The 70,035-nt window shown below is 37.1% G+C and overlaps 10 protein-coding genes and 1 pseudogene across 12 annotated transcripts; 4 read left to right on the plus strand and 7 right to left on the minus strand.

The window, feature by feature from the left end:
* The first annotated feature begins 392 nt into the window (after positions 1-392).
* LOC125220744 (GDP-mannose transporter GONST3) lies at positions 393-1,499 on the plus strand. The gene is given in 4 exon segments (XM_048122890.2): positions 393-580; positions 582-1,062; positions 1,064-1,132; positions 1,134-1,499. Coding segments are annotated over 4 exon segments (1,104 nt in total).
* Positions 1,500-2,027: 528 nt separating this feature from the next.
* On the plus strand, positions 2,028-5,077 carry LOC125222882 (mitogen-activated protein kinase homolog NTF3). Its single transcript, XM_048125736.2, has 3 exons — positions 2,028-2,375; positions 3,177-3,600; positions 4,090-5,077. Exons 2-3 carry the CDS (start codon positions 3,178-3,180, stop codon positions 4,789-4,791), a joined length of 1,125 nt encoding a protein of 374 aa, XP_047981693.1. The 5' UTR covers positions 2,028-2,375; position 3,177; the 3' UTR covers positions 4,792-5,077.
* Positions 5,078-5,510: 433 nt separating this feature from the next.
* Positions 5,511-7,644, plus strand: WTF9 (Ubiquitin carboxyl-terminal hydrolase family protein). Its single transcript, XM_048120777.2, has 2 exons — positions 5,511-5,673; positions 6,179-7,644. The coding sequence occupies exon 2, from the start codon at positions 6,228-6,230 to the stop codon at positions 7,521-7,523; it is 1,296 nt and encodes a 431-aa protein (XP_047976734.1). The 5' UTR covers positions 5,511-5,673; positions 6,179-6,227; the 3' UTR covers positions 7,524-7,644.
* A 3,864-nt stretch (positions 7,645-11,508) lies between these two features.
* On the minus strand, positions 11,509-14,026 carry LOC125218550 (putative ubiquitin-conjugating enzyme E2 18). The gene is made up of 6 exons (XM_048120236.1): positions 13,946-14,026; positions 13,726-13,829; positions 13,540-13,642; positions 13,356-13,419; positions 11,929-12,017; positions 11,509-11,841 (listed from the first exon to the last, which is right to left on the minus strand). Exons 1-6 carry the CDS (start codon positions 13,967-13,969, stop codon positions 11,746-11,748), a joined length of 480 nt encoding a protein of 159 aa, XP_047976193.1. The 5' UTR covers positions 13,970-14,026; the 3' UTR covers positions 11,509-11,745.
* Positions 14,027-14,904: 878 nt separating this feature from the next.
* LOC125218000 (BEL1-like homeodomain protein 11) lies at positions 14,905-16,760 on the minus strand. 2 transcript variants are annotated; one of them, XM_048119590.2, is made up of 4 exons: positions 16,717-16,760; positions 16,074-16,546; positions 15,272-15,646; positions 14,905-15,197 (listed from the first exon to the last, which is right to left on the minus strand). In XM_048119590.2, exons 2-4 carry the CDS (start codon positions 16,485-16,487, stop codon positions 15,060-15,062), a joined length of 927 nt encoding a protein of 308 aa, XP_047975547.1. In that variant the 5' UTR covers positions 16,488-16,546; positions 16,717-16,760; the 3' UTR covers positions 14,905-15,059. The 2 variants fall into 2 exon arrangements, with proteins under 2 accessions (XP_047975547.1, XP_047975548.1); XM_048119591.2 differs by lacking the exon at positions 16,717-16,760 and having other exon boundaries at positions 16,074-16,710.
* A 1,353-nt stretch (positions 16,761-18,113) lies between these two features.
* LOC125198674 (putative ubiquitin-conjugating enzyme E2 18) lies at positions 18,114-20,811 on the plus strand. The gene is made up of 6 exons (XM_089063081.1): positions 18,114-18,272; positions 18,427-18,530; positions 18,624-18,726; positions 18,902-18,965; positions 20,338-20,426; positions 20,520-20,811. The coding sequence occupies exons 1-6, from the start codon at positions 18,243-18,245 to the stop codon at positions 20,613-20,615; spliced, it is 486 nt and encodes a 161-aa protein (XP_088919207.1). The 5' UTR covers positions 18,114-18,242; the 3' UTR covers positions 20,616-20,811.
* On the minus strand, positions 20,786-23,070 carry LOC125222865 (Mannose-binding lectin superfamily protein). The gene is made up of 5 exons (XM_048125711.2): positions 23,018-23,070; positions 22,750-22,953; positions 21,976-22,683; positions 21,244-21,885; positions 20,786-21,164 (listed from the first exon to the last, which is right to left on the minus strand). The coding sequence occupies exons 1-5, from the start codon at positions 23,018-23,020 to the stop codon at positions 20,862-20,864; spliced, it is 1,860 nt and encodes a 619-aa protein (XP_047981668.1). The 5' UTR covers positions 23,021-23,070; the 3' UTR covers positions 20,786-20,861.
* Positions 23,071-26,134: 3,064 nt separating this feature from the next.
* Positions 26,135-28,624, minus strand: LOC125223165 (protein WALLS ARE THIN 1-like; annotated as a pseudogene). Its single transcript, XR_016134629.1, has 4 exons — positions 28,415-28,624; positions 27,854-28,341; positions 27,272-27,423; positions 26,135-26,615 (listed from the first exon to the last, which is right to left on the minus strand). The product of XR_016134629.1 is annotated as a protein WALLS ARE THIN 1-like (transcript).
* Positions 28,625-37,596: 8,972 nt separating this feature from the next.
* Positions 37,597-40,546, minus strand: LOC125220743 (uncharacterized). Its single transcript, XM_089068423.1, has 6 exons — positions 40,208-40,546; positions 39,987-40,095; positions 39,079-39,209; positions 38,911-38,985; positions 38,107-38,256; positions 37,597-38,028 (listed from the first exon to the last, which is right to left on the minus strand). The coding sequence occupies exons 1-6, from the start codon at positions 40,406-40,408 to the stop codon at positions 37,906-37,908; spliced, it is 789 nt and encodes a 262-aa protein (XP_088924549.1). The 5' UTR covers positions 40,409-40,546; the 3' UTR covers positions 37,597-37,905.
* Positions 40,547-46,352: 5,806 nt separating this feature from the next.
* Positions 46,353-47,915, minus strand: LOC125224225 (protein SHI RELATED SEQUENCE 5-like). Its single transcript, XM_048127589.2, has 2 exons — positions 47,213-47,915; positions 46,353-46,933 (listed from the first exon to the last, which is right to left on the minus strand). Exons 1-2 carry the CDS (start codon positions 47,427-47,429, stop codon positions 46,584-46,586), a joined length of 567 nt encoding a protein of 188 aa, XP_047983546.1. The 5' UTR covers positions 47,430-47,915; the 3' UTR covers positions 46,353-46,583.
* Positions 47,916-53,824: 5,909 nt separating this feature from the next.
* LOC125220742 (coatomer subunit alpha-1-like) lies at positions 53,825-59,574 on the minus strand. The gene is made up of 3 exons (XM_089063082.1): positions 59,220-59,574; positions 57,696-58,190; positions 53,825-57,135 (listed from the first exon to the last, which is right to left on the minus strand). The coding sequence occupies exons 1-3, from the start codon at positions 59,425-59,427 to the stop codon at positions 54,182-54,184; spliced, it is 3,657 nt and encodes a 1,218-aa protein (XP_088919208.1). The 5' UTR covers positions 59,428-59,574; the 3' UTR covers positions 53,825-54,181.
* Positions 59,575-70,035: the final 10,461 nt, after the last annotated feature.

A 70,035-nucleotide genomic window follows, 5' to 3' on the forward strand; every position in this document is an offset into this window, starting at 1 on the left:
TTTTCGGATGAATTTCTTATACAGCAATTTCGGCGGAAATAAAAAATTTCCAAGCTGAGGGCTCTGCCCCTTGGACCCCCGTTCATCTGTTCAGGGGACATCATAACGAATTCAATTAAGTGTGCACTCCGCACCCTCCATACTTATATGATGTATCGTTATGACAATATCGATCGATCAAGTTAATCCAATTACACTAAAATATCCAACAAAAGTGGTGCGCAGAAATCCCCAAATCCTAGGGTTTAGGGTTGGCATTGTCAGAAAACTACATTCAGTAGAAAAATGACAAGTGCTGTCAATTTGAGTTTAATATATCATCTAGATACAGATTGGCTTAACAATTATACTTCTTTTCTTGTCTATAGCTTCTAGTAGTAGATTGAGATGAGATGACTGGTGATGTTGAAAATTCTAAGGAAGCAGATGCATCATCTGATGCTCAATCGAGCTCGGCTTGGTATAGCAGCTTACTCCAGCAAGCATCAGTGTATGGTATCGCAGGGGGCTATTGTCTCTCTGCTTCGTTACTATTGATCATCAATAAATGGGCCGTGATGAAGTTTCCATACCCGGAAGCTCTACTTGACAAGTGCTGCTGGAGTTGTAATCTTTGGGCAGCTTAAGTTGCTAGAGCACGACAAGCTCGATCTTGTCACCATGTGGCGGTTTCTGCCTGCTGTGTTTATATTCTACCTGTCTCTGTTCACCAACAGCGAGCTCCTGCTTCACACCAATGTTGACACCTTCATTGCTTTCCGCTCGGTTGTCCCCATATTCATTGCCATTGGTGAGACCCTCTTCTTGTACCAGCCGTGGCCAGTGCTCAAGACATGGTTTTCCCTCGCCACGATCTTTGCTGGGAGTATGCTGTATGTAACAACTGATTCTCAGTTCTCTGTGAAAGCTTATAGGTGGGCTCTAGCGTACTTGGTGAGCATGTCGATTGATTTTGTCTACATCAAGCATGTGGTCATGACGATTGGCCTCAACACATGGGGGCTCGTGCTGTACAACAATCTTGAGGCTTTGATGTTATTTCCTGTGGAGTTGCTTATAATGGGGGGAGCTGAAGAAGATAGAGCACGAGATCACTGATGAGTCGGATTGGTACTCGTTGGGGGTGGTCTTGGCCATATCCTTCTTGGCTTTCGTTCCTGTTTGGCTTGGCCATATCCTTCTTTGGCTTCTCCTGTCGCAAAGCAATATCAGCTACGGGATTCACTGTTCTTGGCATTGTCAACAAACTGCTGACAGTGGTGATAAATCTCGTTATCTGGGATAAGCACTCGACTGTTGTGGGAACCATCGGTCTCTTGATTTGCATGGGTGGCGGCATAATGTACCAGCGCTCGACTAGCGGGAAACCTAAACCCGCGTCTCGAGAAGGGGCTCAGCAGGCTGATGAGGAACAACAGAAGCTGCTTGAAATGCAATGTATTGAAGAGAATGGTGAGGGTGGAAGAGCAGTTACACAAGTAGGAGATAGGAAATCATAGCTTTTGCTTCTTTCAATCATTAGCAGATCAAAGGAATGATTTTTTTTTATATTCTTTTTTGTATTGTGCTCTATTCTGATTTATTGTAGTTCTTGCAAAACTTTCACCTAATGGAGTTTCTGTTACACCTTAATCTAGAAACGTGCTTTGGGCACAAATATTTATGGTCCTTCTACAAGAAAATTACTAGTTTTATAAATATTTTCTTTAAATAATTTGTTTTCTAATTATGATCGCACCCACAAAATCAACTTTTCTCTCTAACACCAAAAAATAAAAATAAAAAAGAGTGAGGCTAAACAATCTGTGACTTTTTGACAAGGCTTTGTTTGGTTATCACTTTAAATTTTTAATTTTATAGCATAATTTCAAATGTAAAGTATGCTAAATTTATTTTATACTAAGAGTAACTTAATTAAAAAAAATTAATTTATTTTAACAATTAAAGTATAGTAAAAAAGTAGTCTTGGAAACAAATAATAAAATATTATATGAAAAATACTGGGTGGGCGCACGTTAATTCATCACTGATCTCATTGCCGAATTTCGATTCTAAACATTTACTTTCCATTATTTATTTCCTTGAAAATATCAAATTATCCACAAATTAACTGTTGTAGTGAATAACATAAACAGGAATGTGAGGTAAATTATTGGCAGATCCTTCTGCTACAATTCTGTGAATTTGAAGCAAGTTCCAGGTGAATTCACCTCAAATAGATCGCAAATTGAGTGATTAGCGCCGAATCAGAGCTTAAGATGGGGATCTACGGCACCGTTTATGGCTAATTTGAGCAACAAGTCGGAATTCGACGGGAGAATGAATGATTCTGAGGTCTGAGGCGCGAATTGAAGATATTTCAGGACAATATCGAGGTAAAAGAGTGTTTTTTTTTGTGAATTCCTTGTTTTTCTGTTTTCCGTTGTCGAAGTACTCATTTATGTTTACCTGTCGTTTGTTTTAGGTATTAAACGATTATTTGTTTAGATTGTATACAGTACTTGGTTGTCTCCAAAATTTTGAGCAAATAAAACCTTTGTTTAGTGGCTTCTGTTTATTCCTTATACTAATTCACAAGTCTTTTCGTGTTGAAAATTTTCCCCTAATATTGTTTCCCTTTTCATATTTTTGCTTACTGTTTATTCTTACCAGTTGTGTTGTGTTTGTGATGGGTATGGGTTATAGTAGTAGTAGTAGTAGTAGTAGTAGTAGTAGTAGTAGTAGTAGTAGTAGTAGTAGTTAAATGATATACAGCTGAGTTTGGAGTTGTCAGCCTCCAATGCCTGTATAGATGCACTTTAGCTAGATCGGGAAATGGTGAATTGTTTTCGTTTGTGAGAATACCATCTACCATTTGCCCAACTAGTCAGACATTGCTGCAGTTATATGGAGTATTGTTTATATTGATACTTTATTGCTTGTATCGTTCGGATAGACTGCAGAATATCTTGCTGAAAGGTAGAGAGACTCTGTTCTCTGATAATGATGCATTATTCTGCTTATTTACGTAGTGGTATAATGGTATTGTGTTCTGCCTATTTACGTCTACATCTAAGTAACAATTTAGGCAGATGAGAACTGTTTGTCAAATTACTTGTCATGACACTATTTTAGGAAAGTATTCTTTGTAGACATTCCTATTTCCTTCTCTAAAATTTTGGTAATGGCTATTTTAGTATGGCAACACCAGTGGAACCTCCAAATGGGATTGGGTCTGAAGGGAAACATTACTACTCCATGTGGCAGACGCTTTTTGAGATTGATACAAAATATGTCCCGATCAAGCCCATAGGTCGAGGTGCCTATGGCATAGTGTGTTCTTCAGTGAACAGAGAAACTAATGAAAAGGTTGCTATCAAGAAAATTCACAATGCCTTTGAAAATCGTGTTGATGCACTAAGAACTTTACGCGAACTGAAGCTTCTCCGGCATCTCAAACATGAAAATGTGATAGCTCTAAAAGATGTCATGCTCCCTGTACAAAAGGGAAACTTCAAAGATGTGTACTTGGTTTACGAGCTTATGGATACGGATTTGCATCAGATCGTCAAGTCTTCTCAAGCACTTACAAACGACCATTGCCAGTACTTCCTTTTCCAGGTATTTTCCAGGGGTAGAGTTCCCAAATACTTCTAAAAAAAGGTTATTCATTAGTTTTCTTTATTTGGGTGCTATAGTTTACTTGAGATCCTACGACTTTTGTCATTAAATTTTGGAAAGGCCTTAATCAACACCCGTTTCTTGCTTGCACTCTACTGTGGCTGTTGAACATAATTACAGATTGTGGCGGTTGATTGTTCTAGTTTATTTGTAGGAATGATAGTGATTTTTCTTTTGCTTGTGCCAAAGGGATTGTGCATATACCATTCTTTGGCATATTTGTGATGCTAAGAATCAGCACACAAGCTAACATTGTTCTTCAGATGAGTATTTTCAGCATTCCATGAAGATCTGACTTAATTTATTTTTCTAGCTTCTGTTCTTTCATTTCATAATTATATTCATAGGAGTATATACAATTATGATACACGGGTCTTGCTCAATCGGCTGCTTCACCTTTTATGCTACTATTTCTATAAACTGTTGCAGCTACTGAGAGGTCTGAAGTATCTTCACTCAGCAAATATTCTTCATCGTGATTTAAAGCCCGGGAACTTGCTCATCAATGCCAACTGTGATCTTAAAATATGTGATTTCGGGCTTGCTCGTACCAGCAGCAGTAAAGGTCAGTTCATGACCGAGTATGTGGTTACTCGCTGGTATCGGGCCCCAGAGCTCCTTCTCTGCTGTGACAACTATGGCACGTCTATAGATGTATGGTCTGTTGGTTGCATCTTTGCAGAACTCCTTGGTCGAAAGCCTATATTTCCCGGGACAGAGTGTCTCAACCAGCTAAAGTTAATCATCAACATCCTTGGCAGCCAGAAAGAAGACGATCTTGATTTCATCGACAATCCAAAGGCGAAGAAATACATCAGAACTCTCCCTTACTCCCTTGGGACCCCCTTCACCCGTCTCTACCCCCACGCTCACCCTTTGGCAATTGATCTATTACAGAAGATGCTCGTCTTCGACCCTTCAAAGAGAATAAGTGTCACTGACGCCCTCCAACACCCATACATGTCTCCCCTGTACGACCCGAGATGTGATCCTCCAGCGCAGGTCCCGATCAACCTCGACATAGATGAGGATCTAGAGGAAGGGATGATTAGAGAAATGATGTGGGAGGAGATACTGCACTACCACCCGGAACCTGCTCCTGCAACCTCCGAATCGCCATTTGAAGCTTAGAGCGTCGTCGTCGTTGTAGAATTTAAGCATAAGAAACAGTGATGGTGTGATCATTTGGGCTCCCTTGTTTTAGCCTCTTGTTTGAATAATGATGAGAAGCAATGGCATTAACAGTTTGAGCTGCTAATGTTCTAATATTATAGGCATTTGGAATCTGCTGCAATTGCCTTGTAATCTGTACAGATAGGTCTGGTGTTGTATGTCATCAACATTTCTTGTAAAATGTTTTCTTTTTTCTTTTAATCTGTACTCATCAGTTATCCCTCTATGGAAAAATGTTTTCTTTTTTCTTTTTTTAAAATAACTTTCTATGACTGTGGATAAGCAGGAGGCTCATTGATTTACAGAGATAGTTTTAATGTATACTCTTATAATAAGCATTGAGTAGAAATAAATAGCAATCCTTTGCAACTACTACAATCCCAGAAAGGATCACCTATGCCACTACTATTAGGTTAATGAATTTGTTCCCTGATTTGCAAAAGAACTTTACAAATCAGGCTCATAGTAAATATTAGCAGTAAAAAATGAACGGAATCGATGCAAAATAGTACTTTATTTCAGTTATCCAAATCAGTGTGTATTTGCGTTTATTTTCAATACCAAACTAGACCAAAATTTAAATGCTCCATATACTATAATATTAACTTTATTAAAATAATGTCGATCTAGCTTTATACGCAAAATAATTTATTCTAATCATAATTTCCTGAAATTGCAAACCTTACACACCTTTATTGAAAAATGAGATTTTAAATATAATGACAAATTACCATAATTATTGTTAAAATAAAATCATTACAGCCTCGCCAACGCCCTCCGCCGTCAAGCCCAGCACCCACCGCCCTCAGGCCGCCTGCCCTTGCGCAATCATCTATTGAGGTGATTTCTTTGCTCTTTGTTTAGTTTAATTGCTCGCTGTTAAGTCTCTGAATTGGGGGATTGATGAATTGTAGTGAAAATGTGAAAACTGAAGAAGAAGAAGAAGATAAATCAGAAAAACTTCTTTCCTGTTTTCAGTAATCCTATAATTTCGGGTATACCTATTCGATATTCGGTTAATAAAATTCATATCGTTAGTTTCAAAACGATTCTTTCGAGCTTAGAAATTTAGTTCACACTGATTTGGGAACTTCCAACTTCTTAGGTCTTGGATTCTTTGCAATGAATCATTGCTATTGCTTATTTTGCTCACACATTTTTTAATAAACTGAAAAACTTTTTCTTTAAGTTTATTTACTGTCTTCTCTGTGAGAAACCTAATGATGTGTTCAATAACATTATATGAACTGTGTACCTGTATGCAAGCACTTAGTTTTGATGCATTGAATACAATAATTTCAGCTTTCTAGTATGTATTTGTAATCAGATTGCATGATTTAAACAGGATATCAACTTTCTGAGGAGTCCCTTGTTGCTGTCACCATCACTTTATAATGATCTCCCAACTGATGAGGCCAACCCTTGTCGAGAAAGTCCTCTTTTCGTATAACAGGAACCACGCTCCTTCGCCTCCTTACTCCTACACTCGGGTACAAACTTATGTGCAGGCGTATATGAAATGGAAAAAAGACCTCTACTTTGACTCGATCGATTCAATTCACAAGTCCCTTGAACTGAAGCCCATAATCGCTGTAAAAAATTTCTTTATCTCAACATCCTCTTCGCCACATGACAAATATTCTATTCCCATCTCAGCTGTCTCCAAAAAAGGCTCAGAATTTGATATAAGTATCAAAGTTATAAGGTTCTTGAGGAACTACCCGTCTTTCTTTGAGGAGTTTAAAGGTCCTTGCTATAACTTACCTTTGTTTAGACTTACTGATAAAGCCATTGAGCTCGATAAAGAGGAAAGATTAGTTTATGAAGGATATAGAGATGATATCGTGGGGAGATTGAAAAAGTTTATATTGATGAGTGGCAGTCGACAGATGCTTCCTTTAAAGGTTATTAAGGGCTTGCGGTGGTATCTAGGTTTGCCTGATGACTTTTTCAGGGATCCTATGGAGTATATCGGAAGCGATGGCGATTTTAGAATTGTGGACATAGAAGACGGATTAAAGGGGTTGGCTGTTCTTGACGAGTATGGTGACCGAAGAAGGGATAAAATCTTGTCGATGATGCAGCAGAGTGCAATGAGGAAAGGAATATACAGTGGTGGTGCTGATGAGACAATTGCATTTCCATTGTTCCCCTCCAAAGGGTTGCGGTTAAAGCAGAAGATAAAAGATTGGTCTGATGAATTTCAAAGACTCCCGTACGTCTCTCCATATGCTGACTACTCGCATTTGAACCCCAACAGCGACACATCAGAGAAACGGGTTGTGGGAGTGCTACATGAGCTGTTGTGTCTGTTTGTCGAACATGCTGCTGAAAGAAAGTCATTCTTTTGTCTAAGGAAATATTTAGGGCTGCCTCAAATGGTTCACAGGGCCTTTGAGAGGCATCCTCATATCTTTTATCTGTCACTGAAAAATAAAACCTGTACAGCTATCTTGAAAGAAGCTTATCGCGATGAGAAGGCTATTGATCCGCACCCACTTGCTAAAGTGAGGAGAAGCTACATTGCTCTGATGATGGAATCAGCAGCCATTATGAGGAACAAAAGGGCGAACAATTCCAAGGCTTCTGATCGAGAAAGCCTTTCCTCTAACGATTCTAGTTGTGTCGATGGTGGAAGATGTAGTCCTACAGAAGCTCGACCTTTTGAGATCCAAGGAGTGAAAACTTGATTATAAAGTGTGAATGTTCTTCCTTAAATAAAGAGATTGTTTCAATCCAAGAATCGTGTTCCAGATTTATGTAAGAGGTGTGTATAATTTTTTTGGCAGTAAATATAATTAAGTTTGAGGATTCTAGGAGTTAACATGTCACTCTATGAACCACTTTTCTTTTTCATATATTTTTTTTGTACGAATTCAATTTCATACACCTTAGTTAAATTTTGTCACCACTACAACTTCTTTTTGTAGTAATATTGAAAAAGTTGTAATTTTATTATAGAATACCAAAGATGATAATTGTAAGTGAAAAAGTAATGTATTATGTATACGTTGTGTTGTTTATTACATGAAGAAAGGTTGCCCTATTACATTTGTATACATGTACTAGTGGAAAAAAGTACTTTGGTTTTAGGCTTTTGGATAATACTAGTATTCAAATGGGAATAAAAAAAATGTGTAATGATAGTAATTTGGCTTCCCTACAATCAATAATCGCAAACCATAAAAATCAATAATATCCTTAGCTAACACAAACCAAACTTTATTAGCTAGATGTTCAATTTTGATTGCACAATTAAAAGAGACAAACAAGTACCTACTCCATCACATAATTCTGTCTACTTTAGAATTGATTAAACCCTTAATAGGTGTGATATATGCCCACAGATTACATTTTACCTTCTATGAAAGCATTATGTAACCAAATATTAAACTTTTAATCTATGTGTATAATTAGGTACCATGTGATCTTCATACATCTCATATTTTTGGGAAATTTAGGGGCATAGATCCATGTTCTTCTATAATTTGTTACTAGATGTGCATGTGCCGAACCCGGTCCGATCCGATCCGGGTGAATTGTTGGTACTACTTTTAAAATAATTATAAATACAATAATAAATATAATAGTATAATTTCGTTTCAAATGTAGTTTTTTCCCCATATATCTCATTTGATAATAAAAGAATAAGAGCATCTCCAATGCCGGCTAGCCGATTCGCGTCGCTAGCCGAACCATTGCAGCAGGCCAGCGCTAAATCGGCGAAAAAAGCGGCGTGGGCTGGCCGATCGCGTGACGCTGGCCGCCATTGTGGCGTGCCGATCGGCCAGCGATCGGCCAGCGCCGTATTTCGATTTTTTTTTTTGAAAACCTATATAAACGCTATTTTAGTTTCATTTTCATTTGCACCACTTGTTTTAACGAGTTTTCTCTCTCTCTAAATTTATGTACAAGAGCATCATCGAGCGATGGATCACAACAACGAGTCCAGTCCAGCGACGAGTGGATCTCAGACTCCCACGGTACCCGTGGGATCTGGATGGGGCCAGATGGGCGGGCAGATGGGCCTAGGGTTTAACGTCCCTTGGAATCAGCTGATGGGGATGATGGCCGAAGCGCAGGGGGGTGGGAACCAGGGGGGGATGCCGTGGGGTATGCCCAGCGGACAGGGGTGGGGGGGGGGGGGGGGTGGACACGGTCTATCGTCCCTCTCTGGATTTTTTGATGGCTTCGTCTCACACGTCGACCCAGGTGGAGACGCAGTTCACTGGCGATGACCTTTTGTCATTGCATGACATGAGGATCGATCTCGGGGATCCGGACACTCCCATTTCAGCGGGGCGGGCCGCGGCGAAGAAGAAGAAGACGAAGGGGAAGGCCAAGGCGGTCGGCGAGTCGTCGCAGCCCGCTGTTGACGACACCCTCGCCGGAGGAAGTGGACAGAGGATGAGTACGCCGGGGTGGCCAGGGGGTGGTTGGAGGTGTGCGACGATCCGTTGGTTGCGAACAACCAGCAGGTCGTCAACATGTGGGCGAAGATTAGAGCTGCCTACAGGAGGAACTGCCCGGGTGGGAAGGACTTCAGCGGGGAGGAGGTCCGGAAGGGGTGGGAGCGCATCAGGGCTGCGGTCGGCCGTTTTTCGGCGTTGTACGCCAACGCCCACCGTCAGCTCACTAGTGGGCAGAATGAGGAAGACGCCCGGAGGATAGCCGAGAGTCAATTCCCCTTGGCGGGGAAGTACAAGGATTTCCACTTCTGGGAATGCTATGAGTTGCTGAAGGACTCCGAGAAGTTCCGGGCGGGGTGCGACGCTGGGTGGCCGAAGAAGCAGAGGCTGAACTATTCCGGCGACTACAGCGGCAGCAGCGGCGGATCCCACGACCTCCCCCCGAATGCTGAGGAGTTTCCGTCCCCTCCATCCTTTGTTCGTCGCCCTCGCCCGGTTGGACAAAAGCGGGCGCAACGTGCAGCGAGGGAAGGATCCCCCTATCGCCCCAGGAGGTCCAGTCCGTCGCCCTCCCACCAGCCCCACTCGAGTACACTCTCTATTCGCGTCACAAAACGCGAGAGCAAATGTACAAGGTCTTCCAAGATTGGAGGGCCGCCACTGACCCCACGGAGAAGATGTTTCTTCACTCGATGCTCGAGAGCATGCGGGTTGATTTGGATGCCGCGAGGGCACAGATGGGGGGTTCCGACGTGGGTTCAGATATCCCGGGTGGCGGCGGCGGCGGCGGCGGCGAGGAGTAGAGAGTGGCGGGGCTCGTGTGTGGAAGCCCTTTTTTAAAAAAAAAATCATGTATTTTTTTTTAAAAATCTTTGTACTTTTTTTTAATGAAATGAATTAATTTTCCCGTATCTGTGTCGTAAATTTAATTATGTAATTTAATCGTAATTTTAATTCCGTAAATATAGGTTTTTTTTTAATTATTTTTATTGCGGCTGACCTATGGCTGGTCTAAATCTGATGTGACAGGTAGATTTTTAGTGCTGTTAACGTGACAGGGAGAGAGAGTGACTGGCCTATGACTGACCTATTTGCATTGGAGATGCTCTAAGTGGACCCTTTTCTTGATTGATTGCTTATATGAAACTAACAGCGGCTTATCATGGTACAGAATTCATGAAATTAGTGCTCCAAAAAATTGATAAATAGTGTCCATGAAGACCGCTTTTAACATGTAGTATTAAACAATAATTGAATCGTCATTTAAATTTGATAACATATAGTACTAAACAATAATTGAATCGTCATTTAAATTTGATATAGAGGTGTGACACTCTTTTATTGTGTTCCAAATTCATAGGTAGACAAAAAGAGTACCATGGTCGGTTTTGTAGAAAAGTGCTTTAATTTTTAGAACTGATTGAGGTTTCAAAATCACGCTTTACAAATGTTACTCCATATCATTACTCGTATTTAAATAAGTACAAACATATTGATAAAATGTTAAGAAGAAAATATTTGCTCATGAGTTTAAACTGAGGCTTTGTCGAGCTTACATTTTTTTAATACCAGAAGAACACATGATAAAGGAAAACACGTAGGGGTGAACAATCTGATTTCATAACATTTTTTTCTTTTTTTGGCTAAGTCGAACTAATCTTGAAATTATAATTTTGAAATAATGTGAATCCAAATCGATACGAATCATCAATCAATCAGAAATTCCAATAATAATAAAAAAAATCTAATCCTTTTTATAAACAAATTTTCGAAAATCCAAATATTCTTTTTCCTGTTTCATTTGTTTTTTCATCACATTATTTATTTTAGAAGTATTTTGTTCATCAAATTATGTGCGTGTATAAATGAGTCATCAGAACTTCCCCTTCTGATCGATCTCTCTCTCTGGTCTCCTGTGGTGAGTGAGATTCTTGTGTCTGGTCTCCGGCGCAGAAGTCACCTCGTTCAATCCTTCTCTGTTGTTTTTCTCTATTGGTTCTACGTTTTTTCATAAGCTGCATCTCTCCTACTATTAATTATCATATAATTACTACTCCTTGTATATAATAAAATAAATGAAAACGGATTCCTCCTCGCGGAAGCGCATTTGGACGATCCGGCGGCGGAGGTGGCTCTCCTCTCCAAACAAAATAGCCACATCTCCAACAGCATCACGGACCAATGTCTCAAAATTGAGGCGCACAGCTCAATTTCATAATGATAAAAATGATAGTACTACTATAGTATAATTATATAATGCCTCATCTCAGTTTAAAGTAATTTATCAGCCAAGCAACATATATATACCAACATATCAACATTAGCTGCTGCTATGGATTGTTTGATGCACCACAAGGCATCCTCAGCAGTTCAAATAAAACACCGTTTTGTTTCCAACACACTTATTTTTGCTTTTCTTCTCTGCCTTCCCACAATCTTTTCAAGGGAAGAAAATACGCTATGAACTAGAGTGAGGCCCAGTTGCATGTTTCTCCATGTTAGACTACACCTTGTCGTCGTGGAACCACCATCTCGTCTCCTTCGGAGATCTACCATTCTTACAGTTCCTAACATACCGATCATTGTCAGCTGGACGTTGCTGCACCAGACAAAATTTTAAGCAGGCTAGTACCGGACTTCAGATAAGGATTGAAGATGAACTCAAACAGTTGAGAACTGGACAAACCTTCACCGTGGAGCTTGAGAGCATAGATAGAATGCTGATGCAAATCGAACTTACAGTCATAGCCGGGGACCAAGAGTCGTACAAAATATCTGCACAATAACATTACGTGGTTGTCAAGTTTCCATCTTTTGTTCTTGTTGCTGTCGGTGGTTCTCTCCAGTTCTTTATTTTTTAGATTGGAAAGATCAACAAAAACTAACAAGGAGTAACAAATAAATCCGCAATAAGTATCACTTATCTAATAACTTCATGGCTAAAGTTCAATGGAAGCATGACTTTCGGCTGCCATTACATTCTAGACATCTACTAGTGTAGTTTCATATTCAGTGGGCTCATACCAATGATGATGGTTCAGAAATTTTGTGATTCACATAGCAACATATCTTATATTAAGACAAATAACTGATCCCAAGTACAGTAACATTATGCTGGAATATAGGTGCAATCTTAACGGAAAACCTCAATTCACTTACTGAAGTGTTATACTTGTACCCTAGTCACTTTTTTCTTTTCTATGGTCTTAGGCTCCCAGTCTCTTAGAGAGGTCATAAGTGACATTTCTACAAGAGTTACACAGCAAAATCTTATATTAAGGTTTTGCTGGTCCTGCAAAGTGCATATAATGCGTAAAAAAGATTCTTTTCAATCACAAGTCCACTCTGATGCATTCCCCAAGCAGGATTTGCTTTTACCATGTGTAAACCCATTTCATTTTAATGATGCAAGAACCACTGAAGGCCTTTACTGTCTTACACAGGCTTGGAAACAACAAAGTCTCTACTCATTTGCATACTAAAAATACTTCGCATTTTAAGGAGAATATACCAAAATAAGGTACATATGCTTCGTTTAGCGCTTACTTTATACCAAAACATAAGTAAACCAAACATATTTTTACAATCTATGCAATGTAAACAAAAAAACAACCTTGCAAATGCGGAAAACATGAGAGTAAAATAGCAAAAACAGAATGGAAACAATATCAAAAGAATGAGAGAAAGGGCTATAATATACAATAATCCGATTAAGAAAGTTACATGTCCTAGCAAGTGAAAGTTGACACTAAACCTTCATTTATAAAACTGAAGTCTTTCTAGACCAATCTATTCATGTAGAAACATAAGTGCTTACAAAGAAGACACTGTATCATGTTTGGTACCAAAGCTGCTAAGAGCAGTTTTATCCAAAAAATAGAACGAACTGGAGTACATAATCTACTATTAATCAAATCCAGAAGAGTAGAAGTCAAAAGTTTTACTTAACCAATTTGTGTAGTATCAAACCACTTACAGATAACGATTTCATACCAGTAAACACCAGAACAGAATCAACCAAGCAAAGTGTTTTACGAATAAAGAAGTAAAAAAATATCCAGTATAATTGAGCCAACTGAGAGAGAGGGAATCGGAATTGCATAGAAAACAAACCTAAACATATATGCCCATTACTGTAAATGTGAGGATGCATGGGAGCCGGAGGCACAAATATAACCTGCCCGTAGAAACAAGGAAAAATCATTTAAGCATACACAGTGAGACCTTCAAAGAAACACTCGCAAGATCCCCACAAATCACACACAAAAACAACAGAAAAAGGAAAACAAAAACACACCTGCGGCGCTTCCATGGGGTAATGTTCCGGAAAATCAACTTGAAGCTGGTACATTTCACCGGCATAGAGCGTACCTGGCGCACCGTTCACTTCAATTACCCATCTAATCATGCCAAAAACTCAATCAGTACTGCCCGATTCCTAAATCAAAAGCCAAATTGATTTTAATTCAGTCAAGAAAGTAACCTCTTGAGATTATCAGTAGGTTTGTGCTTGAAACCGGCGGGCGGATTCACCTGCCACTCCACAAGCTCTTTCTGCAGCCGGTTGCACGCGATCTTGCTCAATGCCTTTTCCCGCAAAAGAAAACAATTCAATACAACCATACTTTTCCAAAATCGTAAAATTAGAAATCGACACAACATAATCACAAACAAAATTGAACATAACCGAAACGTAATGTGACCTTGCGTGAGGAAGCGGTGGTCATCGCGAGAGAGAGAGAGAGAGCTGAGAGAGAAGATGGGTGTGTAAAAAGGCTAGTGTTTTAGATGTGATAAATTTAGATTTTTCCTCATAATCGAAAGCGTGTGATCTAACCGTCACTTCACACGTGTGGCGCGTAACTATTTCTCCCACGTGACCCCTATACACTAGATTCTCCATTTTCCAATTTTTTATTTTAACTTTGTATAGAAATAGAACATGCATATAGTTTGATAGTTCAATTGACCACAAGATCATCTATTAGCATATTGTTTATTAATAATGTATAATAGTATATTTTATTAACCTAAAAATAAGTTAAGAATATTTTTAAATTGGAATAAATTGAGAATTCCCACTTTTATTTGCGAGATGTAAGCATATTTGATGTTGGATGCGATAAACCGGATCATGCAAAGTGTTAGGGTCACCTAAGTCTATTAATGACAGTATATAATCGGCATGCCTACAAGGCTACAACCTAAAATAGCATAATTACCATTAAATGGTCGTGTGTGTTTATTTATTTAATTTCCACTTAATAAAAATAATTAACTAAACTACTAAAGCTTTTCCCAAACGTGAGTGGTTAAAAACGAACCACAAGCCCCTAATAAAAGAATCACGTTAATCTCATTTTCTTTTAATGCAGTATTGTATATGTTATTTCAAAAAGAACTGAATAATAAAGACACATAAAGCATGCAAAAATATTGTCAACATGACTTGTAATAATTCTCAAAATTGTAATTTCTTAATTGTCTAATTTATATGAATGTAAAAGGTTACTTGTATATTTTTTTACTAAAAATTGAACATTTTAAATAATAAATACCATAAATAAAAATGATAGATTGAAAAAGTACAAAATAGCTATAAAAATAGTGCAAAAAACGTAATTGCACAATAATCTAAAATTACATGCTAAAACATTAGAAATTAGTATAGTAGTAATAACCAAAAAATGGAACACCAAAAATAGGGGATCTCATGTGTTGAGGTTATGCATGAGCGTAATCGAAGCTCGACTAAGACTTGTAAATCGTATATACACATTAGAAAAGTGTACGTCTTTAGTACAAGTTCTTATTGATTTAGTGAAGTTGAAGACAATTAGCTGCTGCTAACAATTGATGAGATTCTGTGGATGAATCTTCACACTCCTCTTTGTACATCTCTTCAATCATCGGCTTCCACAGCCGGACTCGAGCATTGATGAACCAATTCGAAACCTACAAACAAACAAAGGTTCATTCAATCCTATCCAAAACAACCTTTGAACATCATCTCTTGAGGAAGAATCTACCTGATTCTTTGACAAGCCTGTCTGTGATGCTAACATCAGCTTCTCCGAGTCATTTGGATACGGATGCAGGAAGTGTCCGAAGAGCCAGGCACGAAGAATGGTGACACAAGTCTCGGGCAGGCCTCTGATGGGCCTCCAAGCGTGGATGGATCTCGATTCTTGATGAAATAGGCTAAACTGCGTGTCCTTGAGGAGTTTGTGCTTGGTGGTGTGGATTTGTGCAAGAATCGCGTTCCTTAGACGACAGAAGTGCTTGGACATGGCTAGGAGGGCGAGGGCCGTGTAGGACTTCCCTGCACCCGTGCCAGCAATGGCCTCGAATGAATGGATCAGATAGTACATGTGGTGCGAATACTCTTCATATCTCATCTCAACCTGCAATCCAACACCAATAATCATTCTTGATCAATCAATACCACATTCAAAATTCAACATCAATAACCATTCTTTTGATCAGGAACTAACATCAAGTTATAGTCTTGATCAATCAATAACACATTCTTGATCAACAACTTACACCAATCAATATTCAACATCATCAATCATTCTTGATCTCGAACTAACATCAGTCAATAGAACATTCAAAATTTCAAATCCAACACCTAATTCTTGATTGACAACTTAATTAGATTAATCAGTAGCACATTCAAATTCATCATCAATAATCATGGTTGATCAGGAACTAACACCAATCAATAGAGAACATTCAAATTCAACCCAAATAAGCATTCTTTTGATCAAGAACTGATTAGGATCAATTAAAAACAGAACACACAAATTCAACACCAATGCAAAAAACTACCTCCTCAAGCAAGCCAATGAGCTTAAGCAGGTCAACACACACCAACTCACAGCCAGAGAGCTCTGCCTTGAGCTTAGACGAGACGCGAAGGGCGCCTCGCCTGCTCAACCTATCCATACATCTCCGATTACTTGCATCAACTCCCTCCCCGCCAACACTAACCATTTCTTGAAGAAGGGACTGAGCCGGCTGCAGGTATTTCGAGCTCCCAATCGAAGCAACAAACGACTGATTCGGGTTCCCATCCCCACACAATGACTGGTTGATTGATGGAAAGTCATCAAATCCCATCCCACAACCTTCCTTCATGCCAATGAGATAGGCTGCAGGATTCATGACTCTCTCTCCAAATGGGACAGAGCCTAATGAGAGAGAGAGTCGAGATTGAAATGATGATGAATCTTCTGAGACCATGGTGCCAAAAAGATTGAATCTTTGATATCAAGAAGAAGAAAACCTCCTGATATAAATGCCTAAGTACAGTGATGGAGAGATTAGATATCTCTGTTTACAGATGAAGAAGAAAAGGCATTCAAGAGAGCAGCATAAATGGCAGTTTATTACAAACATGCCTACAAAACTTGTAATTATTCATGCAGAAAAACAGATAAGAAGAGATAAGAGAGAGATTCTTTTCTCTTACATTGGCTGTCTGTTTTTTCCTTTTCTGAAGTCTATGGTACCGTATGTCAGAAAGCTGAGAGCCATACATGACAAGAAGATAGCTTAAAGAAGCATAAAAAGAATATGGGAAAAATTCAAAAATTAAGTGAAAATGCTAAAACAGCTTTACTTTCTTGCAGTGGCATTTCTTTGGGACACTCAACAAAGCACATTTCAGACTGATTTTCACAAATTCTTCGATTATTGAACACAATCAATGAATGGCCAATTCCCATGTTCAAAGACAAATATTTATGGAGATTTGTGTATGCTGCATGTTGCTAAAAATGGCATCAATATATTCAGATTGAGATTTTGGAAGGATTCTTGTTTTATGGATGAGATCTTGGGCTTTGTACTGGAAAATGTGGTTAGTTTATAATAATGAAGGTTGAAACTTGAAAACTTGAGATAAAAAAACCTACACTAATCTATTTGATATAGATAGTGTGGCAGTGGCATGCATCTCTAGCTTAGCTAGATAGTGAGGATGTATATATATATTTGATTGAAATTGTAAATAATTAACTGAAAACGATTTGAAACGAGAGACATCCTTGGCTCGAGCAATTGTCATTTTAAAAAAGAGAAACAAAAAAAAGTTAATGGACAATGTGGTTTGCACATTTTCGGTACAAGTTAAAAAATTATATCACCAGAATTATCTAGACAAATACTAAATTTTCAATTGATATACTTTTGCCCTATTAAACATTAAGACTAAAATCTCTTAAATCTAAAAAGGGTAAAAAAAGTCCAAAAATAGTGCAAAAGTATCTCAAATGCAATTAAGTCTTTGACAAATTACATTGTCCACACACTTTTTTTTTTTTAGTTCACTGTTTAAAATGTTAGTGTGCAAAATCAAAATTTAGCTAAAGTTAACTAATTCACCAACCATTATGGAGTATCTTAATATAAAGAAAAATATATGAAAAAAACACAAATTATGAGATCGGGTTGCTCCCATCTTCGACAAAGTACAGGAGTAATATTTAGCAAAAAATATTAACTCCATTGTTTATAAAGTTATATAGTGGTGATTCATAGTTATAGGTTTGGTGATGAGATAAATGATAGATTCTGGGCAAGTCCGATTTGGTTGGCTGTTAAAATATGAACTCAGGCCCACATACAGTCATATTCTTGCACAATTTATGTCACACAATAATTTAGAAATGAATATCCTATTTTCTTCATCGTTTTTTTATGTAATTTAAGAAGGTGATGTTTAAGTATAGATACTCCATATAAAAACAGTTTATACTAATCTTTTATTAAAAGTAACATTGTCTATGTATTGTATGTCGTTTTTGCCATGCTGGACGATTTCAGAATGTTAGCTTCATTTTGGGGAAAAAAAATTAAAATTGGAGAAAAAGTTCAAAACGACAGCGTTTAAGTAAGCAGCAGCGCCTACTACCTCTTAAGAGCACGCAGCAGGAATTCCTTTTCCAACATTAAACTCTACCTCTAAAAAATTCCTCTCTCAAATTCTCTTGCACGATGACCTCCGACTCCGCTTCCTCACGCAAGGTTACTTTGCCGATTCGATTTCATTTCTAATTTTGTATGATTGTTCGTTTATCCGCAGATTTGATTCTATATTCTGTGTTTCTCTTTTGGGTAAAAATGTTTTATTGATTGTTTCATTGTTTTTATATTTTGTTTTCTGGAACTGGAATTGAAGGCATTGAGCAAGATCGCATGCAATCGGTTGCAGAAAGAGCTGGTGGAGTGGCAGGTGAATCCGCCCGCCGGTTTTAAGCATAAACCTACTGATAATCTTAAGAGGTTTCTAATTTTTTTTCCTCGATTAATTTTATTTTCGATTTCACGGACAAATTGAAAGTCTGGTAGTGATTGATTGAGTTTTGGCATGATTAGATGGGTAATTGAAGTCAACGGGGTACCGGGTACGCTTTATGCTGGTGAAATGTACCAGCTTCAAGTTGATTTTCCGGAGCATTACCCTATGGAAGCGCCGCAGGTATATTTTCTTGCTATTTAGTTCCCTTTTTTGGTGATTCTGCTAGAAAAATTCGGAAATTTTTTATGTCGCTCAAGTGTTACTCAAGTTGTTCTTTTACGGTTTTGCTGTTAGCTTTGAGCTGTGTCTGCTGAATGTGTTCCGTTAATCAATTGATATTCTTCATTTTGTACAGGTTATATTTGTTCCTCCAGCGCCTTTGCATCCTCACATTTATAGTAATGGCCATATATGTTTAGGTTTGTCTCTATTTTGACTCGATTCCCTTCCCCACGCCCCGAAATATAGAAATTGATTCGATATCAATATGCTTGAATTTGCTTGCTCTTTATTATTGTGACCTTTTCCGTGGTTGATTTCCTGTTTTGGATTAGTGTAGTGTGCAATCTTTTTGGCTTTGCTACTATGGAAAATGATGTTGAAGAGTATGTATCATTTGTGAACTATTATGACTTTCAGATCGAACAAGTTAGTATAAGGGAAATGTCTTGCTAATGCCCTTTCTGAATATTAAACTAAAGTTTAAGGGGCAAGAGCATTTTTTTTCTTGGGGGAGTGGGGGGTGTTCTCCCTTTGTGCAAAGAGGAATTTGAATAGAAAACCATTTGTCAAGTTTATAAAAACTCTGGTTCTTAGGCAGTAAGACTAATCACGAATCACTTCAATGTTTACTGTTATGAACTTGTAATCTTTTTGGAAAACCTGGTCCATGAGTATATAACTTGTGAGACTACCAGTGGGCTCTAAAATTCATGGGGTTTCATCTTTTAACAATTACTCCTAGTAAAAATAAAGATTTGTCCTTTTGGGGACATGCAAGTGGTGACACCTCTTTCCCCAACTCAAAATAATAAGTACTGCTCCCTCCGTCCCAGAGAAGTTGGCATACTTTGAAAATGGCACGGGATTTTAGGAGGTTTTGTTTTGTGTGTTAAATGGAGAGAGAAAATATAATTTTTATATTCATGTGAGAGAGAACTTTTTCCAAAAAGGGAAATGTGACATCTTTTGTGGGACAAACTAAAAAGGAAAGTGTGCCAACTTCTCTGGGACGGAGGGAGTACTATACTCTATATATGAACTAATTTTCCCATCCTGTTATTTTACATTCTAGTGGACACCGTTTAGTAGAGGGAGAAATGCTTTTACATTTAAGCTTACATTTAAACTGGTGTGTAGTGATTTTGTTCATCAAACTTATGAGAATCCACCCCAGCATTTATTCTTTCATTTCTTAGTCGTAGGAAAAATATATATTCTCCATTATCCTTCTACTTACTTTTAGAGTTACTTTATTCCTTATTTCTCCATTATGTTCTATCTATTTACTCGCTATCAGCATTTCTGAAGTTGATATTTACAGTGTGTAAAAGGTAAGAATATGTTTGATTAGACTTGCAGAATATTTGGTTTAAAAATTGTAAATGTGCTTTTTGAAATAGGATCTTGAACTCCTTGACCTTTATGTATTAATTGTAATATTCATCCAGCTATGAGATATCCAGAACTTAATGGCAGCCAAATTCAGAAAAAGACTCTGATTCTAATGATAATAGGAGATTATTTAGTCACTCCTTGATTTCTTCTCTTTTGTGAATATCCACTGTGCAGATATTTTATACGACTCCTGGTCCCCGGCTATGACTGTAAGTTCGATTTGCATCAGCATTCTATCTATGCTGTCAAGCTCCACCGCGAAGGTTAGTCCAATAATATTCAACTGTCGATTTATCTCTGATCTGAATTCTGAAACTGTTCCCGGACATTGATCTCTCGAATTTTGCCATATGCAGCAACGCCCAGCCGACAATGACCGCTATGTGAAGAATTGTAAGAATGGCAGATCTCCGAAGGAGACGAGATGGTGGTTTCACGATGATAAAGTGTGAATGCAGATAAACATGTAACTCATTCTCACTCTATCCTACATAGGTCGGCTGAAAATTGAAACATGTAACTCATTGTCACTCTATCCTAAACTGCTCTATCATACATTTCTGTAGCATGTTGATCTATTGGTATATATAAATGTATGTTATGTTGTATTCAATCAAAGAGGTTGCCAAACTAGACACCATTTATTTATTGAGGTGTGCTAGAAGATGCATTATTTAAAGAAAAACATAATTAATCAATCAAGAAAAATACTTCATAAGTGATGAAGAAGCCTTAGGTGTTTTTCTATTCCCCAACCAGTGCTGCATGTGTACTCCAATAGCGTCAAGATGTGTGCTGCTCTTGCCGTGAAACCCAACCACCTTCCCCTCTGTCGTCCCCGACGTGAAATACGTGCCAGTTTCTTCCCCAAAAGGACCATATTTCTTTCTGCTAGTGTGGAACGTTAACGAACGGATCACTTTACTTCCTTGTTCACTTTTTATCGAACCATAGTATCCACTTATGCATGTTAACACCTCGTTTGGATAGTCTAGCTTCACCTGCAACACCATACATACAATCAAAAACAGGTTTGATGTAATGGAAACAAACAAGTTTGTACTATCTTATATGTCTAACCCGATTTGCTGTCTGTCCGTTTGTGCCTCCGTGCTTAACCGACCACACAGATTGGCCGTTTCGATCATACTCGATTTCTACACAGCAAATTGCATCTGTTATAGTAAGAATGATCTGTTTGATCCCTGTGAATACTCCATCGTCCCACGGCTTCCCTCCTTCCCCGCCCCACGGCCCTGGCCCGTATGGAGCTGGATGCACTACCTCGTCCGTTTGTCCTCGCTTGCCAAATTTGAAAGGCCATTCAGAGCCATCAGCTGCCTTTTTAGCTACCAATGCAGCTTGGTTGGTCGCTTTAGAAGCAGAGTGTTTGTCATTGGCGGTTGGAGGAACATTTGCTACTTTGCCTGAAGCAGAGCTTTTAGCATTGGCGGCTGGAGAAGCATTCGCTACTTTACCTTCTAGAACGTGAACACCGATTGCATCAAGAAACAATCCTCTCCGGCCATGAAATCCGACAATCATGGACCCTTCCTTCAACTTGGTAGAGAAGAACTCCCCTTCCTCCTCTCCATATGGCCCGTACTTGCCTTTCGTCGTGTGGAAAGTGAGCGATTTTACCACGCTCGGACCCATTATCATCGTAGGCCCCATATAGCCCGTCAGATGAGTCAGGATCTCCGATGGATAATCAAAAACAACCTGCAAACAACAACAATCTTTGATACTCAACTTGAGGGGGAGTGTTTGAATATTAATAAAAAAACTGTATATATTGGTTCCACTGCATACCTTGTCCGTCTTGAACGCTCCCGTGCCGCCATTCTTGCTCCCCCAAACAATCTCTCCATTCCGCTCGTAACAAACCCGGACAGCCACAATGCAAACGTTGCGCGACAGGTTGATTTGTCGCACCCCGTCGTACACTCCATCATCGAACGCGCTCCCTCCGCCGCCACCCCACGGCCCCGATGTAACCACACCGCTACTATTCTCAATTATTTTGTCAGAACTAACATGATTATTCTGAATGCTTCTTTGAAAACTAACATGTTTATGAATCTTAGTGTTGGAGGATTCAAAGTTGGCGTAGTCATGATGATTAGAAGAAGTATCCTTTTGCCTTACAGCAACAATAAGATCATAATCGGCGCCAAGGCTTCCTTGGATCATAGAATATTGATTTTTATCGACAGGCTGAGAAATTTGGAGCTGAGAGTAATAGATAGAATTTGGAGAAGCAAGATGGTGGTTTTGAAATGGCTCGATGTAAGCACCAATTGCATCAAGAAACCAGCCAGACTTGCCAAGAAATCCGACAATCCTTCCTTGTATTTTGGGGAAGGAAAAATAGGTTCCTTGTTCGACCCCAAAGGGTCCATACCGTCTCTTGTTGCTCTCTAGTGATAGGGCTCGCACGAACACAGGTCCTCGTTCGTGCAAATGCCCGAAGTATCCATGCGCCGATGTTAGGTACTCGTCTGGGTAGTCAAGCCTAATCTGGTTGACCACAACAAACAAAACATTAGAATTAACTTGATGACATGAATAAATAGAGATTGATACCTTATCTATCTTGGAGCCTCCACTTCCACCATGAATTTCCGACCAGATGGATCTTCCATTGATCTCGTATTCGATTCTGATGGAGTCGATAGCATCCCCATGACTTATCTCCAGTTGCCTCACAGTCGAGTACACGCCATCGTCCCAATATTGCCCCTCTTGCCCTCCCCACGGCCCCACCAACACCGTCTGTTTCCCATAATTCTGCAACAATCAATAAACATCAATATTCATGCAGTTAGGTTAGGGAACTGCGATGTGGGCTTACCATTTCTAGAGAGAAAAAAGTAGTGTTGTCGAGAGAGAAACTAAAGAAAGAAGAATGTTGTGTATGAGGGTTTGAAGGGACGTGAATATATATATGGAAAATTGTATAAGGCTGGAAAAATTCTGGGTTCCACTATGGAGGGAAAGCATTCAAAAGAAGAGCATTTGATTCCAAAACTTAAGATATTAATGCTGTATCCCATAATTTAATTTGATGCCTCACTTTGTGCCATTTTCGAATATACTACTATAATTAGTGTTTGAAAGTTGAATTTGATTATATAAAATTATTAACCCTACTAAGGGCATTGATGTCGTCGAGCTGGTCGAACGAATTTCATCGACTAGATCTTGTTCTAGTCGGTCTGGATTGCGTATCGAGTGACTCACGACAACATGTGCAAGCTCGGAAGTTGGGAGTGGGTTGGGGCCATGTGCTTAGCTGCAACATCGTACATACATACTAAGTTGTCTAAGCACGAGGTAGCGGATGCTCTAAGTGATATGGGTGTGTGAGTGAATTGAAGTGAATGGGATAAAGGACATGAAGTGAATTTGGAAATGGTTACAGAATCAAATGTAGATTTATTAGGATTTACTTCCAATTGGAGAAGAATAAATCTCCACTAATGGAGTGTAATTATGGGATTAGTGGAGAACTGATTCTATGTTTCTATTACAGATGTGCGATGGATACAAATTACTTTTCCCTTTCACAAACTAAGTTCAAAATTTGAGTGAAAGACAAGCATATACTAGTCCAAATCAAGAAAGACTTAAGTACATATTCATAAGTGGGGAAATTAAGATAGTTATAATTAAGTAAATTCTCTCTCCGTCCAAAAAAAAATATTTAGCCCTATTTGTGGACAATACAGGTTTTAGTGAAAAATTGGTAAAATAGAGAGGAAAAAAAGTAGATAAAGTAAGATAATGTGGAGAAATAGTAAATAAAAATAAGGAAGAGAAGAGAAAAAATTGATAAAGTATGAGAGGAAAACTTTCAATTTTTATAAAATGAAACTATTTTGTGGATATAGCAAAATGGACGCTCAAAAGAATTCGGTGATGGTTGAGAGTTTTTCTCATATAGGCCATGCCGAGTGAGATCCGATAAATTATTTTATAATAAATGAATAGTTAGTTGGCTTGTGCCGCACAAACTCCAGATAAACACCCCATCCACGTGTAAAACCAAAGACCACAGCAAAATCTCCGTCTTCCCCAATTATCCAAAACACCAAACCCTAAAACCTTCATTCAATCAATCTCAATGGCGATGATTCAGTGAAGATTACCCACTCTCCTCCACAATTCCTACATGCCATTCAATAATTCCTCAATCAATTTCCCCTTCCCCCCTTCCTAGACCCCATTTCTCTCTCCTCTCCGAAAATGGCGCTGCCTCAGCTCCTGCATTCTCCTCCATCTCCATCGCCCTCGTCCTCCACCTCCCTAATCTCCCCCAAACCCCAATTAAACCCCGCCCGCAGCTTCCTCTCCCCACCGCGCCGCCGTCGCCCCAATCCCCTGTCGTGCGCCGCCTCCTCGTTCCCGGAGAAGCACCACACAAACCCTAAATCCGACTACGCGGCGGAGCTCCCCCTCTTCCCCCTCCCCCTCGTCCTCTTCCCCGGCGCCGTCCTCCCCCTCCAAATCTTCGAATTCCGGTACCGCATGATGATGCACACCCTCCTCCACACCGACCTCCGCTTCGGCGTCATCTACACCGACGCCTCCACCGGCACCTCCGACGTCGGCTGCGTGGGAGAGGTCGTGAAGCACGAGCGCCTCGTCGACGACCGATTCTTCCTCATCTGCAAGGGCCAGGAGCGCTTCCGCGTGAATCGATTGGTCCGCACCAAACCCTACCTCGTCGGCGAGGTCACCTGGCTCGAGGACCGCCCCTCCGCCGGCGAGCTCCACGACCTGGACGCACTCGCCGGGGAGGTCGAGAGCTACATGAAGGATGTGATCCGCCTCTCGAATCGCATAAATGGCAAGCCCGAGAAGGAGGTGCAGGATCTGCGGAAGAACCTCTTCCCCACGCCCTTCTCCTTCTTCGTGGGAAGCACCTTCGAGGGGGCCCCGAGGGAGCAGCAGGCGCTGCTGGAGCTCGAGGATACGGCTGTGAGGCTGAAGCGAGAGAAGGAGACGCTCAGGAATACCCTCAATTACTTGACGGCTGCGTCTGCCGTCAAGGATGTGTTCCCTTCGACATAGCAATACCAAATGTGGGGTAATAATACAGTATGTGTTACTCCATGTGCTAATGTCTAAACTTTTGATATCCAATACATAAAATTCACTTGCTCAATTGCTTTTCTTGAATTCAACTATCTTGTAAGAGTTGATAAATTAGGATCATGATCAAGATTCAAGTAAATGCTCTTGTTGATTGTTGAGTATGATAGCACTTGTTGATTGTTGAGTGTAACAAATTAGGATCATGATTCAAGAAAATGCACTTGTTGATTGTTGAGTATAGCAAAGGCAGTTTTCCTGTTAGGAATAATAATCTAACTAGTGCCTAGTGGTGAGTGTGTGTAGTGTTGGGAAAAATTTGAAAACTTTGCACTTAATATCCATTAAGACATGGTTGTGAAAGTGTTATGTTCAATTCAGTTTTGTAACTTTGTTCAACTAGTTAGTTATTACTAGAGACAAGCAACATCTATGTTTACTTGTATCAATATTGGTTGTTGCAGTTTGCTTTTCCACCCCTTCTCCTGTGATTGCCATCTTCATTTGCAAGTTTTCTTGTTGGAGAGATGGCAAATTTTACAGTCTGTGCGAGTGCTTCTCTTGCAAATCTACTTGCAGTTGCATACACATATTCACTTTAGTTTGAATCTTGAAACCAATCCACTCTTCATATCCTAGGATTTGCTGTCTTATAAAGTGAATGATCCAAAATGTGTTTCTGAACCTATGTTTTGGAGTTTGGACTATCACAAAGTGATCAAGAAAAATGCTTTGTGGGGCCCATTGACAGGCTCGAGTTTTCTTCAAAGTATCAATCCAGTTTTTTGGTTCGGCCCGGTTCAACTATACAAACTGCTATAACACGACAATCCGCCCCAAAATCGCAACGTTTCGCTCACATACTTCAACAATCGGCCAACATAAAACAACAATATGCTCATATATTGTTACATGTAATTCTTAAGAAAAACACAAAATACCTTGTCTAATCAAACACCATTAAAACTTGGTACTAGTATATAAAAACACAACGGACATCCATCTTAGTACATCCCATTTCACAAAATCAAAATCATTACAATCAACATACCCCCAAAACCTTCTTCCTTTTTCTTCCCAACTTTTTTTGTTCCTAACTTATAGGAAGATGAAAATCAAACCATTTTTCATATTAAATTAAATATAGCCGAACATGATTTTCCTATTTTATCCATAGTCAAACATTCTCCGTTGACTGCGAGAGGAGTGGCTGGGTGATGGATGGCCTGATCTGCGGGGTGGCTCTGCTGGTGTTGTGCTCCGCGCGGCATTGGATCTCTGCAAACTTCTTCTCTTCGCTCTTCCCCCAAAGCACCAAATACAATCCGAATATGATCAGCACTGCACCAATTATCCTGTCCATCGCACACCCACCAATCAAAATTAGTCATTATTCATTGGGTCGGCTCTATTTACTTCTAGATTCAATTTTATAATTATATTGATTTCATGAAAATACGAAATTAAATAAACGACAAAATATTAGGACGAGGAGAGAACACACTAGATCCCAACTCGGTCGGGGAATAGGGGATGCATTATTAAACAAAATGTGACATTCTTGACCTCCAAAGATATGGATGGCTAGGAACTTGCTAACTCTATGATATATCCCCATCAAATTGATCATATTTTATTTTATTTTTTACTACTATATATACTAATAATAGAGATGCCCAATTCAATTAGAAAACGACAGACGTAGTTTAAGCGAGCCAGGATCGAAAATTCATAGTGTAAGATGACATTCAGTTCATTAAACAAGATGATAGTTAGATTATAATAGGAGATAAGCAAAAATGGACTTGTATAGGAGTAAATTAGTCACATGATGAGGTGGATGAATGATTGCAAGATACAGTGCAATTTTCGCACTGTGAAACGAGCCGAGATACATTGTCACATGCAGTAAAAGGGCAAACATGGCAACAGAATGACATCTCATAGAATTTAACTAAGATCGAGTGAATTGGTTCGATTAATGATATATAAAAAAAATAGCGAGTCGTACCCGCCCAAGTAGAACTCCTCTCCCAAGAGAAGGGAAGAGGTGATAGCCACGACGAGTGTCTGGACGGGCTGGTAGACTGCGACGAAGACGGGGCCACCTTTATCTATGCACCATATCTGTACAGCGAAGGCAATCCCAGATGCCACCACTCCCTGCATCATAAGACTTGGCTGTCATCTTGATTGTCTTGACAAAACACACATTGGGGTGTGTACATGTACAAACATGTACGACTTTCAATAATTTGATAAATAAATGTATAGTAATTTTGTACATTCAATATGATTTACTTAAACCACATGGCTCAACTCAACAATGGAGATTTAAGACCCACTAGTGCTTCAATAATGTTCTCTATTGCTTAGACAATTTCTTTAATATGGTGTCCTTTCCTTAACTTGAAGAAATTAAATATTCAAGCTAGCTTTCATTTTCATCATTTTCTTCTCAATATATGAATTCATTTAATTTAAATAATTCGCTTGCCATAGTTGGTTTTACTAATATAATGATAGAAGTAACTTAGAAACCAATTAGACTAAATGTGAAGGATGAGACTTATGTAGTGATTTTAGTACTTACAGCGTAGAAGACGCTGAAGACCTCGGAGCCGGTGCGGATGAGCCAGGCCTCGCCATTCCTCTCGAAGAAGGCAGCGATGACGAGGAACTGGAGGATCCCAAAGAAGCACGGGTAGGAGGTGAAGGAGAGGCGGGCGGGATACCTTTTGAGCACAGGCGCCTGCAGCACGAGCCAGCCGGCCCATGACAGGCAGTGGCCTATCAGGTAGAGGCATCCCGTCGTCCAGCTCGCATCTCCCGACACTGCCATGGAGGGCGGCGTCGCAGGGGTGTAGATGGCGGGCCCCTTGAAGAGCGTGATGACAGACGCAGATGAGGAGGCCTGCCACCTTGGAGACCCCGTCCTTGCGGTCCAACCGCACCTTCTCTATGCGGACAAGGGCGAAAGTCGGGGAAGTGTTGTCGAGTCCGACGAGGTAGAAGCCTTGGTTGGCCGTTATCCCTACTATTGCGAGGAGGAAGCTCCATGTGATGGGCGGCCTCTCCTTCCTGTTCATGTGAATATAAATAAAGAGGAATAGTAAAATTTAAAGGTAAATATTAAGCACATAGGAGTATATACTTTTCGAGAAAGTAGGCGAAGGGGAGGAGGAGGATGAAGGCGAGGATGTTTCGATATCTTGCTGATGCCCATGTTGAGGGCGAGGCGGGAGACGACGTGGAAGCCTGCATAGCCGAATTGTAAGGCCAGCATGGCTATGTGGAGCTGGAATTTCATTCGCCGCCCCATACCCGAGCCTGCATCTGCCATTGCTAGCTGTAGTTGAGAGGATTATAGATGAGAGATTGAGGTGAAGGTGGGATTTAGGGTGATATATATATAGATATTGAGGAGAGGACCCCACGAGGACGAGAGGGGTGTAGGTCAAAATTTGAGGCTTTGAAAGTAGTGTTCAAGTGTTGTATGCTAGTCTCTTACATTCGTATGGACAACCCTTGCAGTTCATCTAAGATTATTAGTGTTTTTGTTGCATGTTTTGCAATACGAATTTCACAATTAATGCTGACTTGTTCATGTTTTTATGTGTCATTTGTGACAACTACCTTCAACTTAGACATCTATTGTCCAATCGGATGGGTTCGAGTTTGTATTTACTAGTCTCTCATATTCATATATATAAATACCCAATAAATTCGAGAAATTAGTAGAGAATAGAAAAGAAATGTAGTATGGTACTAATGATGAAGTGTGGGGTATGGAGGGTGTGGTGTGGTGATGAGCCGCCGCTGCGCACGAGGGGAGGGGGTGGCGGTGCCCTTCCACCGTGCCACCGTCATCGTCCTAAACCCCACCACCCCTTCCCCTTCACATTTAATACTTTCCCACTAATTCAAACATAGGCTAAAACTTATTTAAAATAAACTGACTTACACTATTACCTCTAATTTTACCCCGTTGACTTTTATAATTTCATACTACTATGCAATTTTACATAATGCTATTTTGACGCTCGCCACTACTTTTGTAGATCTAAACCAGTTTTAGTATTTGTTTTGTATAACTAACATACTAATATAAATCAAAGTATAATATAAACAATTCTATTTCTAGTTGTACAATCCTGATTACAGTTATTACGTGTATTTCTTAACTTATTAAATTAATAGATAAAGAAATTTTACATTTTCTAATATGATTATTTTTTCAAAACATAATTCCTCAACATATCAAAACTGTCTCTAATATTATTTTATGTATATAAGCAAAGAGTCTGATTATATTATCTGCTGGTTTAAATGGGATCAAGATCACAAGATTTTGATTTATTAATTTTATAAGAAGATTTTGATTTTTTATTCACTTCGATTTCTACTCCAATCCCGGACACAATTTTTTGATCGCCGATTTTGCATTATTTATAAAATAGGAGTTTATAATTAGTTTATTAATTTAGATTTTTTGAACACACACACAGGCAAAAAATCTTTATTTTGTGATGATGGTAAGAAAAGCAATGAGTGGAAATTTAGGAGACTTACTTCAAAAATTTTGTAGCATGAGGGACATTAATTAATTAAGTAAAATGAATTATTTAAGGTAATAAATATGGTGCTCCCACTATCAATCCACCTCCCAAAGATGGGCTGTAGTCTAATATTAATTGTTTTACTTTAATCGACATTGTGCCCCCTCTCTTTTCAAACCACCATCAGTATCATTCTATAACCTTTCAAATATCTAGCAATATCATTCTATAACCTTTCAAATATCTAGTAAAGTTGATTCCTGTCCAAACAATAAATATAATCATATTCAATTATTTCTACAATTATAATGGAATAATCTATTTAAGATTATCAAATTTTTTAGATATATTTTTGATAGTGTGAGTTTATTCGAGCCTTGTTACAATTTGTTGTGTAATCAAGAATGAAATTTGCAGATTAACTGCAAGAATGTAAATCGTAGGAATTGGAGAAATTTTATTGATCTTGAGAGAAATAAATTGGGGGAATTACGAGCTGAAGTAATACAGACTATTCAGCTTTCACAAACTATTTAAACTCTAAAAGAATTCAACGTTGACTCAATCTAACGGTTGAGATTATAAGATCTCAACTTGTACATATCCTACGGCTACTGAGACTCAAGATCAAATTGGCTTTGATCTAAGCTTCTCCATCCTTCTGTTAGCTATCATGCAACTGATTCATCAAAACATTACAAATCTCCACCTTGATGTTTCAGCTGCTAAGATGGTTACCCTTCGAGATCTTCACTAAACTCATGCACAACTCGAGCTTAGCCTTAGGCAGGGGCTTAGTCAACATATCAGCTGGGTTCTCAGCTGTGTCCACTTTAAACACCCTTATGTTTCCTTTCTCTACCTCTTTCCGAATGAAATGTAACCGCACATCAATGTGCTTGCTCCTCTCGTGATACACTTGATGTTTTGCTAAGCATAAGGCACTGTTGTTATCACAACCAATGCTAATAGACTCCTGAAACACACCAAAATCCTGCAACAATCCTCTGATCCAAACACTTTCCTTGACAGCAGATGTTAATGCCATAAATTCTGCTTCAGTTGTTAACAAAGCAACCACACCTTGAAGACTGCTTTTCCAGCTGATAACAGTCCCATATAAGGTGAATAAGTACCCTGATTGAGATCTTCGTGTGTCCATATTTCCAGCAAAATCTGAATCACTCCAACCCATCAGTGGATCCCCTTCAAACTCATGGCCTCCTTCGAACAAGATCCCAACAGATGTAGTTCCCTTTAGGTATCTCATCAGCCATTTCAATGCTGACCAATGTTCCTTTCCGTGATTGGACATATATCTGCTTGTCACTGACACAGCTTGTGCTATGTCCGGCCGAGTACTAATCATGGCATACATTACGCTCCCAATGATGTTTGCATAAGGAATCTGCCTCATCTCTTTCTCCTCAGCTTCATTCTTAGGCTTTTGATCCTCACTCAGCTTGTAGTGTTGCCCCAAAGGTACAGAAACCTCTTTCACATTTTCCATTTGAAATTTCTTGATCAATCTGAAACGTAGTCAGCTTGGCTCAACCAAATTTCCTTCTTCTCTCTATTTCTGACTATAGTCATCCCCAAGATCCTCTTTGCAGGTCCTAGATCCTTCATCTCAAAAGCAGTTGCTAGATCTTCCTTAACTTTCTGGATTTCCTTTACACTTGCTCCAGCCAACAGCATATCATCAACGTACAAGAGTAGATAGGCTATTGCAGTTCCACCTACACTCTTGATATAAACACATTCATCATATGAAGATCTTAGAAAACCACTCTTGATCATGTGACTGTTGAACTTCATGTGCCACTGTCTACTTGCTTGCTTGAGTCCATATATGCTCTTTTTCAACAAGCACACTTTATTTTCATCCCCTAACTTCACAAAACCCTTAGGTTGTGTCATGTATATGGTCTCCTTCAAATCACCATGCAAGAAGGCTGTCTTGACATCTAGTTGATCAAGTTCCCAATCATTCCTCGCAACTATTGCCAAGAGTATCCTGATGGATGTATGCTTCACCACAGGAGAGAACACCTCATCATAATCAATACCATGCTCCTATGTGAAACCTCTAGCCACTAGCCTGGCCTTAAACCTGACTTTCTCTGTACCAGCAGCTTCCAATTTTCTCTTGAAAATCCACTTACAGCTGACCACTCTTCTACCATCTGGTCTCTCCACCAAGACCCAAGTACCATTTTTCAGCAATGAATCAATCTCCTCAATCATGGCTTGCATCCATTTCTGATGGTCCTTGCTTTCAACTGCTTCCTCATAAGAGCATGGTTCTGAGTATTCAACCTCTTCTGCCACCAATAAGCAAAAAAACAAGAATTCAGCATCAGAATATTTCGTTGAAGGCTTTACTGCTCTTCTAGCTCTGTCTCTGGCTAGCTTCCAGCTTTGAGGGGCATTTGGTGTGGGAGGCTGAGGTTCCTGACTTGACTCAGATGCACTTATCTCTTCTTTCTGTTGCTGCTGATTTTCTTCTGCCTCCACCTCAAATTCAGATGTCTCCACCTTTTCTTTCCCAGCATCTGATGTTGATCTAAAAGGCATTTCAGTTTCCGAGAAAATAACATCTCTGCTAACTATTACCTTTCCCCTCCCAGGCTCAATGCACCACAACCTATATCCCTTCACACCTTGTTGATAACCAATCATGACACATTTTAATGCCCGAGCTTCCAGTTTTCCCTGTTTCACATGCGCAAAAGCTTTACAACCAAAAGTTCTTAGATCATCATAAGTGACATGCCTGCCAAACCATCTACTGTCTGGTGTATCACCATTTATGCTAGAAGAGGGACATTTATTTATTAATTTCACAGCAGTGGTGGCTGCCTCAGCCCAAAATCTCTTCCCCCATTCCAGCTCCAAGCAGCATACATCTGACTCTTTCAAGTATGGTGCGGTTTGCCCTCTCTGCAACCCCATTTTGCTGTGGGTTCAGAGGGACGGTTCTGTGCCTTTTTATTCCCTTAGATTTACAAAACTCATCAAACTCTCTTGACAGGTATTCCAACCCATTGTCTGTTCTAAAACATTTCAGATTAGTGCCTTTTCTGCCTCAACTTCACAGCACCATTCTTTGAATCTCTTTAATGCCTCTGATTTCTCTTTAAGGATGTATATCCATAATTTCCTCGAGTAATCATCAATGATACTCATGTAGTATCTTCCACCCCCAATGGATTTTTCTTGAGCTGGCCCCCACAAGTCACTGTGGGCATAATCTAGAGGCTTCGTAGATGTGTGAACACCCTTAGGATAAGACAACTTCTTTGCTTTTCCAAGCACACATTCCTCACATTTTAATGCACTGGTTTCATCATCACTATATTGAACCAGATCCTTCTTTACCAGCTCCTTCATTGTTCCAATGGCCGGATGTCCTAGCCTAGCATGCCAGAGATTCACATTATCTGTTACAAGAACTTGGCCAACTCCCTGATCTCCTCTCTGAATAGCTGATGTCATATAGTATAGACTTCCTTTCCTTTCAGCTCTCATCAGAATTCTTCCTGCCTTGCTGACAAACATCTGTCCAGCCTCAGAAACAAACTTGCATCCTTTTTTCTCAAGTGAGCCCAATGATATCAGATTTCTCTTCACTTCAGGAATGTATTTGACATCATTCAAGATAACAACACATCCATTATCTACTTTCAGCCTTACAGTACCTATGCCTTTAATTGAGCAGACTTGATTATTGCCAAGAACAACTGATCCAGTTGTCCCTTTTATATTTTCAAACCAGTCAAGATTTGGACTCATATGGAAGCTACACCCTGAGTCCATTATCCATGAGCTCCCTTCTTTACTATCCATGATATTCAGAGCAACAGATACTTCACCATCCTCTGCTTCTTCAGCTGAATTCACTGCCTTTGCACCCAGACTTTCTTGCTTTCTCTTCCAAGCAAAACAATCCTTCTTGATATGGTCGGGCTTCTTGCACCAGTGGCAAGAACGGGTCTCCTTTTGATCACTTGGCACATTCTTGGAGACTTCATTCACCTTCTTGTATGGCTTCTTTCCCTTGAATTTCTTCACATTCAAGCTTTCAGATACAAAATCCTCGATCCTCATCTCCCCCTTTTGCAATTCCTTCGACCTTAAAGCCGACTGCACTTCTAGGAGTGTCACGGTTTTCTCACGCCCATACAAGATAGCATCGCGCAGCTAATCATAGCTGGAGGGAAGCGCATTCAATAATAGAATTGCTTTATCCTCTTCCCCTATCGACACATCGATGTTTTCAAGATCATCGATGGTCTTGTTGAAATCCTCCAATTGTTCCAAAACCCCTTTTCCCTCCAAGAATTTGTAAGAATACAACCGCTGCTTCATAAGCAGCCTATTCGCAAGCGATTTCGTAAGGTATAAATCTTCCAGTTTAGACAGAATACCTGCAGCTGTTGTTTCCCTCGCGATCTCCCGCAGCACTTTATCGCCAAGGCACAAGACTATTGTGCTGTGAGCTTTCGCCTCAATCTCTGCACGCTTCTTGACATTCTTCTCATCGGTGCCCTTAGCCTCCTTGGTTTCCTTCTCCTCTTTCTCCAAGGCGGAAGCCAAGCCCTGCTGAGTGAGCATAGCACGAATCTTCATCCTCCATAACGCGAAGTCGTTCTTGCCGGTGAATTTTTCAGCTTCGAAACGAGACGCCATCTTGGTCGCAGATCCGATTCCAGCCAAAATTAATCGGAAAAAACTTTCAAAAGTGATTCCGGCAGACGGCGCCAATTGTTACAATTTGTTGTGTAATCAAGAATGAAATCTGCAGATTAACTGCAAGAATGTAAATCGCAGGAATTGGAGAAATTTTATTGATCTTGAGAGAAGTAAATTGGGGGAATTACGAGCTGAAGTAATACAGACTATTCAGCTTTCACAAACTATTTAAACTCTAAAAGAATTCAACGTTGACTCAATCTAACGGTTGAGATTATAAGATCTCAACTTGTACATATCCTACAGCTACTGAGACTCAAGATCAAATTGGCTTTGATCTAAGCTTCTCCATCCTTCTGTTAGCTATCATGATTCATCAAAACATTACAAGCCTAAAATGAGATTTATAAAAAAAAATGTTTAATTTCTATTGTTCACCAGTTCCTTGAAAATGAATTTTTTATTTTAAAGTGGAATATAAAAATACTGAAGAATGTGTTTGGTTGATTTGAATAAGAGCAACGAATGTTAAAGCTTGAACTTTAATGTTTAGTTGTGTGGGTTCCATCGATTTGATTTCTAGCTAGGAGTATATTGTAATTATAACTGTTGAAGAATATTTATGAAGTTTTGCATTTTGTTTTTGTTATATGTGATTTTGTTATATTATCCTACACATAATTTAATGATATTTGTGTCGTTTATATAATTTTATAATTTGAGAATATATACTTAGATGATCGGAAATACTCCATATTGCAGAAGAAATAGTGATATTTGTTGTGTGATTTAGGAACATTAGACATGCCCATTTCAAATGATTCTCACCTGCAAAAAGAATTCCCTTTTTTCTAACTATAAAGTGCTTTACATTCATTCGCGCATGCACAGACATTGAAAAACGATTTCTTGACTTCATCATAATTTACCAAAGATTTGCACCGTAACAAAACCAGGATTTCGATGCCAAAAGGTCAAATTACTACTCCCTCCGTCCCGGCTAAGATGACATATTGCTTAGCCGGCACGGGATTTTAGGAGTTATTGGTTAAAGTGTTTAATTAGAGAGAAAGAAGGTGGGTGTAGGTATTAAAGTAGAGAGATGAAGATAGATGGATATTTTAATAGGAGTGAGAAAAAGTGGTTGAGTGTATTAATTGGAGAGAGAAAGTTATCAAAAAAGGAAATGTGTCATCTTAGTTGGGACAAACTAAAAAGGAAAACGTGTCATCTTAAACGGGACGGAGGGAGTATTAATTAGTATTTTCTAATATTGATATTTCTAGAAGTAGCTATAACGTACTCCTAAGAGATACTACTTCCGTCCATGAAAGTTTGACACAGTTTACCATTTCGATCTGTCTCTAAAAGTTTGACACACTTAATTTTTCATTTTTACTCACATTTTATTATAAAACTAATAGTTTAAAAGTATGACCCACATCCCACCAACTTTTTCAACTCACTTTCCATTTCTTAAAACCTGTGTCGGGTCAAAGTGTGTCAATATTTGGAGGACGGAGATAGTAGTAGTTAAAAATATCAGGGCTCATGGCTAAAAATACCTCTATTAACAAGGAACGGAGGGACTATTATTCACTTGCTTTTTTTTTTGGAATAATTATAAATAAAAAACACTATGTTTTATGTATTTTGAACATCTACTATACTAATAGCCCACCGTCATTTTGACTTAAGAGAATTTGTACCACATAAAAATAATTATAAGAATTCATATCAAAACAATAAAAAGAGTACACAATAAATGCATTATTTTTTAATGTAACAAAATATTTATACTAGTGCTCAAAGGCATTAGTTAATTTGAAATTAACTAAAATAAATGAAACTTCTTAGAGAATAAATGTGTTTTAAATCTCAAATAGAATCAAATTAATGATCACATGGACATGACACCACTTGTGTTCCCCAAAGATCCATCGTTTCCAATTTCAATTTTCAATAGCAATTATCAATACTTGGTACGAAAAATAGGTGAATGTTTTATTTGGGAAGAAAGATTTAGACAATTTCCACCCAAATCCCGTGCACAAAACGACATCATGAAAATGAATGTTTGATTTTTGTCACAAGTTTCCATCAATTGTAATTTAGTTGAAAACAATATTAGTCTTTAAGCATCGTGGTAGGCCAAAATGACTCATAACTATGCTAGATTCTTGCAACATTTCAAATTAACTTTTACCTATTTCTATAAAATCTTAAACCCATAATTTGATTACCCTTCAGAATTGTTTTTTATGTGCTCCAATTATATTAGTAAACCAAAAATACATTGTTGAAGCCATATTAGTAGTATGATTTAATTTTATTCAATTTTGAAGTTTGGTCTCTTTCTCAAACAGTCCTTTAGTCAAAGATAGAGGAGAAAGGGGTCAATGAAGGAATCACCACTGTTGCCAACATAATGTAAGCCTAGTCAAGTCATCCCACCACTATCCAATCACACCATTGGGAAAGCTAGAACAAGCATCTCTGGTCCAAAGATGCTCTAACATCTTCATACAGGGGACAAATAAGATTCCTAGTTACTCACTTTTCTGATCCACTAAAACCAGTTGGTGACAACACTTTCCCAATGCAAAGGAGCTCATTTTACCTACTCACTTTCCATCCTCTTCAAAGACATGTGCAGAGTAACACATCACCACAGGCACAGATGATTAGCAAGCACTAACCAATTTTAAAGGCAGATTTGAATGTCTAAATATCATTATCACCAACCCTTTTGAAACTCATCAGCAGACAGCAGTGCTTAACAATTTTACAGAGAGCAACTACAAACCTTAATAAGCATGTTCCAACCTAGGTATAGTTCGTGGTGAAGGTTAACTACGTAACATGATTTAGAAAAGTTCTTACATATCCAGCTTTCAGAAATTCACTATGATAAAGTAGAGGCGAGGATGAATAAAACGAACAGAGAATACACGAAACAGAATGCAATCAATAAAGCCTAACAGTAAATAACCAAGACACATTGCTCTTCCACTTCCATTGAGGAGCTATATACATGGAAGAACACAATATCACGCATAATACAAATATCACAGATGGGAAATTGAATGAAAAAAATATCATAACTGAATAAAACATTAACAAAAGTTCGATGGAAGAGAAAACAGCAAATAGACATAATATACTAATGGCCTAATGAAAATTTGTAGATCCACAATGTAACTTAATCCACAAACGGCAGGGCATTTTTCCTTTTGGCATTAATCCCTTCCATTTATAGTTCTATGACGACTGTAGATCTAGACACATCTCCACATCAAAAAGAGATGTACGGGATTAAATATTGGGGCTTGTTTTCTTACAGAACATAATATCTCTTCATTGTAATATAATGTACACGAACAATGCCAAGTCATGTTTCAGCATCTGTATCCTCAACAGATTTCTTATACTCTGGCTTGAGCTCATAAGTACCTTGGTTTGTTCCTCTTTTATTGTACACGCATAGCTCATTTAATATCTCCTTCAAAAATTGCTGAAAAAGATACAGAAATTTATTTGATAACGAAACATAGAAACAGAAAGTGGAAATAGAGTTATGAGCAAGGCATACAGGGGGTTGATCAGTCTCTTGAACCAGCTGTTTGAGTGTCCAATTAGGTTGCCTCTCAAAAAGCTTGAACATGATATCTTCCAGCTCCCCGCGATCCCTTCTAGTTCTTTTCATATCAGCCCCCTTAACTGGAGCTGCCTTTTTCTTATCCTACACAAGTTAGAATTATTTGGAATTTGATTTTTCAGTAACTAAAGAATAAGCAATTGGGGGCAAGCTCCAAAGTTTGTAAAAGCATATTTGTGTGTAAGATGGCAACATGGAACAGGAATACATTCTGAACCAGAAACCAGAAGACATCACGTTAAAATTTCATATAACACTACACCAATTTCATGACTGAAAACTGAAATGAGGAGCATTAGCTGGAGACATGAAGATCCTATGTACACAGAAATCAAAGCTGGAGAAGGGCTGGACGGTTGGTCAATAAATAGTAGTACTACTTAATTTCCAGATCTTATTTGGTGCTATAACCACTCCATTTAAAAGCATTTGGAATGAACTCCAGACATGTCATGACTCATGAGACTAATAACAGGCATAAAAAATGACTACGAACATCAAGCAAATTTGATGCTTCAGTTAAATATCATCATTCCAAATGAGAGGAGATAATTTCACATGTTAATGTTATTATGATCATTCATAAAGGGTTGGCATACCCTGTTTTTGTCCAGCTCTTAACAAACCAATCTCTAATTTCTAGGGGCCTTGAACCAAAATAAAGCATACTCTACTACATGGCAGCACATATTTTCAAGATGCTGTATTAGATTAAACAAGAAAAAAGAAATTAATTACTTTAGAATTCGATGTAATGAATCCCATCATTCCAGGCATGGGTCTCATGTGTACGCCACGATCATTATTGAGTACCTGATAAGCATGAGAGATGGATATTACTTTCAGTAAGAACAGAGAAACTAAAAGTGGCAAAACTATAAGTTAATAGTAGCTCGACGCCCTGACCTGGATTTGTCTATTCTTAACCATGGACTTATTTGTCCTTTCCCGACACATTTTTCTGTACTCTTCAATGTTTGCATGGTGGGGTTTCATATCAAATTTATGCTCCACTTTTCCTTCCACTGCAACTCTTCCTTTAAAAGAGAACTTGGTATTATATACACAAGTGGCAAACGAAATAATAAGCACATCCAAAATCCTTCTGGTGAAACATAGCAATTTATTGAAGAATATAATGATAAGTAGCAGTAGTAAAGATCCATTTAACTTAACTTCCGGGGCTAGTTGCAACATTAACCTAGCCACTCTACTGATAGGTCGAAATGCATACACATAAAATAATTTCAGAGGACGATACCTTAAATAAAACTGAAAATGGATAGAATAGATCTGTGAGTGAGTTATGCACATCAAAGAGATAAAACCCATACACGAAAACTCTCTAAAAGTAAACAGTTTGTTCTTTTATCCATCATGTTTCATGAAATATCACAGCTACACAATGTGGCCTTCGAAAAAGGAAACTAGAAAATGTCAAGGAAGTTTATTGTCACTTTGCTCAAAATTCTCAGTGAACCGGAATAAGCCTTTCCACAGTTGTTGTGGACTCGATCACTCACAGCAATTCTATGCAGTTCCGTATCATACACCAGCACATTTACAATCCAAGTGCATATTAAAAGATTTAGAATAATAGCTAGAGCCCTAACACCAATTGTTCTTTACAATCTCTTTTGACATAACGTGTGTAACATATATCCATAATCATTATCGTGAACAATACAATTCCAATACTTTAAGGACTTGTTAGCGAATCTCATACTATAACAATAATCTTGTTAGTTCGAAGACAAGATTATTATGAAGCAGCAACAAAGAAAGCGGATTTAGACTCCAGATAAGGAAAACACCTTGAATCGACTCGGAGAAAATTCCCATGGGAACGAAATCTTTGGACATGTTGAGAGAGTAGCTCTTTGGTATATTCAGAATCTCACTCCCAGCCATCTCCATAGTAAACTGAGATGATAATTCAGAAATCAAAAACCCTAGCAAACCAAATTTCCCCAATTGAAACCAGCATATAGAATGTATTAACAGTAATCACAAGAAACAAAAATAGGGAGAGTACTTGGAGGGCAGAGGATTCATCCGGCTGGAGGAGATCGAGAGAAACGACGACTTTGGAGACGGGAGGTGAGTCGGCGGAGGCGGAGGCGGCAGAGGACTGCCAGGCTTTGGAAACAACGGGAGGGCACTTCATGAGCCACACCGATCGGTCGGCTTTGGAGGCTTCGACATTGATGTCGCTATGAATGTAGGCCTCCTCCATTGAAGGAAATCCACGACCTTCTGACTGGAATTGGACTCTGCGGATCGCAATGGGTCGCTCCTTTTCTCCTGCGTTTCTTCCTTGTTTCAATTCGTTAGAGTTTCAGTTTCTAGTTTTAGCGTTTCCCTTGAGAGTATTTCTTTACTTTTCTTTTCTATCCTTTTGTCTTTTAATAGTACTACTACTTTTCTAATTTATTTTACTACTTGTAAATATGAGAGCATTAGAGCATCCGCAGCGGCTAGTGGAACGCCGTCCATCCGTCCGTGCCACTGGCAAGGACAAGCTCGTCCGCCAAAGTAAAAGTGGGTCCGGGCTCACCTCCATGCTCTTAAATAAGAGCACGGATAGGAATTCTCTTAGAGCTCATCCTTAATTAGAGTCACAATGTACATTCCATCTTGTGCTGCCACATGTCACAAAACATGCAATATTGTAAATACAATAATGCAATATACATTTGTGAAACTGTAGATGGATTTCTACAAATTGCATTTTAGTTATAGGCAAATTGCATTTTATATTGTTAAGTTTTGCATTTTAACATAAAAATTGTATAATGCAAAATAAAATACATATAAATGCAATCCGTCTATATATAAAATACAAATTCAACAGTCTATAGACGGATTGCATTTATATGTATTTTATTTTGTATATTGCAAAATCTATTTATAACTTCTACAAATGTATATTGCATTTTTGTGTTTACAATATTGTATGTTTCGTGCCACTAATCTTTTTTGTGTTTACAATATTGCATTTTACTATTTCCCTAATAATAAAATGGGATATTGACATCTAATATCATGAAACTTTCAAAAAGTTGGGTTATTCCCACGAACTTTATCCCGGGTTTGTTTTTTCCCACGAATGAAAAAATTCCAACAAATAATATTATGATACGGATTTTTTTTCGTAATTTCTCGACATCAATTTTGAGAGCTTCAAGTTTTTCAATCTTTGAAGATGGTTTTTCTTGAAGCACATCCTCTAAAATTGTTCTTCAATCTATTAAAATAACATGAATTTTTCATTCGTGGGAAAAAACAAACTCGGGGTAAAGTTCGTGATATTATTCGCTAATTTAAAAATTCTTGGGAAAAACCCAACTTTTGGAAAGTTTTATTATATTAGATGTCAATCTTACTAATCTAAAGTGGCAGTTTATTGAAAAGTCATTTTTGTCCTTTTTGGAGGGAAAATGTAAAACTATTTTATTTATCCTTTTGGTCATTTTGAGAAATGGCAACCATTGGACAAAAAAGAGGCAAATATTATTGGAAAAAATATTGGTCTAATGAAATATTGGCTTCTCAAACAAGATAAAACACCTATACATACACACACCTTTAATTGAAGCTGCATTTTTATTGATTGATTTACTGATAATTTTATTTTTTATTGCAGCAAAGCAGGATGGGTGACGAATGCGGCAAGGCTGATGGAGGCGGGGTAGTGGCGGCAAGGCGGCGACTGGCTACGAAAAAGTGACGGATCCGGGGCGAGAGAAATAGGGGTAAAAGGTGTGAACACGAAAAAGAAGAGGAAGAAGAGAGAGAAGTACAACAGAGGCGGCTACCAGGTAGTGCAGACTCGCCAAAATCCTCCGGCGGTGGTGTGAAACCGTGAGAGATTCGTGAGAAAAAAAAGGAGAAGAAGAAACGGAGAGGAAGGAGAAAAACTGGCGAGGCAGCAGCGGTGGTCGGAGGAAAGAGAGATGAGGAAAGGAGAGGGCGGCGGTGGGCAGCTGCTGGCCGAGAGTGTTATGAAGTGTGGCGCAGTGGCGGGTGTGGAGGAAGCAAGTGGGTGGTGAATCAGGGCGGTGGACGGCGAGGCAAGGCGTGCCGGCGAACTGTGTCGTCGGGCAAGCGGAGGGAGGGAGGGAGGCGGGGCGGGCGGCGGCGCGTAGCAGGGCGGAAGGATTGGGGTACCGTTGAGGGAGAGAGAGAGAGAGAAATCAGGCGCATGTTTTAGGGTTTCATGAAATACTATTAGTTATTGTATTCTAATTGCGCTATAATTTTGGGCTTTTAATATAGCATATAATTTGTGTTCATACAGGAGTAGTATATAATTAATGTTCTTTTTAATTTTAATTGTAGACTTTGTATAAACTTATATACGATAAAAGTTAGTACAAAGTATTTAAGATAATAAAGGAAGAAGAACACTCCATCCCCACTTCTTTTTTTTTAAGTTATATACGAAGAGAGAAGAGATAATTGAATTATTTGTTATAGAAACCAATTTTGGATTAGGATAATATATTAATTGATTTTCATAATCTTAGCAATTTATTATTATTATTATTATTTGATTTATTTTTATTTAAGATAACTGTTCTTATTGTCTATCTTTCAATTCTTCTAAAAGAATTCATGATATCCATTTGCTTTATTAGTTTATTACAATAAATATTGTGATATATGCAACATTCTAACAATTGTAGAAATTTGACCATTAGGATAAATAATAAAATGAATTATATTTCATGTTTATTTGGATAATAATAATACTGATCAATTATTTAAATTACAAAATACTGTATAAATAATTGAAACTGGTGAATTATTTATTCCTTCAAATAGTTTTTTTTTTTATTCTTTTTGTAAATGGTAGTATTACATTTTTCTTTATTTGTATATCTTATTTTATTTCATCCATACATCTCCTCTTTTGTAATTTTTTTAATTTGTATGTCTTATTTTATTTATTCCTTCAAAAATAGCACAAGTATTAATACTAGTATCTCTAATAAAATTGAGGACTTGAGTTGAAATTAACCTTCAATTATACGAGGCCCATGCTTATCAGGCCGAATGGATTAGAAGAAAGGCCCAATTGACCCAATTATAAATTTTAACCAATTAGTCCATATCTTGAAATAGATAGGCCAGCCTTAGAATCACTTGGATTAATTTCCTATTATTCTTATAAATTTGTACTACAAAAATTTCCGCCTAATGTCAATGCTGAATTATCCACAATAAAAATCACAAACTTTCAAATTCCATAAAAACTTTCAGTTAACATTCATGAACCCCAACAAAAAAACAGTTTTAATAAATTACAAAAGGAATGTAATTAGAAAAATGACATATGACATAATTACGCACACTAATTAATTACAAGTTCTAATCAAATTATTTGCATGCAGATATGTGCTTCCTACACTCAGATCGAGTTCGATCTCAACGTACTACTGCATAATCATAATCGAAGGACATGTTTTAAAAATACACCACCATTTTTTTATTAAGTGCATACTACAAAATGAAGACAAAATGGTTGAAGTTAAGTTAAGCAGAAGAAGGTCTTGGCGTAGGTATGTAATATCTTACCTCTCTACATAGGTCAAGTTAACTGTTTTGGATGCACTGGCAATTCGCATGTGAAGTGGATACGGCTACACAGATAATGCTGTTCAATTAATCAACTTATATAGGGAAAATGTTATGCTACAAATTCTTTTTAAAACATTAACTACGAATCATAAATGTATGAATTCAAAAATTTAACTACTACAGTTATTTTTATCGCATGTGGAATTTTAAGGAATGAAAATGTATCTTAGTTTATATGAGGTCTCTTATGCACAGTGAGCTCATACGGCTTGCAGAATTGGAGGAAGAGACATGGCGATGGATGGAGGAGGGGGCGAGAGAAGGTGAGCTAGCGGTGGTGGAAGGGTAGAGAGAGTTGATGTGTTTCGTGACTTTAATTTGTTTATGTAAGTATCCTCATCATCCACACTTCGTCGAACTTGTAAAGTAAGACATATATCAATCCAAATATTCAGTGATACAATTCGCTCCTTTTATAATCCAATAAATCTTAGAACGAAACCTCGCTAGAGTTTGATTGGTCTCTCTTTCACATAGTATATAGTAGTACTACATACGGTCTCAATCGGTATAATGTACCTAGACCCCGTAATTAATATTTTAAGCCTTGAATTCTCCTACCGAAAATTACACTTCAAATGTAATCAAATTGAAAGGTACTACGATCAATATTTGGTGATTTATTTGATGAGAGAGAGAGAATTATTGTGACAAAGTGTGGTTTGGACCACAATTAGAAAGAAGAGGATTTAGTATGATAAGACACAGTAGAATGAAGCACGCGCTGCTGTCCCTAAACCCTATCATATATCTTGTTTTTCCTCACTCTATCAAACCCTACTCCTATTATTGCTTTTTCCCCCTTTTCTCAATTAGCACATTATATTCTTCCTCATAATCACTAATTACTGACCATTACCTTCACATTTTTATTTCTCTTTTACCCTATTTCTAACATATGTACCAAACGGGATTTATTTGGGTTTAAAGTTCATAAGTCCCAACAAAACCAGGCCTTACATAAGATATATAAGTCCATTAATAAACACATATACTAGGAATTAAACATATATAGGTCCAATCTATATACAGTGTCAAAGTCTTTTGAATTGAAACATTCTGTACTTTTTATTTGTAAATATATATGTGGAATCCCTAGCTAGCTATACTTTCACCTTTTTTCCTTTTCTTGAATCGAAGACTTGAATTTTGATTTTTAAACAAGTCTTTGTACAATTGAAGACCACATATATATACATACAGTCAAAGTTTACATAAATGATCTAATTTGATAAAACAAAAATTCACCTTAAAATAGAAACTAAGAACTATTTTAAGTCATTTGATTGTGAAGATTTATGCGGGATTCATAACTTTGTTGAATGATAGTACTATGTATCATCAACTTTTAATTCGTCATTTTTCAAAACGGGCGAGTACATTTTGTTTCACTCATCTCGTTTCATATCCTATTTGAAAATGATTTTTTAAACTAAGTCTTTCCACTCATCTCGTTTCATAACCATTTTATCCAAGATACAATTGCATAGAAATTAAATCATTCAAAGTGACACATAATATTTCATTTTTTAGCTATGCACAATCACCTTTAAGGTATTCATAAACTGCTTACTTTGTCACAAACATGCTAAATATTGATACAAGTATTACTATATATTGATGATTTCACTCATTTTTTCCAAAATACTAACAAATGAAACTGGAACCCTAACTCGTAGCACACACACACACACACAATCAAAACTGATGGTGAGCAAACACATCAAACAAGAACTAGGTGTGTATGTGTACCCTTTAGGAACGAAATGTCATTGTCTATAAAAGATTATTGAATTTCCACAAGGTACACAAATCATGGAATCTAGGGAAAGTTTCTGTGATTATGTTTTATTTCATACACATGCTAAGCTTCATATCTAGAAGCCTACACAAAAGAAAAAGTCCCTTTAATTTAATCTCACCAAATCACATTCAATCCATTTATGATATATCCAGCATTAATTAAACATCAGCATTTAGAAACCACAGCTTCCCTTTTTCTAGAGTTTGGTCAATATCAGATTTTAATTCCTCACAGCTTTCTTTCTCTGGGTCTTATTTTGTGACTACACATGCATTTATGAATAATAAATGACAATCTAGTTTAAAATTGGAGAGGACAATGATATGATATGGAATATCTTGAATATTGTTTATACTATTATTATAGATGTGTTTGTGAGTGAATTGTGTTAGGAGGGCTAAATGTCACTTCTACAATGTGCTTTTTATTGGGATATGAATAATGAAGCATAAAGTGACATTTGCCAATGTTTCAAACACTTGCAAAGCTGGACCGCCAAGTACTCCTTATTTTTATTCTTTCATTGAATTTGAATTTAATAAATAAACACACATAGAAAAAAAAACTCTACCTCAAAGGCATTAATCAAGCAATAAAACAAGGGGGAAGGAATCATGGGGTTGAAAATCAAGAAGAAAGCCAAATGAAGAAGACAAAAAGCATTCAAAGAGTGCAATAGTGATCAAACAACACAAATCAATGAAATCCGAAAGAAAGAAAAAAAGTTCCATGCTTTCGATAAGACCAAAACCCTTATAAATAAATAGGAGAATAACAAATGGAGAGAATCGTAATAGAAATTCGGACATAGTTAATTAATAACAAACCAACACACCTTCTTCTTCTTCTTCTTAACCTAACTCATTCCCTAAATTGTGTCAAAATAGGAAGACATTGAATTATAACCGTTACAACAATAACAAATGTTTATCAATGAGAAATATCAATTAGATTAACTCAATTCTCAAGGCCTTGGTGGCAAGAAATATTGCGTACCCGACATGTAGCCACTCGAATACATCGATGGGTCTAGCATCGAGGCATTCAAGTTGCTCGTCGGGGGTGGGGCCGCTGCAGCGCTCAGATGATGCTGCTGCGGCCCTCCACCGCCCGAGGAGCTCTCTCCTCCACCGCTATGGTAACGGCCTTCAGGGCCTTGATCATAGAGAATTCCTTTAAAAACATGGCCGCCGATGTTCACCGCCGTCTGATAGGCCAAAGTCTCCTCCACGTCGTCCACCGCGCTAACCCTCACGCACCGGAAAACCGCCGGAGAGTTCACTTCCGGCGGAAACTGCCCCGCCACCTCAAACCCTAATTATTCACAAGGCCAAAAAAATCATCACTACGAAATTTTCAACAACCTTTACCTAATATAAACATAATATAGATATATGAGGAAAGATTCGGACACCAATTTCCTTGACAAACTCTTTTTTGGGAGGCTATTTTGCGTCAGTTTTACTCTGAAACAGTAAAGGAAAAAAAAGGAGAGAAAGGTAAAGCTTATGAAACAACTAGTCATAAATCTTTTGTTAGATTCTCCTCTCACTTCTTCTTCTATGAGAATAAATGAGAATTGAGAATCCCCACCTCCGGCGGCGGAGGTATTCTCCCGGAGGCGCTTGAGGCTGTCGCCGCGAGAGAGGAGCCTCTCGCGGCGGCGGGCGGCGGGGACCCAGGTGCTCTTGACGTGGGTCTGGCAAGGGAAGCCGCGGCTCTTGCAGCAGGTGCGACACCTCATGTGCTCGCAGTCTTTCTTGGCTTGATTCCCACAGTCTTGACAGTTGATCATGTCTCTTCCGCTCATCGCATCCAAACCCTAATTCCAAACCAAACGTCACCGTTTTGGTTGATTTCCAGCTCACATGATCATTCGAAAACCCTTGCCCTTGTTGTAGCTAGATCTCCGCCCTAATTTTGTGTGTGACCTAGCAGCAAATCATTTCACTATCAAAATTGAAGAGTTTAGGTAAACGAAGGATGAAAGCAATGGTTCTTGATCTAAAACAAGGAAACACACACACAATCAATCTTTTTCTCTATCTCTCTCTCTATATATGTATATTATACTACTTGCACTATAGTCATTGTTGAAGTTGAGGAATGAGAATTGAAAGGGGGATGATATCGATGAGAGGAAATGAATTGAATAGTTTGTCTGTGTGTGTGTGTGCGCATTAAATTCACAGCCCTGCAAACGCCGCCATCGCCACTGCAACCTCAATTTAAGACCCCACAGTAACGTATTCTCCCTTTCTCTTCCTCCACTTCCTCTCTCACACACAACACGCACTAAAACTCTTCAAACATGGTAGGAGAGTGATATATGGTGGGGTGGGGCCTTTATTTGTTTGAGAACAAAATCTTAGCACCCCTTCTTCTCTACAGTTCTCTCCCAGTGTGAGATGGAAATTAATAGTCTCACTTTAAATTATGCATTTTATGTTCGCCATTAGATTTTATACAGTATTGTTTTGTTAGTTAAATGAGTTAAGAATAAAGTAAAATAAGTGACGTATCTATTTCACAAAATGTGTTAGTGTGAATCGACCGAAAAAGAATAACTTTGAATCACTTTAAGTGAGACGAAAGGAAAAGAGGAGAAAAAAATTTATCCAGCCCTAATTGCATGATCATCCAACAGTCTACATTTGCCGACATACATTGATTGGAAAATCTTTTAGCTTATAATATTCCTCTTTACACCATCAAAATGCACATAAAATTTAAATACTCCATAATGAATTTGTTATGTATAATATATATAGGTGTTGATAGGGTTCTGGTTTGCAATCACCTAGTTCGAATTGGATTTTGCATTTGACCTATTTAAAATAGGATACTAAAACATACTCCATGCTAAAAACAATGTTAGAGTAGTTGCATTTGACCTATATATAGCAAAAGTGGTTTATTAAATTAGGTTACAGTTGAAGGAAAGATTAGGATCGATCGAATATAGAGATACTATATATGCATATGGTAGTGATAAAATACAAATTGCATTTTATCTACAAATTCTAAACTATAATTAGAACTGTTAGATTTCAAAATTTGATATCAACAGATGACAAATAGTGTCAACATAAAATGTCAACACAATGTTAATCGGTTGACAATGTTGACATTTTTTGTTAACATTATTTGTCATTTATTGACATCAAATATTAAAATCAAACGGTCCAGATCATAGTTTAGAGTTTTTATTTGATTACATCCCTATATATAAATATTGTTAGGGTTCGAGGCATTTTTTGAGAACAATATTTATATTAAGTCCATGCACCATTATTTTTGTGCAATATATTTTTATTTGATTCTGATAGCTCAAATCGAAAGTCAACTTTATGTTTTTTTTTTAAACAAAACTCATATAAAGGAGGAAATTACAAATGATATCAAGAAGGCTCAAATTCGACACACCATACAATAATGTCTAAGTTCTTTGTCGCTAGGACAAAGGCTCTTGGCGAAAGTTATCTTTAAGTTGACCAAGCATGTTCTGTCCTTTTAGAGCAACAAGGGGTAGTAAAGTAATATGCCCATGTTGTCCACTTACTACACTTTTCAACCTAATCATAGGTTCTAACTCACCCTCCGGGGTATTAGATTCTTACCAATGTTTGTGTTACTCAAGTCGATTTCATCGCTTCTACTTCATCCATAAGGAGACGTCAGAGAGGGAGAAGTGGTGACCTGATACATGAAGTATTAATTTTATTACACTTCAAATATTAGTATACCTCCGTCCCCCAAATATTGACACACTTTGATCCGGTACGGGTTTTATTGTTTTAATAAATGTAATGGAAAGTGAGTTGAAAAAGTTGGTGGGACGTGGGTCCTACCTTTAAAGTATTAGTCTTATAATAAAATGTGAGTAGGAATGAATTAGTGGAATATGTGGTCCACTACCAAAAATGGTAAAAAGTGAAGTGTACCAAACTTTTAGGGACGGACCGAAATGGTAAACTGTGTCGAACTTTCAGGGACGGAGGTAGTATAATATAGTACACTATTTTATGAGATGGGCAAATTATCAACATAGCGATATTAAAATACTAAAGTTTAAATTTGGTCCTTAACATTTGTTCTAAAAAATTTTTAGGTCATTTACATTAAGTTTGTTATATTTTGGTCATAAACAATATGTTTTGGTCCAAAGTTAATCTTTATGTTAAAGTTAAACTTAACGGTCAAATGTGATTTGACCAAATTAGTGACTTAATTATGAATCAAATTAGTCAGATTTAACGGAAAATGTTAACTTTGGATCAAAACATATTGTCTGAGATTCAAATTAAATAATAAACTACCTAAAAAAATTTTAGAACAAATGTAAAAGATAAAATTTATATTTTAGTCATTTTAAAGTAGGTGAGTGATCAATTGTTAACTCATCATTTAATTGCTAACTACAACTAATTTAAGGCCATAGGATTTTAGAAAACGTGTGGTTTACAATTTGCCACGTGTAATTCTTTCTTTTATTAATTAAATAAAAAAAGATAAAAAAAAAAAAACTCCAATTAGGGTTTTGGATGAAAATGTCAATATAGTGTTTTAAAAATATAACACAATGCTTTGAGAATGTCAACACAATGCTTTAAGAATGTCAACTCATTGCTTATATTGTCATTCTACATGTATTATATTGACATATTTTATATAGTATGTTGACATTTCTGCTGTACGAAAAAATTAAAAAAGTTTGAAATATTTTTCAAATTTTGACGTCGGAACATATGCATGTTGGATATCGTTGGAATCCTTATAAAATTATCTTTAATTTGATATATGTTATATGAATTTAAAGTTTTGGGATTTCTTTTAAAAGTTAGTTATAACTAATTTTGTAGTTAATTGACATTAATACCCCTATTGATATTTTTTGTGCATGATATTAATACTTAAGGGTTGAATGATCTTCACCTTTAATTTAAAAATTGAATGCCTATCATTTAGTTATAATTAATAATTTAGGGATGAATTAGCATTATAACACGCCCCAAGTAATATACTCCCTCCGTCCCAAGATAAGTGACCTACTTCTTTTGGGCATGAGATTTAAGGAATGGTATTTAAATAAGTTAAAGTGGAGAGAGTAAAGTATGAGAGAGGGAAAAGTAGAGGAGAGAATAAAATAGGTGGAGAATAAAGTAAGAGAGATGACTTTTTGCTAAAAATGGAAATAGGTCACTTATAGTGGGACATCCTAAAAAGAAATATAGGTCACTTATCTTGGGGCGGAGGGAGTATAATGTTATGGCTATGTTTTATATGATAAAGTATAGTATAGGAAATGATTTATATTGAAAATCAACTTCAAAGGTTATCATGTAAAAGGAGTCAAACATTCACTCCAACACCTCTTTTACTAAGACCAGAAATAAAAATCCATGACCGTCCAATCAAAAGGGATGCTGACATGAAACGAACGTGACAGTCAGTAACATTAGTGGGTCACTTTTCGGAAATCCACGAATTCCGCTGAGTCAAAGAATATTTATTTATCTCTTTACCTCAAATTATTGATGTAGCACACTAGAATTAAAACTAGGCATCTAATAATAAAATTTATTACTATTACTATTAAAAATTCAGTAAATTGTTTATGTCTTTCTGTAATTGAATTTCTATTTATTTTTAAGAATTATTACGAAGCTCTAATTGTTTGGGACTATTAAGAGATCAGCTATTTTCTAAGTAAAATGTGTTGTAAATAAACATTATCCAGCTTCAGTTTTAAAGAAGGCAATTAAATTTGGTTTCTCCTTTGTTTTCTTCCAATAAAATCACGTTTTTAAAATGGAAGATATGAACTCTTTGAGTTGAGAAGCTTATTAATTATCTTTAAAATACATCTAAGTGTTGGAGCATTGAAGAACGACTCGAAGAAAAAATTGAGAGCAATATGCGGCAAATTTATATTCTAATATAGCTATGTTTTCTATAATCACCCAATAGACAACTAGTTAAGTTTACTTTGACATTTTAGAGATCATTCGTATTTTGACAACTCTGGTAATGAATCCGATGTTGTGGAGATTCTTATACAAGGTTGTAAATGACGACACTGACATTTTAACATCGACCTATAGAATTTTAAGTGGAAAATTTTCCAATGCCGCAAGTCAAAGTGTGTGGTTTTGTCTGATATTCTCAAAAGTCAAAAGCTAGCAAAAACTCACAAAGCACCAAAGTAAGCAAAGGGAACCAACATCAAAGTGGTCATCAAATGATCCAATGATCTTCACAAGAATAAGATCAGCCACTGCAAAACAGCTTGTGTGAAATTCTAGAAATTAAAGCTTGTGTGCTGGTTTCGAAGAGATTAAGGAACGGGAATGAAGAATATCATGTGCAAATTGTAAAGACCTATAACTTTATAGTACTCCATAAATTAATAAACTCTTAGCTTGGACCATCCAATACCATTTCCTCCACGGGCTACCAAAGTTAAGCCTTTTATTTTTCTTAATTGCAGCACCTTAATTACACGTGAATTTTCACTAATCAGCACCTTAGGAGTACTAGTTTTTTTTATTTCTTGAAAAGTGTAACCAAAAATAAATATAGGTACGGAGGAGCAACGGCGGCCGTACACCTCCAAAAGTGGCTAAGACTGAATTTTGTCCCCTAATTAATACTATTATTATTTTTATTATATGTGTATCTACGTACTCCCTCTGTCTGCGAATAGGAGTTCTGTTTTCCCATTTTACTCCGCCCACGAATAGGAGTCCATGTTCACTTTTATCATAAATGGTAATAGGGTCACAACTTCCACTAACTCATTCCATTCACATTTTATTTAAACCTAATATATTCAAGTGGAACCCCTATTCCACTAACTTTTTTTCCACTCACTTTTCTTAACATTTCTTAAAACTCGTGTCGCCCATGAACGAGACTCCTAATGGCGGACGGAGGGAGTATATCTCTATATCAAATAGTACTACTACTCCTATATGCGATCATATGCATTCATTATCAACGAGAGCACCATATTCACTTGAACTTATAGTTTTCGAAACAATTTTTAAAATGTTGGATTTTATTTCTTAAAAAATGCAATTACATATCCACAATTTACTCATCAACGTTTCCCCATTAGGCTCAGGTTAAGGTAACTTAAATGAAAAAAATACTAATCCTACAATAAATTCGAACTTGAGTGAAGTTCGAAAAGAATTTGAAATGAAGTATCTTAATTAATCCATCTCGAGCCCCGAGTCTTTAAAGTCATTTCAATTGATGATTCTAACGAATAGTTTTTGGCATATTTCTATTTTTCGATGATGTTTTTATGAATATTGATACTCCTATTATTTTCTTACTTCTAGTGTAGCTAAAATGGGTAAGAATTACGTTTAGAAATAATGAAATTAGTGAATAAATTGCTAATATTACTAGTTCAGTGTTATTTCCAAGGATAAAATATAAACAAATTATTAAAATATGGTGGTTTACTTAAAGTACTTACAATTATTACCAGTGTATAATGACTAAAGAGTGAAATATTTCTTATAGGAGTATGAAAATTGATTTTATTCTCCATCTACATACATTATTAATAGGAGTAAATGAATTAGCTAGAGATTTTTTTATTTTTATTTGCATTAGAAAAGGATTTATGTATACATCAACATATAAAATCAATATATTTTGACTTGGGTGGTGATTTCGTAACTTTTAAGACAAACATAGGTTTGTCTTTCAGCAAATAATTGGATTACTGACATCTAATCTTTCATTATATGTGTCGTAATATGAGGAAGCATTGGACGGCTCAGTCACATGGCTTTCAACTTTCAGCTTTCAACTTTTTTAAAACAAACAAAAGTAAAACTTATCCATTATTTAAATGGAGGGTTAGGGTTCTAACAGAATTCAAGAGTTCATCCAAAACTTGCCACTGTTGATCAGTCACTATACTATTTTGGTCAAATTGAGTCTGATAAGGCAGTTGACGGACATCCCTGCGGGTAAGTTAAACGATGTTTTCCGTTCATAAAGAAAACAACACAATTTGGTTGAATAACATCGACAATACAGACATATTACACATTGACAACCGAATTTTTCGACAACCAACATGATTTTTGAAGTTTCGAGATAGACCAAAATTTGTTCAAACTTCATAATTTTTAAAGCAATTTGCCAAAGGAAGAATATGCTAAAAATAAGTGAAACTAGGTATGTTATGAAGCCAAGAAACACATGAGTAGGAAAAATGTGTATTACATCTGCAAAAATAACATTTATCCATCAGTACTAGGTAAAGGCACGTTGAGTAACGCACACTAAATTTCCACAGAATGGTCGAAGTGAAAAATCTTACACAAATTTATTACAACTGTAAACTGTAATCATAGAAATGAAGCAAAAAAAACAGGGCAGACGGATTGCAGAAGGAAACCAAATATTAAACAGATATATAAATCCGAGAGAAGCGTCTCAGTCTGAAGCTCCTACCTCTTCGTCTCTCCACGGTGTCATCACAGGCACAGCCGCTTTCTGAGGTCAGAAACGGAAACAGGCAATTGTACAATCGAATCATCTCATCTGAGAAGGAGAACAAAACAAGCCGGATGCATCTGCTCCTACTGCCGCAAGATCACAAACAGTGCATAGCTGCCCTTGCTGAGATGGAACAAAATGTGTGGTGCAGTAGGGGCAGGTTACATCTCTCTGCCCTCTATAGATTGGAACGTATGTCGCTCCGCATACAACAAAAGGATTTCTGAAATCATAGTTGAGCTGCGTGGCATCCGTCATATTCCTCTCAGCCGCCTGCAGAACCTGGCGAGCTTGTCTTGCTTGATTCTCATTGGCTGGATTACTCTCAAGAAGCCGCCTAGCAAAGTTGGCTGCGGTGCTCAGATTTTTTGCCTTGAAGCAAACAGTCATTGCACTAGCCAGTGCAAGTCTCAGGTGTGGTGGCTGGAGCTTGCAATGGGTGAAATACGCTGCAAGTTCCTGCTGACGAACTGGATCGTCCTTCAGTTCCCTTCTCTTAAGCTCCATTTGCAAGCCAAGAATGTATTCCTTTACTACGATTACCAATTCCTTCACTTCATCCACCTCTCTTCTTGTTTCAACCACAACCAGTGGAATTGTGTGAAGAATTGACAGGAAATGTCGAAGAGCTTCAGAAAACTTTCCCGTCGTCGTTGCTTTGTAACCAGCCTTCAGCTTCTCATCTAGTTGAGAGAAATCGAAGATAAGAGCAGGAGGGCCTCGCACATTGGGGCTCGCAGATTCACTCCAACCTCTCTCTACTGCAACAGATATAACTGGGGCTGAAGTAAAGGCACGCAGATAACTGTGACTGCCCAGGTGAAGATCAATAAATTGAGACTTTAAAGGGGCAAAATTGCATATCCCTAACTGACGGCTCAACAAACGAAGTGCTGTATCGAAGTTGCCAGCAGCTGCATGTTCAGCAGCAAGAGATGACTTCTGGACCCAAATTTGGCTCACAGGCATACCAGGCGTGGGGCAAACAAAAACAGAAGACCGGGCATTAGAAGCCGCCTTCGGCGTATCAGCATCAGGAGGCAGATCTAGATCCTCAAGATCCCATCCTCCCTCCTCATCATTCTCATTGTGCACATCTTCCTCCTCCAGCACCATACTGATGTCTCCATTCTGCAGATGATCCACATCGCCAATATCCAAAGCCTCACCCCAATCAGCATCTGCAGTCTCTTCATAATCTTCTTCTGCACCTTTACCTGCATCGTCAAGAGAGCCCTCGAATATGCCTTTACTCACCATTAACAAAGGCCAATCTCCAGCGCATAGCACTGGACTTGGGGGGATCAACAGAGAAGCTTTTCTCCCTTCAGGAAGAGAAGGAAAATTATCTCCCAGTTGTGCAGATAGACGCTCCACTACATCATGGAGCCCATGAATGGAAGCTGTTATGTAAGCCAGGGGCAAGTGACCCGCATTCTCCAGTATTTTCACACGCTCTCGCACATCACCAAGATACAATGCATTATGAAACTGGCCCATAACTTCATTTTTCACCTCAGCAATTTTCATCATTTTTGACAACTTGTCCAGATTGCCAGTTATCAGATAATGAAAAGAAAGCCTCTCAAAGTTCTTTGTCTTCTGGTATGCATACTCAACGATTCCTGCATTTCCCTGTCGTAGGGCCTCTACTCCTAGCCTGTACCAGTAATCCTTCTCGTCAATTTTTTTAGCAGATTCAAGGGCTTTCTCAATGTTACCGCTTTCAAGAGCTAAGTTGAAGCGGGTTCTCTCATCCTTCACAAAATAGAGAGCAACTTGTGGGAAGCCCTTCTGTTGCAAATATGCAATCATGGCTTGTCCACATAGTTCTGAATTCTTTATCATGCTCATCACATGATCATATCTCTTCTTCAGCAGGGACAACTTAAAAATATATTCTGTTGAGTCAATAATGATTGGACGGTTTTTCCCATCTCGGTCCAGGCAAAAGATTGTATTCCCATATATCTTTGTTACATACACCGGAACATCCAAGGTCTTTATAATGCCACTATCCCCATTAGGCAGGCAGTATTTAATATGTGTCAGTGTAGTGTAGATAAAAACACCATTGTCATCCCATGATCCACTCTTAACACGAATGGTCTCATGAAGAGTGCAGCGGTGCACAAGCTTTTTATCAGCAATAACAATTGAATGCTTGCTCAGCAAAGCAACACTCTCCATATCCTGAGACCAAACCACATACCTAACAAAAGAGGCTTGAAGATCACCAAGAACAATTCTTTGTTGGAGATCAAAAATGACAACCTTGTCCTCAGCCCGGCAGAGCAGATTCCCAGTACCAGCATAAAATATGGCATCAGTAGCAACAGGCAGGACACTCTTTTTCACTACTTCATTTTTTAGGTTCTTCACCAGGACTTGGTTGCTGCTCTTCTCAAGCACAGCAAACCTATTCCGAGCTACAAAAACAGCCGAACCCCCAGCACCTCTTTTAGCCTCTTGAGCTGTGTCACCTCTGCTGTAGCTATCTTTAGGTATAACATAAAGCTCATATGAACCACCATCCACGTCTGAGCAAACCAAAATTGCATTCTCAGTGGGACTATATGAAAGAGTCCGTGGCGCTTGATTCAAACTATTGGAACCAGGACGACGGATTGGTATCAGCTGTGTGTCTTTCTGAGTGGAATACTCAAACGTCCGTAGAAACCGATCCTTGACATAAAACACAGAGTCACCACTGACAGAAAAGGCAGGACGTTCTCTCTCTAGCTTAAAGACAATCATTCCACTATCATGACCAGCAGCGAGTAGATTCATCTCGGGGTGGGCAGAAAGGATCCAGAACCTGTCATGCTCCCTGCGGAATGTCTGCAAGCCAGTTCTTTTAGTAGCATCCCATACTCTAATGCTCTTGTCTTCTGAATTTGATACAATAATGTCCTGCCTTGCATGGAACAGAACACAAGAAACATTGTTCATGTGACCTCTCAATGTGTCCACCTCCCAAGCTTTTGTGTCTGAAAAATATATCATATTGATACATCAAAGGTATATTCATGTATATATAACTTGAGCAAAATTTATGACTAACAGAGCAAGGTCTATTACTCAAGCCCAACACTCAAAAAAGCTAATTGGAATTGCCTCATCGGCTTCTTCAGAAGAAAAGTCCTTGGTGGCGAACACACCATCTTGCAATCCTAAACTAATGCCAAGGTAAATACTAATTAACTTATCAACTCAAACTGAAAACCTGTATCTCATGAACCGCTCCTTCATCCATATTACCTTTAACAAATGACAGATACTTTGCAAAATGAAGCAAACGGTTTCAGAAAATATTATATGACAGGTTGTCTCAGGTAGAATTATGAGAAACATTGACAGTGGCTTACAGCAAATCTGGACAACCATGTATGCCTAAACACTGAAGATCGAGCCGTTAATGGTCTCCCTTTTACAGTTATGGAAGTAACCAAAACCATTCAAACAATGAATACATATTCGTATTTTACTCTTATAAGACAACAGTGAATCTCAAGTAAAACTTTAGATATTAGTGGTCAAGGTGACATACCATTCATGCGCCAGATTTTTACTTGGCGATCATCAGCTCCAGAAACAATCAGAGGGAGAGTTGGATGAAAAGAAGCCCAGTTAACCCCTCGATCGTGGCCTTCCAGGACATACTTCACAACAGCATCAACCCCACCAAAGAAGTCCGCATTCATTTGAGACAATCGCAGAATGTCATCAGCAGGAGATACAGTTTTCTTCCTTAAGGCACCAATATCCCAAACACGAACAGTCTGATCCAAAGAGGCTGAAACAACCAAGTCTTCTTTGGGGTGAAATGAAGCACACATGACATAGTGGTTATGCCCCGTTAACACAGAAATGCAAGTACGTGACTGCCAGTTCCATATTCTGATTGTCTGATCATCACTTGCACTTACTATCCAAGGATACTCATGATGGAACTGGACAGTCCGGATATAGTCAAGATGACCAAGAAGAGTAAATAGACATCTATGCAATTTATAATTCCAGACCTTAATTTTGTAATCATCACCTGCAGGAAGAAAAAATTGGTGCATAAATCAGAAAATGCATCTAGTATACATCCAAGAATCAAACACGGCAAAGAATCTATTGCTATAGCGTGTTCCATTAAATTCATTCAAGAAATCTCCTGCATGAGTCAGCTCGACTAAGAGATCCATATCATTTTATTGTCACGTACAACAAAAAAATAATTATCAAAAGCATTGTGTAAATTGAGGCACAAAGGCCTCCTATTGATACAAGGCACTAAGAACAATCAATTCAGTTACCAATAATGCACTTAAATTGCGTACATGTTCTATTCTCAAAGGATCAAGTATGACAAAGAGCCTAGGCATTCCTTTGACTACTATGAGTAAAAGAATGAACATCGTGACATTCACAACCGTTACTACTTAACCAGATTGCTAGATGTGCGAGATTGGAATTCACTAGTGTCTTTCTGTATAGTGAAAAGAATCATATAAAGGATCTAGAAAGCTGAAATTAACATGATGAGAAAATTCATATTAAGTCTCCAGAGACACAATATTCCACTAAGAATCGATTGAGAAAAATGAAACCAGACAATAAACTGACATGAACACCTCTTGATAGATTGACTGCTTTAATAGCCCTTTGTTAACATGATAAGAAAAAAACAATAACCTTTTGGATTTACATAAAGCAACCATAAACATGGAAGTCAAGATCACCACTGATCAACAAACACTATCTTCTAATAACAGGACCAATGTTATTTTACTAGCAGTGAACATAAAATTAAATCAGCTGTCAGTCACTTAACCGGAAAACAAATGGTTTAACATGAAAAAATCACACAGGATCTAATACACCATTATCGTCACTACAGCGATCACAGAACCCGCAAACAATGTACACTCCAGAAATCAACATCGTGAATCAAAATTAAAAAAACTCAACCAACACCAATCAAATCAGCAGATCCACACCAGAGAAAGCATGGATCGCATTGCAGCAACAACAACGTCCACGTAAAGCAAAACAAAAATGAACACACAGCAAAAAATCAGACCTCCGGACACAAAAAGCGGCTGCGATTTATGGAAATGAACGCCGCGGACGGGTCCGTCGTGCTCGTCGAATCGGTCGATGAGGGTGCCCATGCGGTAATCCCAGAGCTGGATCACACCGCTGTGGAGACTTGCGAGGATCCATGGGCGCTTGGTGTGAAAGCTCAATCCTTTCACTCGATTGCTCTTGGTCTCGAATTTCGTCAGCATTTTGGGCCAATCGTCTCTCCACCTATGATCGCAGAAGGAATGGAGAGATCTGAGGTCAGTGGCAGAATTTGGAAACCCTGATTGAGATTTAGATCTATGAAAAAAAAATGGGCAATTTTAAAGAGGAGAGGGGTAAGGAATTGCGTTATTTCTTTTAGCTCGCTGTAGATCCACTGGAATCTTAAATCGGGTGTTACTATATTAAGTTGCTAATGCTTACGACTGAAGTCGCATCATCGGCTTTTCATTTTTATTTTTTTATTTTTATTTTATTTTGGGCCCAAAACAATTTTGTAGCGTATGTAATTTATTTGGGCTTTTGAGTATATTCACTTTTTTAAATCCCAACCTTAGTAAAACAAAAAAAAAAGGTTTTAAGTTAATACAAAGTTTAGTTAATTTATACTCCATAATTCATTCATTTTATGTTTATAATCAAACAAAAAAATTTATTTATAGAAACTAATCATTAAAAGCATTAAGATATCATTAATTTTAACACAATTATTTAAAATATATGTTCTCGCATTCTCATTTATGTTACAAGTTAGTACTCCCTTATCCCTTGTTAATTGAATCGTATTTCTTTTAAGGATATTTCAATGTAAGCGAGTTATTCCCTTTTGTTGGCACCCTCCCTCTTACTTTAGTGAATCCGTGATGGTCTGATCCCTAAAAAACTATCACTCTCAATTAAAAATACCTTTTTAGGGGAATTAATTGTTGTGTTAAATAAGTCTGCCTAACATATAAATTCACTCGATTACTTTACACGGCAATAATTCATCATAAAATTTATCACTCAAACATGAAGAATTATCGAACAATTTAGAATACAGTAAACATGAACAAGCGGATATCAAAAAACAAGAATTATATAAAACAAAAAATCGTTACTAACACATCCCTAGAATTATACAGATTAAGCTACTCATAGACAAATAAACTAAACCCATATTTTGTAGGAAAATTATAGAAAATATAAAAACAACAAAGATAAAACCCAAGAGAAGAATCTTGTGTGCTCCAATCTTCTCTTGAATCCAAACTTCAAACTCCAAGTGTAATGGAATAATATAGAACGATGGACATAAACTCTCAAATTATCTCTCAAGTATAGGATGCAGCAAAATATTCATTTGATGAAGCTTTTGAGAGTATTTATAGGCCTCAAGTTGTGCTCTTTGATATGGTATATCTTCTATCCCAACAAGGTAAGTCTGAGAAGAGCCGAAGAAGAAGTGTCTGAGAATGAAGAAGGTTTTCAAGGTACTCAGAATAGAGAGCTTCCTACAAGATATCTACTTATGAGAATGTAGCAAATATGTTCACCAAGGCACTGCCAAGCTCCCAGCTAAATTTGTATGGAGTTGATCAGTTTGGTTCAATGGTGATGTGGGATGGTTAGAGAAGATGATCTGAGATTGTTCATTACATCGAGATTTGTTGGGGTGGAACTAATAAATAGATAAAAGTTTGAGGACTAAAATAAAAAATACTTTGAGAGATAATTTGAGGGTTCATGTCCATCATTCTAAGAGTGATGTCAAGTGTAATAGGTTGGACTAGTTTATATTGACAATCCTTTTATAAAAAAAAAAGAGTTCTAAAGTTGAAACCGGTACCGGAACCTGAACCGATTTTTCAGTTCTCGGTTCCTCAATTAACCGGTCAGTTCCGATTCCGGTTAACCGAGAACCAAGTAACCGTTTAAGCACCCCTCAGACTCCCTTTTTAAACTAACAATATTCTCCTTAATTATTTTGATACATAACATACCTTATGTTATTCTATAAAGAAAATTGTAGAAAAAATTTTAATGTTAAAATTAAGTCAGCAGTAGAAAGCACTTGAGAAATAAGTGGATTATATTAATGTTATTCTAGATTTGGATTTGAATTTAGGATAGACGTATAATGTATATCAATAAATTAATATGTCCAAAAACATAAAACAATTTTTTGTACCCAGTGATCATCTTTTAATTTGTTTGGTAGTTTGTTAAGAATCACGTATATCTCGATTTCCTTTTCCAAATTGGACTAAGGTTTATTCTGCCTATAAATATACCTCAGTTTTCACAACGCAGTATGAGTTTTTCCTCATATTAGATCTTGCTATTCATAAATTTGTCTATAATATCGAGATTTAGCTTAGGTTGTGATTCTTCTGTCACAATTCGATGTCGATGATGCGAGGATCGTATCCGCCAAATTCAATGCAATATTGTTTACGTCTGGACTATTAAAATCATTGTTTACTCAATATATCACAGTGATTTTGCAATTTAAATAGTATCTTGTAATAACTTGTCTTTTCGTATTTATATACCAAATCAGTTTCCGGCTATGTTAGTTTAGTTTTCCGGCGACGTTAGTTTTCCGGCCGGCATCATTAGTTTTCCGGCAGTCAGTTTAAACAGACGGTTATCTTTTAGCTAAGCTAACTCGCTCTTTATAATCCCTCACACTCTTCCATTCATTATTTACGAAAAAATATCTCCCAACTCCCAAGAAACGCAAATACCATGAATTCTTTGGAGCATCCCGTCATCACTTCAGTCATCACATCGTTCTTCCATATGGATCGCTGTTCTTGGTCGCGCTGTGGACTTGCGGCTCCACCGATAGTGAGAGGGCAAACCATATCCCACATCGGAGAATGAACAAGAGTTATAAGCATGTAAATGGGCTACCCCAACTCCATTAGTATGAGGCATTTTGGGAGTACCCCAAGAGCAAAATCGTGAGGGCTTTGCCCAAAGCGGACAATATCATACTAATGTGGAGTTCGGGTGTGCACCACCGATACCCAACAGTGGTATCAGAGCCCCGGTTCAGGGGCTGGGCCTAGGGGTGAGCAAAAAAACCGAAAACCGAATATCCGAACCGAACCAAACCGGAAATTTGAAATTCGGTTCGGTTTTTTCAGTTTTTCGGTTCGGTTCTATTTTAAAATTTTAAAAATTTCGGTTTTACGGTTCGGTTCGATTCGGAGGAAAGAAAAAACCGAAAGACCGAAAAACCGAATTTTATTTTAATATATATATATATATATATATATATATATATATATATATATATATAGGGGATGTAATCAATTGCTAACTAATTACCAATCCCAAATTGAGACCAATTTTCAACCATTAGATTAGAAGATCTTGTGGTTAATATAATGCCAAGTGTAATATATTTTAAATTTAAATAATTATTAATTAAATTAAAAGGGTATTAATGTCAAATCCTATATGTAGTAATTATAACTAACTACTTTCTCTCTCCTCAAAATCATCTTAAATCTTTAAATTTACGTAACTCTCTCAATTTAAATTATTTTTTCGCAAAAAATATATCAAATTAAAGATAATTTAATAAGGACTCCAACGAGATTTCAATTGCATATATTCCGACGACGTTCGAATGATGAAATTTGATATTTTTTATTTTAGTTTTCGTAAATGTTGATACCCAGATTTTTATCAACAAATACATAAAAAAATCTCAATAATTATGTGTTGATATTTTCTTGTACTAATGTTGATATTCTTATATCATATTGTTGATATTTGTAATACACAATGTTGATATAAAAAAACACCCACGAAAATTATCATATGATAACATAATGACGATATTACCTTTTTGTTGATATTTTGTCTACTATTTATTGAGATTTGTGAGCTTTAATCTCATCCACTCATTTTAAAATCCAAGGGTGGAGATTTAGTCTTGATTTTTGATTAGGGTGCTATAAGCATTAGAATAAGACCCACATATATAGTACTATATATACTTAAAATACTCTAACCCTAATTTCTCTCCTTTAGCTTTCCGCCTCCCTCTCCAGAATCCTCTCCAAAATTTGAAATCCAGATTCTCCATCTCTTCTCCACCCCGTCACCTCGCCTCCATCTCTTCTCCACCCCGTCGCCTCCATTCTCCAGCCGTGCTCCAGAGTCTAGCCCGTCGCCTCCGGTCTCCACGTCGGCGCCCCTCCACCCACGTCTTCAACTTCACGCCCTCACCGGTAACATCCGCCATCCGACCATCCACGCAGGCGACGCGACTCCAGATCTGGCATCTATCCCTAGATGCTAAATCTCTCCGGCTTTAGCTTAGCTTAGCTTAGCAGAATGCTATGTAAATGAAATATATTATGGAAATTTAAGAATTTTGTTATCGAAAATTATGCAAGTTTTTGTTGATTAGTTTACTGTTTATGTTTATGTTTATGTTTATGTGTACTTATTTTGTTTAAATTTTGGAAAATATTGTTGATTAGATTAGTTAATAATGAAAGTTAATTTTTTGTATTTACAGATTTTGGTTGTTCTTGGTAGATGATAATCAGTTTTTTTTTTTTTTTTTTTGGTTTTAGCTTTTTTTAGGATTTTAAAAATCTTATAGAATTTCGGTTTTTCGGTTTTGTTCGGTTTTCGGATTTCGGTTTTTCGGTTTCGGTTCGGTTTTAGTTTTCAATGAAATTCGGTTTTTTGGTTCGGTTCGGTTTTGGCAAAAAACCGAACCGAAACCCGAATGCACACCCCTAGCTGGGCCTGTGTGGCTTGGGGTTCGGTGGTTGCGCTTGCAAGTTCTCCGATGTCTCTGTGTGAGCTCGACCAAGACCTGTGGTGACCTGGTAACCTGAAACATGAGGCAGACATGTGGTGTTGGTTTGGTGGTCTTGGTTTGAAGGAAGGATTGAGAGGGCAAACTATATCTCACATCGGAGAATGAACAAGAGTTGCAAGCATATAAATGGGCTACCCCAACTTCATTAGTATGTGGCCTTTTGGGAGTACCCCATGTGATCACCTTTGTCCATATGGTCTGTCTAGGGTCTGTCTAGGGTTTTCAGCCGTACAATTCGGCATGCTGTTCTACATCAAACGATTTAACCTCTCCATTGGATCCTTTCTCAATTCGGCATGTTGTTCTACATCAAACGATTTAACCTCTCCATTGGATCCTTTTTCATCATTCTTGTTTGGGCGATTTCACTTGTGCTCGAATGTATCCGGAATTTTGGATGATGGCGCTCCATCGGATGTCGCGTGCCTGGTTTAACCTCTCCATTGGATCCTTTTTTGTCATTCTTGTTTGGGCGATTTCACTTGTGCTCGAATTGTATCTGGATTTTTGGATGATGGCGCTCCATCGGATGTCGCATGCCAGGAATGCAGCTGTGGCCCTCTTCAAAGGTTCAATTGCAAACTCATACTATAATTTTCGATATTTTGCACACAATTTAAACTACTATGGTGTTATTGTGTTGGCAATGTGTTGATTATGACCAAATTGTGTGATGACGCAACTGTTGCGTGCTCCGGAGTTTCTTTCGTTGATGGTTTTACAATACTTCAATTCCACCACGGTCATATTTTCGATATTGCATTATAATTTTTGGTTAATTGTACTCATAATGTTTACGAATTTCGTAGGGAGTGCTGAACGAGAGGGAGACGAGGAAAAGTGGAAACCGCCGCTAGGGTGGAGTTTTTCTGCAAAAGATCTACATTGATAGATCTGTTTTTGTCCTGATGGGACTTGTATACTGCTTAGCAGTCATTTTTTGTTGATAAGGGTTTAGGGTTTAGCAGTCATTTTTTGTTGACAATTCCAGGAGTTGACATTTTTTGGGGACGCCGGTCACGGCTCCACAGAAACGTGGGTTGCCTAGTGGATTGGAACTAGGTGTAACTATTGTCTATAGTTATAGTTTTATCTGTTAGGCACTTCATTCAACACTTCATTAATTATTCTAACTTGTACATGCAAAATGATATAAAACTTCGTGCTATTTATAGGCCCTCCTTAATTATTCTAGATTTATCTACTATACACTTTTATATTCTTTATATCTTGTTTTTCAATATAAAAATCTACACTTTTATATTCTTTATATATTGATTTTTCAATATAAAAATCTAGATATTTTTGTATAATATGTAGTATATTTTAGAAATTGCTTGAATTCATGTTTATGCCACATAAAATAGGACAAAGAAAAAGTAATTATAAACAGAATCAACGAAGTACACGTAAAGATAAAAAGATATACTACTTTATTTTCCGTATTTTCTTTAAACATGAAAATTTAGTGATCGATAATCAAATTACTTTCCCAGAGCACAATTCCGGCTAAACAAACACGGTGAACAACGAGTTCTAAAGTTCTAATCTTGCATGTGAATGGATTCATTTACTTGTAGTGGACATCATTTGACACAAATAGTACTACCAATTAAGATTATAACAAAATACTCCCGATCCCATTAAAAATGAAACGTTTTCCTTATTGGATTGTCCCATTAAAAATAAAACATTTTCTAAAATGGAAACAATTATATCTCTACTTTTTCATCTCTCTTACTTTACTCTCTCATCATTAATTCATAAAACAACACTACATAAAATCTCGTGTTGATTCCCAAATTTTCATATTTAATGGAACGGGAGGAGTAATATACTTAAATATGGGCTGGGCTTAATGGACTTATTGCCTATAAATATGGGTTGGGCTTTTGAATATACTACTCCATCCGTCCCATAATAGATGCCACATTTTTCTTTTTAGTTTGTCTCTTAAAAGATGTCACATTTCCTTTTTAAAAAATGTTCTCTCTCACATTAATATTAACATACTATTTTCTATATCCACCTAACTAGGGCAGGTAATTCGGTCGGTTCGGTTAGAACCGAACCGACAACATGGTTAACCGAGCATAAAAGTAACCGAGATTGAAGCGCCAGAACCGAAACTGAATTGGCCTCGGTTTGGTTCGGTTCCTAACCGAATAGGGTCGGTTCAGTTCGGTTAACCGAACCGGAACCGAATTAAAAAAAAATACTGGGAGAAGAGAGCGGCTGGTGTGGTAGAGAGGAGGTTGCGGTCTCTGGTCGGGGTAGGCTGGGAGTTGCCGAGAGGTGGGAAGGAGGTGTCGTCGGGCAGTGGGTGTGATGTGGAGGAGGAGGCTGCGTCTGTGTGAATTAAAGTAAATTAGGGCTCTCTCTATTTTTGAATCTTTTATAAAAATGAATAAAAGAAAAGGATCATTTTTTAATAATAATAATTATATAAATATGTAATTGGTCGGTTCTTTCGGTTAACCGATCGATTATCGGGTAGAACCGATAACCGATGTGATGCCTTGCTCCTGGAACCGAACCGAACCGATAACCGAAAATTTCGGTTATCGGTTCACCAAAATTCAAGACTTTCGGCTCGGTCATCGACTAACCGATGACCTAATTCCCAGCCCTACACCTAGCACAAAAAACATCTCCTAAAATCTTGTGTCATTTTCCAAGTGAGTCATCTATTATGGGACGGAGGGAGTACATAATATAATTGTTTCTCTATATAGCAATGAACAATACAAACTGTTTCGCTTTTGACAAAATAAAATTGCCCAATAAGACAATATAGTGTAGCCCAATAGCACCCCATTTGATAAAATCTTGATCAATAATGGTGTATTTGGTAGATATTTTTCACTATAATTATATTTTCTCTGATTAATATTAGTAGTCCATTTTTCTATTTCAGTCTGTCGCCAACAAAAGCTCATTTAACTTATAGTATTATAGTAGAGGGAACATCTTTTTAGGTCCACGAACTTTGCCAAAGTATCATTTTAAGTCCGTGAACTTTGAAAATATCATTTTAGGTCCGTGAACTACAAGTTAATATCATTTGAGGTATTTTGAACTTTTTCCGGACGAAAATGCCCTTAAGGCCTTCAAATGGCAATTTGGACAATTCTTTTGCTACTCATCTTGCGTCAAAGACCTAGAGTCCAACAATTTTTTTACTACTATTTAATTCAGTTACCATCCAAATTGAATTTAAATATAATTAAAATTAGCCGTAAAAAATGTGTTAGTTTTTCAATTATTAGATGACTAATTATTTAATGATAGTGAATTGAGACTTGATACTTTATTTTATTCTTTCAATCTAGACTGCATTTTAATAACTTACTACAGGTGAAGTGTGATTCTGTTTAGTTTTGAAATTAGATAGTTATTAATTTGGATTGTCATTCGGAGATGAATTTCAAAATGAATATCAATTAACATCTAAATTGAATTTAAATATGAAAAATTTGTCGTTAAAGATTGTTGGATTTTATGTTTCTGACGTAAGATGATTGGCGAAAGAATTGTCCAAATTGACCTTTGAAGGTCTTAAGGGTATTTTCGACCAAAAAAAATTCAAAATACCTCAAATGATATTAACCCGTAGTTGATGGGCCTAAAATGATATTTTCAAAGTTTACGGACCTAAAATTATACTTTGGCAAAATTCGTGAACTTAAAAAAATGTTCTCTCTATTATAGTAAATGATAAATTTCAGTTTAAAATTAATACTATAAAAATATAATACACATTCTACTATATTTTTTAGAAGTGAGCTACAAAATTAATATTAGTGAATGCGTGTTGCATATTGCAACAAGCATTCATGAGGTGTTATAAATAGGCAAAATACATTCTTAACTCCTTATACTTTAGTCAAAATGTTCATTAAGTCCTTGTACAATTTTTTCGTTTTAATAAGTCCTTATAATTTTTACAATATTTTTATCAGGTCCTCGTACAATTTTTCATTTTAGTAGATCCTTATACTTTTATTATAACTTTCATTAGGTCCTTGTACAATCTTTTATTTTAGGGACTTTTTACATTTACCTTGGATAATAATCTAAATTTATAAATTTAATGAACTTTTTAATATTCCATTATTTAATTTAGCATAGTCTATAAAGATAATATCATCTTGTTATCCAATAATCTCAATAAGTTGTAGAGAATAATAAAAGAGTAACCGTGATGATTGAAGATTAAAATCGAAGTTTTTTTAGGAATAACTTCCCGAATTTTCAATTGATTATTTATATTTATATTGAAAAATACGTTTCCCTGAATATTTATAATCATAACATAAGTAAAATAATAAAATTCAAAGGTTCATTAAATTTAATAAAATATGAATTATTATCTAAGATAAAAGTAAAAGAATATCTTAAAATAAAAAATTGTATAAGGACCTAATAAAAGTTATAATCAAAGTATAAGGACCTACTAAAACGAAAAAATTGTACGAGGACCTAATGAATATTTTGGTTAAAGTATAAGGACCTAAGAATGTATTTTGCCTTATAAATATGCAACCCATTCTCTATATGTCAATTTTGTCCCATTAAAAATGAAACATTTTCCTTATTGGATTGTCCCATTAAAAATAAAACATTCTCTAAAATGGAAACAATCTTATCTCTACTTTTTTTCATCTATCATACTTTACTCTCTTTTCATTAATTCACAAAACAACACTACCGATTCCCAAATTTTCATATTTAATGGAACGGGAGGGAGTAATATACTTAAATATGGGCTGGGCTTAATGGACTTATTGCCATATAAATCTGGGCTGGGCTTTTGAATATACTACTCCATTCATTTCATAATAGATGTCACACTTTCCTTTTTAGTTTGTCCCATAAAAGATGTGATATTTCATTTATTAGAAAAAGTTCTCTCTCACATTAATATAAACATACTATTTTCTTCATCCACTTAACACCTAAAATAAAATCTCCCGTATCATTTCTTAAGTAAGTCATCTATTATGGGACGGAGGGAATACATAATATAATTATTTCTCTATATAGCAATGAACAATACAAATGGTTTCGCTTTTGACAAAATAAAATTGCCCAATAAGACAACATATATTAGCCCAATAGCACCCAGTTCCATAAAATCTTGATCGATAATAATGGTTCATTTGGTAGCTATTTTTCATTATAATTATATTTTCTCCTGCTAATATTAGTAGTCCATTTTTGTATTTCAGTCTGTCGCCAATAAAAGCTCATTTCACTTATATTATAATATATTTGAGTTTAAAATTAATACTATAAAATTATTAATACACATTCTACTATTTTTTTTAGAAGTGAGCTGCAAAATTAATATTAGTGAATGTGTGTTGCACATTGCAACAAGCATTCATGAGGTGTTATAAATATGCAACCCATTCTTTATATGCCAATTTTGTAATCTGATTCCGTACATTTTAAATTCTTGTGTTTGTTTCAGTTTTTAATTAAACTGGGAAAGTAATCAGAATCCAGAAACAAGGAAAGTTAGTAACTTTTCAGGATTCAGAATGCTAGCTTTGCTTAGGTATTCTCTTTCCCAACTTTAGGATTCTTACATATTTAATGCAATATTATTATTATTATTATTATTATTATTATTATTATTATTATTATTATTATTATTATTATTATTATTATTATTATTATTATTATTATTATTATTATTATTATTATTAAATACAATATTTTAATAATAATTTAAAATTATAAATCATCCATAATTTCAATAAAATAAATAACTATAATTAAATTTATCATAATTATAACTATATTATTTTGTTATTATCATAATACTAATGAATAATTTATTAAATAATTAAAATATAATTATAATATAAATGATATAATAATAATAATAATAATAATAATAATAATAAATAAATAAATAAATAATTATTACTATTATTTTATAAATTAATAATTATTTAATAAAATCATA

This window comes from Salvia hispanica, chromosome 1, assembly GCF_029641045.1.
Source record: "Salvia hispanica isolate PSC_SH4W2 chromosome 1, Shi_PSC_v1, whole genome shotgun sequence".
Classification (NCBI taxonomy): Eukaryota; Viridiplantae; Streptophyta; class Magnoliopsida; order Lamiales; family Lamiaceae; genus Salvia; species Salvia hispanica.

Bases quoted from the DNA above. Each gene is read 5' to 3' on its own strand.
- LOC125222882 (XM_048125736.2), top strand. From the start codon at position 3,178: ATGGCAACACCAGTGGAACCTCCAAATGGGATTGGGTCTGAAGGGAAA. The intron at 3,601-4,089 runs GTATTTTCCAGG...AAACTGTTGCAG, and splicing joins GCCAGTACTTCCTTTTCCAG to CTACTGAGAGGTCTGAAGTA.
- WTF9 (XM_048120777.2), top strand. From the start codon at position 6,228: ATGATCTCCCAACTGATGAGGCCAACCCTTGTCGAGAAAGTCCTCTTT.
- LOC125218550 (XM_048120236.1), bottom strand. From the start codon at position 13,969: ATGACCACCGCTTCCTCACGCAAG. The intron at 13,830-13,945 runs GTCACATTACGT...TTGCGGGAAAAG, and splicing joins CCACCGCTTCCTCACGCAAG to GCATTGAGCAAGATCGCGTG. The intron at 12,018-13,355 runs GTTTGTTTTCTA...GTTATTGTGCAG, and splicing joins TAATGGGCATATATGTTTAG to ATATTTTGTACGACTCTTGG.
- LOC125218000 (XM_048119590.2), bottom strand. From the start codon at position 16,487: ATGGTCTCAGAAGATTCATCATCATTTCAATCTCGACTCTCTCTCTCA. The intron at 15,647-16,073 runs GTAGTTTTTTGC...GTTGGATTGCAG, and splicing joins TCATTGGCTTGCTTGAGGAG to GTTGAGATGAGATATGAAGA. The intron at 15,198-15,271 runs GTAGATTCTTCC...GTTTGTTTGTAG, and splicing joins CAGGCTTGTCAAAGAATCAG to GTTTCGAATTGGTTCATCAA.
- LOC125198674 (XM_089063081.1), top strand. From the start codon at position 18,243: ATGACCTCCGACTCCGCTTCCTCACGCAAG. The intron at 18,273-18,426 runs GTTACTTTGCCG...CTGGAATTGAAG, and splicing joins ACTCCGCTTCCTCACGCAAG to GCATTGAGCAAGATCGCATG. The intron at 20,427-20,519 runs GTTAGTCCAATA...TGCCATATGCAG, and splicing joins TGTCAAGCTCCACCGCGAAG to CAACGCCCAGCCGACAATGA.
- LOC125222865 (XM_048125711.2), bottom strand. The intron at 21,886-21,975 runs GTATGCAGTGGA...TGTTGTTTGCAG, and splicing joins GAGCGTTCAAGACGGACAAG to GTTGTTTTTGATTATCCATC. The intron at 21,165-21,243 runs GTTAGACATATA...ATGGTGTTGCAG, and splicing joins ACGGACAGACAGCAAATCGG to GTGAAGCTAGACTATCCAAA.
- LOC125220743 (XM_089068423.1), bottom strand. From the start codon at position 40,408: ATGGAGGAGGCCTACATTCATAGCGACATCAATGTCGAAGCCTCCAAA. The intron at 40,096-40,207 runs GTACTCTCCCTA...TTATCATCTCAG, and splicing joins ATGAATCCTCTGCCCTCCAA to TTTACTATGGAGATGGCTGG. The intron at 38,986-39,078 runs GTCAGGGCGTCG...CATGCTTATCAG, and splicing joins TTAAGAATAGACAAATCCAG to GTACTCAATAATGATCGTGG.
- LOC125224225 (XM_048127589.2), bottom strand. From the start codon at position 47,429: ATGAGCGGAAGAGACATGATCAACTGTCAAGACTGTGGGAATCAAGCC. The intron at 46,934-47,212 runs GTGGGGATTCTC...GTGAATAATTAG, and splicing joins GAATACCTCCGCCGCCGGAG to GGTTTGAGGTGGCGGGGCAG.
- LOC125220742 (XM_089063082.1), bottom strand. From the start codon at position 59,427: ATGCTGACGAAATTCGAGACCAAGAGCAATCGAGTGAAAGGATTGAGC. The intron at 58,191-59,219 runs GTCTGATTTTTT...TTCTTCCTGCAG, and splicing joins GCCGCTTTTTGTGTCCGGAG to GTGATGATTACAAAATTAAG. The intron at 57,136-57,695 runs GTATGTCACCTT...TATATTTTTCAG, and splicing joins AAAAATCTGGCGCATGAATG to ACACAAAAGCTTGGGAGGTG.